A 72,089-nucleotide genomic window follows, 5' to 3' on the forward strand; every position below is an offset into this window, starting at 1 on the left:
AATGCTGCCGATGTCTGCGCTTGCTCTAATTGGACCCATCTTTTTGAATCTACCTGATGCCACCAATCTAATATTCGATTCAAATGAATAGCGTGGTAATATCTGCGGAGGTCAGGCACTGAGGGTTATTGAGAAGTCAAGTACCGATGTTGTCATAGTATGCGGCCATTTTATATATGAATATATGGCGTTTTCTAAGGAATCAAAGATTCTCAGACAAAATGTGACATTAATTGTTAGTCAGTCATGGAATGTACTTGGATATCCAGAGATCAGCCTGAAAGAAACATTTAACTGCAGCATTAAAGGGATGTATGGTCTCTACTACATTCCTGGATTAGACGAATATATGTATAACCTCCATCCATCCAAACACCCAGATGATCCATTACTGGAAGATATTTGGCTTTATAAGTTTAATTGTCTTTCTTCAAATAAAATAAAAAATTATATATATCTAAATAGTGCTGGCCCTAACGTCACCTGCACTGGACCAGAATCATTGGCATATCGCTTTAGCCAGAAGCATGGCGCAAACTTTTATTTCATCTACACTGCGGTATACGTTCTGGCTCACGCTTTGAACAATATGAAATTAAAAAGAAATACATTTGGAAATTATGGAATAAGGAAAAAAGTATGTTCATTTCTTGATGTATCTGTTCACTTATAATATATTGTGGCCATAGGTGTGCAAAGGTTATTGCATTAGGGTGTGCACCTCAAAGCAGTGAATGAATAGGTAGTGCTCTGTGCCGAGTGGCTTTCTGTTCATGCACAAACTAAAGCATAGTAAAACTCTCCATCCTGAAACATCCTCCACAGCAGCTGGGGGAAGAGGAGAGGAGAGTAGGGAAGCCAGCAGCGCTATGGAGTGAGGAGGCAACACAGGTGAAGCCTGGGCAGTAGGAGGAATCTGCCCTGCATGTAGTGATTAGGGTGTGCCCAAGCACACTCGGCATACTCCCTGTGCATAGACACAAAAGGGCAGCGCCAATACATGATAAAACAATAATGAAAGTTCATATAAAAGTCCATATGAAGAGTGTGACCAGGAAGATTCCTCCACACACCAGTGAGTGGCAATGAAAATAATGAAGATGGAGTCCTATCACCAAAGACTACATGGATATGGGTAAACTGCTTACCAGATGTTGTTGACTCTCAAATCATAGAGAAGTCAACACCAGCATGATTAGGATTGATCAGTGTTTGCCCTTCCAGTGCTCCTCACTATCAAGACCAGTTATAGGTGGGGGAGGTGACCACTTTTTGTATTATCGCTTATATTGGTCAGGCAACGTACTGGCACATTTGCTGCCATTGTGCAATGTGCTGGGTGTTCAGTGTGACCCTGCACCTTTAAAGAGGGGTGGGCTCCCTCCAGTCACCTGTCCTCCATCTATCCATTAGAATACATGTGCTCTCGCTGTGGAGACTCTTTAAAGGTAGAGTTAGGGACTGCAGATATCAGGGTGCCTTGCCAGGGCCTGCAGCTTACGCATGTATTCGCAAATGTGTGCAACTAAACCCCTGCTTTTAACGCATACTGTTAGACAGGTCAGTTCGGTTGGTCGCTGGATGGTTGGTAAGTAGTGACTGGAAATCCCCTTGCTTTTTTGATCTGATTATACAGGAATATGAGATGTTCCAGCCATATCCTCAAGACATCTATCCCGATCCATAGGAATGTATAGATTAATGACCGTGTCCCTCTCAAGTCTGCCAACATCCAAAGTACCTCCGAAAGAATGGGCTCTCCACTGATTGCTACTGCACCCTCGTACCTTTTGTACCGCCCTATTTTCTTTTTTCCAAGAGCATATATTTTTACTGGTTTTTTGAATACTCCCCATGCATGCCTATGATTGTGGCTTAAAGAAGACATACAAAGATAAGTGATCTCTGTGCCCAAAAATGGTAATACACACAAATCTCAAATCCCTGTAATTATATATATATATATATATATATATATATATATATATATATATAACATACAGTGGCTGTACATACAGTCTTTCTATAGAAAGAGCATTCAAATAGAAGATCAAACATATTTGTGCAAGCAATTTCATGGAAATAGTCTATAAATCATTTATGTGTGCAATGTGCTTTTGGTAAAAATCTCTACTATCCATTTCTAATGTTAACCACTTAAGGTTTTGCCCCCTTAATGACCAGGCTATTTTTTGCGATTCGGCATGGCGTTACTTTAACCACTTCCCGCCCGCCCTATAGGCAAATGACGGCGGGAAGGTGGTTACATTATCCTGACCGGACCGTAATATGACACGGCGATCGGTGATGCAGCCTGTCACTCTGACACACCACATCTCTGATCTAGGTAAAGAGCCCAGTGACGTAGGCTCTGTCTTTACCATGTGACCAGCTGTGTCCAATCACAGCTGGTCACATAGTAAATAGGAAGTGCCGTTGATCGACTTTCCTCAGTTCGTGCCTGACAGGCACGAGTAGAGGAGAGCCTTATCTGCGGCTCTCTTGACAGGGGAGGGGGGGGTCTGTGCTGGTAATCAGAGCATTGATTATCACTGCAGACCCTTGGGAGGGTTCCATTAGAACCACCAGGGATGCCCACCCATGACCCCGGGGATGCCCACCCATGATCCTAGGGATGCCCACCATGGCCACCAGGGACGGCAATCAGGGCTCAAGGAGCCCACCAGTGCCCTCCCCATCAGTGCTGCCCGCCAGTGCCCTCCCCATGAGTGCTGCTCACCAGTGCCCATTATTGCCATCTATCAGTGCCCATTATTGCCCACCAGTGCCGCCTATCAGTGCCCATCAGTGCTGCCTATTAGTGCCCAGCAGTGCCGCCTATCAGTGCCCACCAATCCTGCAAATCAGTGCTACCTATCAGTGCCACATATCAGTGCCCATCAGTGCTGCATATCAGTGCTGCCTATCAGTGCCACATATCAGAGCCCATCAGTGCTGCATATCAGTGCTGCCTATCAGTTCCGCATATTAGTGCCACCCCATCAGTGCCTCCTCATCAGTGCCTGTCGGTGCGGCTTCATCAGTGCTCACGAGTGCAGGAAAAAACATATCTATTTGCAAAATGTTATAACATAAACAAAAAAACTTTATTTTTCTTTCAAACTTTTCTGTCTTTTTTTATTTGTTTAGCAAAAAAGAAAAAACCTTGTGGTGATCAAATACCACCAAAAGAAAGCCCTATTTGTGGGGAAAAAATGACATAGATTTGGTTTAGGTACAGCGTTGCATGACCGTGCAATTGTCATTTAAAATGCAACAGCGCTAAAAGCTATAAATTGGCCTGGGTGGGTAGGGGGAAAAGTGCCCGGTATTGAAGTGGTTAACTGACAATTGCGCAGTGGTAAATGGAAAATGAGGAGGGGGGAAGAAAATTCAATCTCTCCTACAAATAGTAGGACTTTCTAGGCATACACTGATTAATCTCATAAAAAATGTACAATCTTGAATCATATGTACAGTATATAGACACATTTATTGTTAAAATTTTTTCATAAAAACCATCACACAAATATAGATAGATATTTTATGTACTATTTGTCCTATCTCTATCCAATATTTTTTTATCTCTGGGCAGGTCCAAAATATGTGAAGCAATGTACCTTCTCCTTCTTCACACCTCCAACACCTGTCCGATTCCTGCGTGTACCATTTATGTAACTTGTCTGGTGTATTATACCACCTAGTTAGGATCTTGTAATTTATTTCTTGAATTTTAGTACATTTTGTTGGTCTAAATATTGCCCTAAACATTCTCTGTCTTTGGATCTCTGTAATTTCTATGTTTAGTTCTTGTTTCCACTTTTCTAGCCATCCTAATCTTGGTTGATTTACAGGTGTATTCATCATTTTATATAGGAAGGATAGGGGTCTTTCTATTCCTCCTATTTTCTCACATAGCTTTTCAAAAGATGTTAAAGGCCTCTCAAATTTTTCCAGAGCTGGTAGAGATTCAAAAAAATGTCGGAGTTGAAGAGCTTCCCATAGGCAAAGACCATATGGTCCTTCCTTCTCTATTAACTTAGATATTGGGGGCCACCTCCGCTGATTTATGTATGATTTAACATCATCTTGTCCTGTTTCCCTTATTTTTTTAAAATGTTGAATGTTTAGTCTAGGTACAAACTCTGGATTCCCCAAAATCGGATACAGTGGGGATTCTGCTGTAGTAAGACATTGTCTCAGGGACTGCTGGTAACCTATTTTTAGCGTATTTCCTATTACGGGATGTGTCCTCAGGGTTTTAGGAAGTGTCTTATAACACCAAATCGCTCTTTTTAATGCTGCCGATGTCTGCGCTTGCTCTAATTGGACCCATCTTTTTGAATCTACCTGATGCCACCAATCTAATATTCGATTCAAATGAATAGCGTGGTAATATCTGCGGAGGTCAGGCACTGCTAACCCCCCCATATTTTTTGGTAATGTCAGACTGTTACGGGCTATGCGTGGTTTTTTACCGGCCCCTATATAAATCTTCCAAACAATCCATTTATTATTCTGAAGAAACTATTTGGAATTTTAATTGGAAGAGCCCTCATTATGTATAGGTATTTTGGTAGGATGTTCATTTTTATTAAATTTGCTCTACTGAACCAAGATTGGAGGCCCCCTCTCCATTGCTCCAATGTTTTTTTTGTTTCTTCCATCAGGGGTATTAAATTTAATTCATATAGCTGGGCCAGATCTGCAGTTATATGAGTTCCTAAATATTTTACTGCCTTATCTACCCATGCGAATTTGAAATTGCTCTTTAATCTAGCTTTTTTTACATCTGTTATTCCTAAACCTAGCGCTTCAGACTTCCCATAGTTTATTTTGAAATTTGATAATTCACCATACTGTTTGAATTCTTCCAAAAGTACTGGAGTAGAAATTTCTGGTTCTGTTAATGTGACCAATAAATCATCCGCATATGCTGCAGTCTTGTATTGTTCTTTCCCTACCTTGATGCCTTTTATGTCTGGGTTTAGTCGAATCTTATTCAGAAATGGTTCTAATATTAATGCAAAGAGCAGGGGGGATAGAGGACACCCCTGCCTTGTACCATTTTTAATACTAAAAGGTTCTGATAATGTCCCATTTGCCTTTACCCTTGCTGTTGGATTAGAGTATACTCTAGCTATCCTTTCTCACATCACTTCCCCTACTCCTATGTGTCTGAGCACCGACTGCATAAAAGCCCACTCGACTCTGTCAAAAGCATTTTTCTGCATTGGTGCTCAGTATAACACACGGGGTACCCGATTTGGTAGCTATATGTATCAAGTTTAAAACTCTAGTGGTACTATCTCTGCATTCTCTCGATGCAATGAATCCCACCTGGTCAAGATGTATTATTTTTGCCATTACCTTTGCCAATCTGGTTGCTAGGATTTTTGTATAGATTTTTAAATCCGTATTTAGGAGTGAAATAGGCCTATAGCTGCCGCAGTTCGCTGGGTCTTTTCCCTCTTTTAGTATCAATGTTAAATATGCCGTTAGCGTGTCTCTTGATAGTGCTCCCTCCACCCCTCTCTGGTTGAACAGTCTTTCCATGTATGGTCCCAATATGGGGGCCAATACATGGAAGTACTGTGGCGTCAATCCATCTGGGCCTGGAGCTTTACCCTTTTTCATCTTCTTTATAGTCTGTTCTATTTCCTCCCCTGAGATATACCTCTCTAAATCTTCTCTCTCCTCTTCTGTGAGTTTCGGTAACCCGGATTTAGCTAAGTACTCTTCCCTTTCCTTTTGCGTTTTACCTATTTCTGGTAGATTATAGAGCCTAGCATAAAAGTTCTTAAATTCTTCCGTTATTTGTTCTGGTATTATCTTTTTAATTCCTTCTGGTGACACAATCTGTGGGATATATGATCTTATTTTTTGACTTTGGATAGATCTTGCCAAGGTCTTCCCACACTTGTTCCCTGATTCATAAGCTGTCTTCCTTGATATTTGTGTCGCGGCCTTCGCTCTGTATTGTAATATATCTAATTTTCAATAATTTTTATTGATTTTTAGAAAAAGTACAACAGAGTGTAACGAGCCAAAATGGCCCAACCATAGACATTGAAAACAACATGGAGCACATGGTGCAGAAAGCATTAAATGTGTACAAGTAAATATTGTGGATAGCAGGAGTCGAGAAAAAAAAACAAATAATAATAACAATGGCAGTCAAACCAGTGTGAAGCAGGTACTGATCGCTCTCTTCAGTGCTTAAAGGAGCGGGCCGTCCAGGCCCCCCCCCCCGGGCGCCCCTTACGGGAACACACTGCGCCCCCAGGGGGAAGCGGAACCCGACCCCCACCCGCAGTCTCATGGACCTGACTACAAAATACGACATCCCGCCATCAATACACAACAAAAGAAAAGAGAAAGCAGAGAAAGGGAAAAGGAAAGAAAGGAAGGGAAGACAAGGAGAGCGGCAGCGGCTGGTTAAGAAGGAAAAAAAAAGTCGACATCCAGGTCCAGCACCCTCCCAGGGAACGAGTCCCCAGAGCGTGCGGTCCGGCAATAGTAAAGAGCCGGAAAAAATCCCCCTAAGAGGGGCCTGCCAAATAGCGGATCCACGGTTCCCAGGTCTTGTCAAATATTTTTATCTTATCATTCAATATGGCTACCATCCGTTCATTTATCATAATCCAAGACAGCTTGGCTTTGAGCAGCTCGAGCGGCACTACTGAGGTGCGCCAGGATCGTGCGATTGCAATCTTGGCTGCTATAAACACGAAAGCTATAAGGCGTTTGTTATGCTTAGAAATCCCCGCTATCGGTTTGCCCAGGAGAGCTTGCAGGGGATCCTTGGTCAAGTTGACTTGCGTCAATGAGTAAATGAAATTGTAAACACGAATCCAGAATCGGCGCACCTTAGAACAGGTCCACCAAATATGGAGCACCGTGCCTGCCAGACCACATCCCCGAAAACAGTTGGGAGACGCAGTGTGGACCGCTGCAGCCAGCCTGACCGGGACCATGTACCATCTCAAAAGTACCTTGTAATTAGCTTCAATTAGAGAGGTGTTAAGGATGGATTTAGAACTACATTGAGCTAGAGCATTCCAATCAGCCCGGTCCAGGTCCTCGCCCAGGTCCTCCTCCCAACGCTGCATATAAGACAGTTTAGTGTCATCGCTCTGCAATATATTATAAATCGTGGATATGTAACTCTTTTGTTTATCTAGCGTTCGGCAGAGGTTCTCCATCTGAGTGGAGGTGGTGATATCACTGGTACGTTTAAGGGAGGCAGCGAAATGGGATATCTGGGCATAACGATAGCTCTCACCCTCAGGGAGGGAATGGGTTTCTAGTAATTGGGCCCTGGTGAGGAGGCCCCGATGGTCGCATAGATCCGCCAGCCTGAGGAACCCCTTGTTTGTCCACCATTCAAACGCTGAAGGGGTCAGGCCCGGTGGGAACAAGGGGTTGCCCAGCAGGGGCGCCAATGGGGCATGGGGGGACCGGAAGGCATGCCTGCCCGACAACCTATCCCAAAGACCCAGGGAGAGAGACAGGGCAGGACAAAGTGTGCCCGGTCTGTCTCTGGCCCGCAGCCACATCGCATGATGAATGGGGACCCGCAGATGGGCCGCCTCCATTTGCATCCAGATGGGGAGAGGGTCCCGGGAATGGAAGCGAATCATATGAGCCAATTGGGCTGCGTAATAGTACTTGCCCAAGTCCGGGACCCCCAGACCCCCTCTCAGCTTTGGGGTGAAGAGAGTGCGCCTATTGACTCTGGGCCTCTTGTCCCCCCAAATAAACAGGAGAACTATCCCCTGAAAGTCCCTAAGATCAGGCATATTAAGCATCACAGGTAAGGTACGAAATAAATACAACAGTCGAGGCAGAATATTCATTTTGACCGAATTCAACCTTCCGAACCATGACGGGGGATTGGCTGTTCAAGCAGCCAAGTCCTCCCTCATTTTTTTGTACAATGGCGGATAATTGTGTGTGTAGAGGGTGGCTATAGACGTAGTGAGGTGTATCCCTAAGTAAGGCAACGATCGTTCTTGCCAAGCAAACGCAAAATTGGCTTTAAGAGTAGCTAAAGTGGCCCCATCTAACGTTAGGTTTAGAGCCTCCGACTTGGAGGGGTTAACCTTAAGTCCCGAGATGGACGCAAACTTCTCCAGGTCTCGGAGCAGGTTGGGGATCGAGACAAGGGGGGACGAGATATACAGTAGGATATCGTCTGCAAATAGAGCACACTTATGTTCAATGCCCCCGCATTGTATACCTCGGACATCCGGGTTGAGGCGTAACTTAATGGCCAACGGTTCCAAGGCTAAAATAAATAACAACGGGGATAGGGGACACCCCTGACGGGTACCCCTACGGACGTCCAAAAAGGGGGACCCATAACCCTTGATCGATAGCCTCGCAATGGGGTCGTCGTATAGCGTGCGAATGAGGGTAAGAAAATTACTCCCGAAACCGAAGTGCTCCAATGTCTGCAGAAGGTAGTCCCAGGACAGGGAATCGAACGCCTTATGAAGGTCTAGGGACAGTAGCATGCCCCTCCGGCTACCCAAGCCATCCCAGTTGGATTGAAGGGCCGATATGACATCTATCGCGCGTCTCGTTTGGTCCGGTGCCTGCCTACCGGGTACAAAACCAGCTTGGTCCGGATGTATGTAATCCGCCAAAAAGGTGTTGAGTCTGTTTGCCAACACTTTCGCCATGATTTTAAGATCTACGTTTATAAGCGAGATCGGTCTATAATTAAGGCAGTTCCCATGGTCCTTGCCAGGTTTCGGAAGGACATGGATGAAAGCATTGTTCTCGTATTTCGGGATCGGGGTCCCTGCCCGAACGGAGTTGAAAAAAGAACAGAGATGTGATGCCAATACTTCATGAAATTTCTTATAGTAGTGGCCAGAGAACCCGTCAGGGCCGGGCGCTTTGTTAGGATTAATAGTTTTGATAGCTGCCAGTACCTCAGAGTCCGAGAATTCTCGGTCCATGATAGACGCATGCTGGGAGGAGAGTCGAGGAAGGGGGATATCGCGAAAAAATTCCTCGAAAGAGGCCTGTCTAAGCGGTTGCGGCTGGGAGTAAAGCTGCGAATAAAAGTGGTAGAATTCGTTCACTATCAGCTGCGGGTCCTGGGTCCGGAGGCCAGTCCGGAGCCGCAGCTTCGGAAGGGCCGGAGAATGGAGCCTCGGGGCCAACCTGCGGGCCAGAAGGGTGTGGGGTTTATCACCCAAGGTGTAATATCTATTTCTCGACCAACGGATGGATTTCTCAGCTTTGGTGGTCAGGCTGAAGTTGAGGGCTACACGTGCCGCGTCAATCTTATGCCTGATGTCCACCCCAGGGGCCCTCCTCTGTTCCCGCAAGAGGTCTCTCAGCTCAGCATCCTGTCGCTGTATCTCCCCGTCGCGTTCCCTCTTTTTCCGAGAAGCGATTTGGATTAGCTTACCTCTTATCGTCGCTTTGTGCGCCGCCCATATTATAGCCGGGGAAGTATCAGTTGCTGGGTTATCAAGAAAGTATTGTTTCAAGCTGTCCAACACTTCCTGGAAGATGATCGGGTCATTCAACAAGGAGGCGTTAAGCCTCCAGGAGGAGGGCTTAGGCTTAGTCCATAGGTCCGAGATGGTCATAACCACAGGGGAGTGGTCAGACCATGGGGTAGAAATAATCTGTGCTTTCAGCACAAAGGGGAGGAGGGCCGACAGGGCAAACAGATGATCTATACGAGCGTAGCTCTTGTGGGCGTGGGAATAGTGGGTGAAGTCACGCGTCGTGGGGTGGTCGTTCCTCCACACATCCACCAAGTCGGTGGAGTGCAGAAGACGAGCCAACTTAACCCCCAGTCGCGGGGCGTGCTTCAATGAGGCGTGCAGGGAATCAGATTTGTCCATAACCTGGTCCAAGGGGACATTACTGTCACCCCCAAATATCACATGGCCTGTTGCGCGTGGCATCACCACCTTCAGCATTTCCAGGAAGAAGGGGAGCTGTCCCACATTAGGGGCATAATAGGAAACAAAAGTTACATCATGTTCATTTATTTTGCCTTGGACCATAACATATCTCCCCTCCTTGTCTCGGATTACCTCCCTAGGTGTAAACGGGACCTTCTTGGCTATGCAGATCGCCACCCCTTTTTTCTTGTCTACGCTGTTGGACATGTAACAAGTGGGGAATTTAGCGCTAAGGCGTTTAGGAGCCGAAGTGCGAGAGAAGTGCGTCTCCTGTAGGAGAAGGACGTCAATGCCCTGCTTGTGGTAAAAGTGAAATGCTTTCGCCCTTTTTACAGGGGCATTGAGGCCCTGCACGTTGTGTGTGGGAATTTTAAAATCACAGGTAGTAGGACGTGTCATGTTGGTTCGGAAGGTTGTACTCGCCTGTATGTTGTGGAGGTCGGTAGATGCGAGGGTGATGTAGTCGTCCTCTGTAAGGGTGACGCCGGAGGCTGAGTGGCCGGAGCAGGGCCGCCCCGCGAGGCCGCGCCGCGGGTCGCGGCCATCTTGGGATGCTGTGTAGAGCCTGTGGGGGACTGGCGTGGCTTGTAGGGTGGATGGGCCGCTGTAGCGGATTTTTTCTTGCCTGTGCCCGTTGCCCCCCGGCGCATCCTTGCTCTGCCTGTGTCCTGCGCCTAGTTGGGAGATCGAGTCTCCGGTCTAGCAGCCAATTTTTGCTGTAAAGCCGGCGGGTTGTGCGGAGCGCGGTCAATCCATGTCCTGACCCGGCGCCGCGCGCATGCGCACTATTGTAATATATCTAATATTTGTTTTCTTACTATACTCAGCTCCCCTAATGTTGCGTTTGCCTTTTTTTTTTTTATGTTCTGTTTCTAATACTTTAAGTTTATCCAATAGTATTTGCAGCTGTTTGTTCCTTTCCCTATTTATTCTCGCCCCATGCTTTATTAGTATTCCTCTTATTACTGTCTTGTGTGCTTCCCACAGTAAACCAATGGGGCACCCTGGTTGGTCATTGTTTTTAAAGTAGTCCTTAAGCTCCTTCTGCACTTCCGTTTTTACTTCCTCTATCTGAAGCAGGCTTTCATTAAGTTTCCAGAATCTTTGTTTTCTGGACTCAGCTGAGGCGGCACTATATATCATAGTGATCATTGCGTATAAAATTGAGGAAGATGCGGCTTTTTGTCTATTGCATATATCGGAGTTGTCAGTAGGGAAATATGAAAAAACTGTTTTGCCTCACATGATGAACGCTGCAAGAGCGTGTATACCATTATTTTGGAGAAAAAGACAAGCCCCATCGGTATCTGATTGGGTTAGAAAGCTAGAATATATCAATAAAATGGAAGATTTAGTGCTTTCGGCACAACATAAACAGGATCAATATAAAATGATATGGAGAAAATGGAATCTGTTTATGAGCTTAGAGGAGGGGAGGCAAATGTTAAGGTCTCCACCTCAGAATGAGGAAATTATATGCTAGACTTGGAGGAGAGGGAGTAGAGGGGAAGAGGGGAGTTTCCATCCCTTCCCCCCCCCCCCTTCTATGGGGTATCCCTTTTTTTTTCTTTCCTTTTTTTTCTCTGTTTTTTGTGTTGATGGGGAAAATGATAGTGGAGTATGTTTGAGGAGAAGAATGGGATCGAATTTGGAGTGTTAGGAATGAAATGAGAGGGGTGGGAGGGGGGTGAGGGGAGGGGGAAGGGGATTTAGAGGAAAAGGAGGAAAAGGGAAGATATGGTGAAGAAGATAAGGGGGTTATAGATGAATTGAGGACCTAAGTAGTAATTGAGATAAGAATAGAAAGAAGGAAGGTAAGGATAAAATGAACAGGAGCAAAAAGGAGAATTGCTAACTGGATATTGTCTTGCCTTACGGATAATATTGGTTAAGTGATAGTAAATGTTTAGATTGAAATTTACAGAAGACTAGAATAGTCCTCTGAGAAAAGCTTAAGTATATGATGATTTGTTAGATAACCAACTTTGTTTTATGTAATATAATGTACATGTACCGATCTCCCTTGAAAACAAAATAAAGAGATAAATAAAAAAATAAAAAACAAATATAGATAGATATATATTATATTTGTGTGATGGTTTTTATGAATTTTTTTTAACAATAAATGTGTCTATATACTGTACATATGATTCAAGATTGTACATTTTTTATGAGATTAATCAGTGTATGTCTATAAAGTCCTACTACTTGTAGGGGGGATTGAATTTTCTCCCCCCCCCTCCTCATTTTCCATTTACTTATTTTTTGGGATGTGGCATCACTATATATTCGGGATCATGTCTCAAACCTTTGCAATTGCGCAGTGTCATTTGTAATTGGTGGTATTTGATCACCTGTGCGATTTTTTTTATTTTTTGCGCTATAAACAAAAAAAGAGCGACAATTTTGAAAAAAAAACATTTTTTTTCACTTTCTGCTATATAACATTCCCAAAAAAATTTAAAACATCAAATTGTTTCATCATTTTAGGCCAGTTTATATTCTGCTACATATTTTTAGTAAAAAATAAAAAAATCACAAAAAGCGTATTTTGATTGGTTTGCGCAAAAGGTATCACGTCTACAAACTAGGGGAAAGATTTATGTCATTTTTATCTTATTTATTTATTTTTTTACTAGTAATGGCGGCGATTAGTGATTTTTAGCGAGACTGCGACATAGACACAGACAGATCGGACACCTAACTGACATTTCTGACACTTTTTGGGGACCAGTGACATTAATACAGTGATCAGTGCTAAAAATATGCACTGTTAATGTACTAATGACACTGGCAGGGAAGGGGTTAACCCAGAGGTGATCAAAGGTTTAAGTGTGAGCCTAGGGGAGTTTTTTCTAACTGTATGGGGGAGGGACTTCTGGAATCAACACAGAGACCTGTGATCCTATATAGAAGGATCACAGGCGCTCTGTGATCATTTTAGGGAGAAGAACGGTCGGCTGTGTTTACAATGTTGATGGGGACAAGGGCCTCATCACCACAACCATGGCCAGTGGTTGTTGGAGTCTGTGGGCAGAGGGGTTATCGGAATCCTGGAACCTCTCTTTAACAAGGGGGCCCCCAGATCCTGGCCCCCTCCCTAGGTGCAGGGCCGGTGCAAGGATTTTTGACACCCTAGGTGAAACCTTATTTTGCTGCCCCCCTTGGCTCCGCCCCTGACTCCACCCCCTTCACCTTGCCCATGAATATGATAGAGGTGGTGGGGATGGCGCTTTGGGTAGTGGGGGGGGGGGAGAAGGAGGCAGAGGATGAGGAGGAAGGAGGATGAGGGGGCAAGAGGAGGAGGAGGAGGGGGGGGGCAAGAGGAGGAGGAGGGGAAGAGGAGGAGGAGGGAGGGAAGAGGAGGAGGAGGGGAGAGGATGAGGAGGAGGAGGGGGGGAAGAGGAGGAGGAGGAGGAGGAGGGGGGGCAAGAGGAGGAGGAGGGGAAGAGGAGGAGGAGGGGGGAGGATGAGGAGGAGGAGGGGGGGAAGAGGAGGAGGAGGAGGAGGGGGGGAGGAAGAGGGGAGGGGGAGGGGGGAAGAGGAGGAGGAGGAGGAGGGGGGGGAGGAAGAGGGGAGGGGGAGGGGGGAAGAGGAGGAGGAGGGGAAGAGGAGGAGGAGGAGGAGGGGGGGAAGAGGAGGAGGAGGGGGGAGGATGAGGAGGAGGAGGGGGGAAGAGGAGGAGGAGGAGGAGGGGGGGAGAGGAAGAGGGGAGGAGGAGGGGGGGAGAGGAGGAGGAGGGAGGAGGAGGGGGGGAGATACATCACACATTTGAGAGATCACTCATATAAGTCATATATATATACACACTATAGAGTCAGTTAAAGAATCTCAATGTGTTTTTCATTATTCACTTACCATCAGGGCTCTGCTCTGCTGCCAATGGTTCTCTCTGTCCAGGCACAAGGAAAGTTAGGCAGCCATGCTTCTCCAGCTCTTTCTCACACATTCCTCCAGGTACCGACCCCCCTGAGCTCCACTGATCAGATAGGTGAGTCTGCTCTGCTGCTTGATAAAGGGGAGGGGAGAAGGACAGAGCAGAGCTGGCTGGGTGTAGTAACTGGTCTTCACATGGATCATGGGAGGGACCAGGGATGGACGATCACCGCTTCTAAAGCTCTGGACTGGCACCAGAGAGTATCTGAGAGACGGACCGGTCACAGAGTGTGACCTGTCTGTCACCATGCAGTGGGTGAGCCCCGTAGTCTCTGATATAAGAGGACCTGTAGTGACTTGGTACGGTCCTGTAGATGGGAGGATGCAGATAATAAACACTCACCTCCAGTGGCGGACTGACAACTCATGGGGCCCCCGGGCAATAGGAGATCATGGGGTCCCCTGTGTCCCCTCCCACACTCAAGCCACACTAACACAAAGCCCCACCTACATATTGCACTGCCCACATGCGTTTGTGGCAGCCATCCTCCACATATCAGCTCAGCTGCACAGAAGGGCCCCAATTCTTGACTGCAGCTTAGGCTCACAGAGATTCACATTGGTATTGCTGGAAAGTCACCAAACACCTGACAGGTTCAAAGGTGACAGCCATCCAAGAAAGCTTCCCTACCATGCCTTCGGGAACCTTCGTGAGCCTGATCGTTTGGTTGTTGCAGCTCAGCTGCATAGAGGGGGCATTTTACTTCTTTTTTTTTTTTTTTTTTTAACGATTAACATTTTTTACTTCAATTAATTTTTATTTGATTTTTTCACAAAAGGAAGACAAACATATGAAAAGCATAATAAATTAAAATAATGAAAAAAAGGGATAAATATAAATATATTAGTAGATTACACTACATTATGACATTATATCTAGCAAGAACAGGAAACGTAAAGATTCAGTACTGTATACGTTCAAGACCTAGGAGAATACCTGGTAACTACCTAGGAAGTACCCAGGAAATACCTAGGGAATACCTAGGGGAAATACCATCATGCCTTGAGTCACGCCATAAACTGGCGTTAGTATTCCATTAGACACTATGGAAGTAGGGGCTTTGTTGCCAGAGGAGCCAAGCACTATGAAATTTATTACTACTTTTCCAAGGAGAAGTGTTGGTTAACTAAACTTATTACCTCTATATGGGAAGGGGCTATAGGTTGTTTCCAACATCTAGCGATAACCGTTTTGGCTGCTATCAATATGTGTATAAACACCGTTCTGATATCAAATGGTATATTTTCAATACCCAAAAATAGTAGCGCTATTGTGGGTTTGGGTTTGATCAGTATACCCGAAATTTCAGAAAGTATTTCAAAGATTTTCCTCCAAAAACTAATGAGGCCTTTACAAGACCAGAATATATGAAAAATTGTGCCAGTTTGGTCACACAATGAATCATATTTAGGGTATATTGTGGACAGGCGGTAGGGGGTCAGATACCATCTAGTAATTATTTTCTGAAATTGTTCCCAGTGTGTAACACATTGTGTTGCTTTATAAGACATGCGTATCGCCCATCTCCATTGCTCGTTGGAGAAGGACGAACCGAGGTCTCTTTCCCATTTCATCATGTAAGATGATTTAAAAAAAATAAGTTTCTGCTATAATTGATTATAAAATAGCGATATCCCTTTAAACTTGGAATTTGGATCTGTAAGATATTTCCAAAGTAGTTGAGGGATTTCAAGTTTAGGGAGTGGGTGTTTAGATATGAAGCTCACTATGCTAATGTAAGCAAAGACAGCCTGGTGGGTGAGCGAATATTCTCGTTGAAGGGCTGCAAAAGATTTAATAATGTTATCTTGATACAATTGCGTGACTGTGTCAATACCTGCTGCCACCAATTTATTAATGTGAACACAAGGAAGCAAAATGCTCATTGTTGATAAGGGTATGGGAACTGATATGTTATTTTGCTGTGGTTGTGACTGTAATTGGGCGGTTAGGTAACGCCAGGACTGTAAAGAAGCTCTTATTGTTAGCGGGAGGGTCTGAATTGTTATAGGTTTCCACATGTCTGCCAAAAGTAATGTATATAAATCTTGTGAATTAGATAGTGCGGCTTCTATCGGAGGGGGCATTTTAACAATCTACTGCAGCATAGCCTGTAAGAAAGTCCCGGGATTCTTTCTGTAGAAGCACTTCTATGTTTAAAGATGGCTGCTGTGCGGGAGCCATCTTTATATGCAACCAGCGTGTTTTATGAAAGCAGTTGGCCTATGTGCAAGATCCAAATTTTGGCCCTAATGCCAGAGAAAAATGTTCAGCGCGTACTGCAGCAAGTATGGGGTGTGGTTTTCAGGGGCTAAGTGCCAGGTCACACTTGTGCGATGCGGGAAGGCAGCGAATTTGCAGCCTGTTCCCGCATCGCAAACGCACATCTGGCAGTTCACACTGCCATATGCGATACGCAGGGGGTGTCAATTAAATGTTAATGACACCCCCAGTTTGATCGCATATCGCAGTGCGATCTGACAGTTCGCACTGGATCGGATCGCACAAGTGTGAACCACTGTGCGATCCGATCCTGATGCGGCTGCAAATGTGTCCTGTGCGTCTTTCGTGCGGGTGCAGTGCGAATTTAGCTATACAAATTGTATGGCTGAATTCGCACTGCACATGAGATCGCATGTAATGAAGGAGCAGTGCACTCCGATATTACATGCAATCACCGCACTCGCAGAAGTGTGAACCGGCACTAAAGGAAGCCTGCTGGTTACATGACTGAGGGGTTACTTGCCTTATGCAGCTGTTTGGTTCCTATCAGCACCTTCCTGACAGGGTTGCCACAACTTTTTTTTTTTTTACACTGATAAAACATGAAAAATCTACTGACAGAACATATTTTTTACTGAGAACCTGAAATAATACATTAAGGCTCGGTTCACACTTATGCGATGCGGGAAGGCTGCGAATTCGCAGCCTGTTCCCGCATCGCAAACGCACCCCTGGCAGTTCACACTGCCATATGCGATACGCTGGGGGTGTCAATGTAATCTTAACGACACCCCCAGTTTGATCGCATATCACAGTGCGATCGTGCAGTTCACTGTGCGATCCGATCCTGATGCGGCTGCAAAAAATGGTCCTGTGTGTGTTTGCTGCGGGTGCGGTGCGAATTTAGCCATACAAAGTGTATGGCTAAACTCGCACCGCACAGCCGATTGCATGTAATGAAGGAGGAGTGCGCTCCGATATTACATGCGATCGCCGCAGCCGCATCAGTGTGAACTGGCTCTAACTCCTACAGAAGGGGGAAGAAGGAAAAGCAGGAGGAGAGATAGGAATAGGCGGGAAAGAGAGATGGGGGAGATGGGAAAGTAGGAGAGAGATGAAGGATGGGGGGGGGGAGGTGAGAAAAGGGAAGGGGTGAGAGACAGATAGAGGATATGAGAGCGGGGAATGAGAGAGGGAGCTGAGAGATGGGGATGAGAGAGGGAGGGAGAGAGAGGGGGGTGAGAGGAGATATGAAAGAGAGAGGGCATGAGAAAGAGAGGGAGGGGGTGAGAGAGAGGAGACAGACAGACAGACAGAGGGGGTAAGGGTGAGAGAGGGGGGGGTAAATATGTCTGCTACTCACAATTATGACTGGGGCGGGGCTTGCTATGCACGGCTCCCTATGCTGTCCACTGTCTCTGTCCTCTCCTCAGGGAAAGGAGTCTGTGTGTGTGGGGTGGATGGGGGAACCGATCGCATGTCATTCATCTACCAGGACAGACAGGAAACTGGACTGCTGGAGGGAGTAGCATGTACTGAGACCGGCTGTGCTGTAGATGTCCCAGCTCTCTCTCTCTCTCCACCTTCTGACCTTCTCCTGGATGTGACACCCCCTGCACGAGCGGCCCGCTCCCCGATTCTTTGTATGGCCGGAGAATGCGGACACCTAACCCCCCCCCAACCTTCTCCTTCCATGAGAGCCCAGGACTAGGGAGGACGGATCTGTCCCATCTACAGGGAAACGTACACTGTCAGAGCACCCTCCCCCATCACTTACCTGATCATACAGGCACGGGCAGCCTCTGTTCTTTCACTGTAAGTGCTGTGTCAGGACAGGACTCGCATGTCAGTTTGGTCCTTCAGTGCTGCCGCGGCACCCCTTCACTCAATGATCAGAGCGGCTACACAGCACAGGTGGCGACGGGACTTGGAGAGGGAGCCTGAGACTAAGTAGGCAAACCAGTGGTCAGGCGCCCTAGGCGGCAGTGCGCCCTAGGCGGCTGCCTAACCTGCCTAGTGGTAGCGCCGCCCCTCCCTAGGTGCATGAGTTTTGGGCACATAGTACCCCCTACCTATTCACCAAAAAGTAATAAACACAAGAGACAAGTTTTCGCTAAATACTTACTTAAAAAATAAAAAAATAGTGTCCCTCGATGTAAATCCTTTGTCAATCGCGCCACCAGCCGACCCAAAAATAAAATAAATGAAAAATGCTCCTGCCTCTTGGGATGGCCTCCCACCGAATGCCTGCTCTGCGCTTTGACATTTCTTATATAGGTAAAGGGACGGGGCCACCTGGCCTTATTTAATATGACAGCCATTTGGACCCCATACCCCCATACTAGGAGTGAGGTAGCGGTGATATGCTGGACAGGTGAATGTGAACAGGGCTCAGCATGTCCCTCCTAAATGCCTATTGCAGAGAATTGTCACAGGGACCCGAGAGCTAACTAGAGAATAATTATGCTGTAAGTGTACACGGTGTGGTTTCATCTCTAAGAGTAGAGTCCTGTCTTAAGGTTGAATATTCCCCCCACAGCAGCCTCAGTCTTGTCGCAGGGTATTGCTGAAAATGGCACAGAAGTAAAGGTACCCTATGTGTAGTCAAGTGACCCTGTTAACAGGTGCCTAGCAAAACGCAGAAGAACCTTTCTCAGGGTAGGTCCCTCATGTGACCCTTGCTTGGTGCCCAACCCAGAGGGAAAAATGGAGGACATGACCATGACAACCACCCTGTCACCTTTACCTGCCCCTGCTTACACACTTTTCCCACATATCACTATATTTGCACATTAGAATTGTTCTAATTTGTATCTTATTTGTATGATCTTAATGGTTATGACAAATGTGAGCTGGTGAATTTGGAAGAATTTCACTGTCATTAATATTGTTTTCTCCTAAAAGCTGCACAGATACGTCCGGAGTGTTCATTTCAAGAACCCCGTCAAACAAGACGTCATGTTCAATGAGAGAGGAGAATTAGCCAATTCGTTTTCTCTAGCAAGCATGGTGTTTTTTGATCCTGATACAAACAACTGGAATACCTCATTTTCATTTATTACATCCAGCAATATTTTGACAACTAGCAAAACAGAGGACATTCTAGAAGTAGTCCATTGGAAACAAGGCAAAGTATGATATGTCCATTGTTTGTGTTTGATGTATTTTGGACTCACATCCTTCTTTCGCTTTGTAGTATATTATCAGAGGCTCTGTTGTCTGATTGTAGCTAGTGATGAGCCAAACATATAGGGCAGCAATGGCAAATCTATGGCACGCGTGCCACAGCTGGCACGTAGAGCCCTCTCTGTAGGCACGTGAGCTATACTTGGAAGAGCTTGATAAAGGAGAACACACTGAATGGCCATCGCCAGTGCACATGCTCAGAAGCAATGAGGCTGGTCCAGTGACGTCATTGCACCTGACACTGTGCTTCAAGAGCTTTCCAGACCTCTCTCCTGGATCCTTCTACACACACAGATGGCTTCTGGTTTCCAGCAGTCATAGGCTTTGTCCATCCCTTCGGTTACGCTTGGGCTCTCCAAACACCTTCCAGGAGACCCAGAGTGCTTCTGGCAGGTGCTGGCTTCGTCCATCTCCTAGGTCCCGTTGGAGCACTTCATTCATCCCACAGGAGATCCAGGGTTTTTGAGCCAGCCCATCGCCTGACCTGGTGGTTTTGTGCTTTTCTACATCTATGTGAGTTTCCTTCATGCTCCCATTGTTTATCACATTTCTCTTCCACCTGCCTTTGCACCTGGCTTACCATGCAAACTGTCCTATGCTTGTGGAAAGTTTTTATTAGTAAATGCTTTTTCTTGCAATAGATTTGCCCTGGTCTCTGTCTGGTACAGCGCCCCTTAATTAGTATGTTTTTTGGCTTCCAGACCCAGCAGAGCTGTGTCATCAGTGGCACAGCGCGCCTTGTTGTTCCAAAGGGCGTTGGACTATATATGTCTATATCGGTCTACAAACGTTTTTTTTCGCAAGTTTAAAGCGGAGTTCCAGCCTATTTTGCAACTTTAGTGATTCTTGGAGTGCTCGCTATGCTGATCAACAATTGGGCATTTTCAATTTTTTTCGGGGGTCCCTTACCTTATTTTCAGGGCATTTTTGATTGTACTTCCTCCTTTTCCCCCCTCTGTGGCCACGGCCACCGACATCACTTCCGCCTTTGCATTGCATCCTCGGAGCTGTTTGTCATCACTCCCAGGAGGCTGGAATCAGAAAGAACTCCCAGAACACTCCCTGGAATCAGGAAGAAGGACACAGCAGATTACACTGCGGCTTCAGATGCCCACATCTAAGATGGCCGCGCTCAGACAGCGTTTTTAAAAGTAAGATTTTGACTAAAATCCAATACTGTACACCTTGTAAGTATGAGAATAGCGGTTTTGTAAAGGGCGATGGATTAGTATTATAGGGGTATTTTTAGTTTAAAAAGGTATTTGAGGCGGGAACTCCAGTTTAATTGGCACTATGAAATAAATAAGTTGGTTTTGTGTTGCAGTTTGGGCACTCGGGCTCAAAAAGGTTCGCCATCACTGATATAGGGTTACAGTTTGGTGAATATTCTACAAACGTTATCGAAGTTCAGATCTGGAATCTGAACCTCATTGAAATCAGTAAAAGTCAAACATTTGTTTTCAGTAATGGCTATTTTCTAAGCTAAAGGTTAAGGGGTTGACAAATAAAGGGCATGGGGGGCAGGCCCAGGTCTGGGGGGCATGTACAAAAGGAAAATAAATGTAAAAGTTAGGCCTTGTTCACACTGGACGTTTCTGCAGCTGCTTCTTGTGGCGTCAGGTGTTTTTTTTCCTGCCTCTAAACTCCCCTCCATGTTAGCCTATGTATCCATATATATAGGTTTTTGGCAGCATTAAAGAGGAAGTAAACCCTCCTCAGGAAGTTGTACCTATAGGTAAGCCTATGATAAGGCTTACCTATAGGTACTGTAAATATCTCCTAAACTTGCACCGTTTAGGAGATATTTACCTTTAATGGAGCCAGTGACGCCACTGGCGCATGCGCTCTGAAGGAACGGCTGATCGTGCCGTTCCTTCAGAGCCCCGTGCCGTGACCGTCGGCTCCCGCGCGCGTGCGCGGGAGTGACGTCACCGCGGCTCCGGCCAATCAGATGGCCGGATGCTGCGATCCCGGAAGAAGGGCGACATGTCATGTCGCCCGTCATACAGGTAAGAGAGCGGCACGGCGGGGGCTCGTTCTAAGGTAAGTATTTCATAATGAGCTAGTATGCGATGCATACTAGCTCATTATGTCTTTCTCTTGCAGGGTGTAAAAAAAAAAAAAAAAAAATTTAAAACGAGTTTACAACCTCTTTAAATGGCAGGGGCTTTTAGAGGCAAAAAAACAAAACAAAGAAAAAACCCAAAGCCAATATGTCCAGGAGCAGCAGAGTTTTGGTGGAAAAAAAATGCTTACTGTTGGTGAAATATGTCTAAACGGGCCTAAACGCTAGGCCCATTTAGCACTTGAGCATTCATTCATTTCAATGGCCAGAATAAATTATTATTCTGACCAATGAAATTAATTAACGCCTGTGACGGTGTGTACCGACACTGGAATTTAAGGACAGATGGTTGATGGTTTGGATTGCTTCATATTTGTCAGAAATGTCTCCATGTAGAAATATTGAGATTTGTTCCCATTTGCCATGAGGTCTGTGATTTCTAAGTGCTGTGTGTGTTACATATCTTTTAGTGTCAGAGAGGCTTTCCTTGTGTATTGGGAGGGAATGTGGATTGCCCTGTCTCATGCTGAGTGCTGATGACCTCCCATTGTTCCGTGTCTGGCTATTGTGTACATTGATTGCCCCCTGGGGGCTTCTGTCTCATTACACATAACAGTCCTTCTAACCATGCTATCCGACCAATCCCTGCTGACTCATTTTCAAGTCCTCATTTGCATGGTCCTAAGGAGGACCTGAAGGAGAACAGCATGTACTTTGCAATTGACCAATGGGAAAGCGGTTGTTGGGGGGGGGGGGGCGGGATGTTCCAAATTCTATATAAAGTGTGTTGTGTACTTCCAATAAATGGTCTTCCTGTTTGAACTTACATACAGCCTTGCCTGGTGTTTGTTCTAATGGATTCCGAACGGCACATAGATGTAGTTCGGATCCCGGAGCCTGGGATGACCGAACCATCAGACGCTGCGATCTGCAAGCTGACTGACTAGAAACAGAGGAGTGTCGGGAGAGCCGAAGCGAGCGAGCAAGGGTCTCGTTACCACGCCCAAGCTCTTGGTGCTTTTAAATGCGCCTAAAAACTTCTAAAAGCTTTTGACACATTTACAAGTGTCAGGCTTTTTTTCGGCCAAAATGCTGCTGCCATGAGGAAAGGCTTTTAGGAGAATTTCCAAAACGTGCATGAGGTCTTACCATTCAACGAGGAGAGATGATTTTTGAGAGGCTCAAAGGGCAACATAAAAAATACACAATTCCTTTAAGTACTTCACCCCCGGAAGGTTTTACCTCCTTGACCAGGTCATTGTTTGCAATACGGCACTGCGTTACTTTAGCTGACAATTGCGTCTTCGTGCGACACTGTACCCAAATAAAATGTATGTCCTTTTCTTCTTACAAATAGAGCTTTCTTTTGGTGGTGTTTGATCACCTCTGCGGTTTTTATTTTTTGCATTATAAACAAAAACATAGCGACAATTTTGAAAAAAACAAAAACAAGAAAAAAAACAATATTTTTTACTTTTTGCTATTTAACATTCCCAAAACAATGAAAAAAAAAATGTAATTTCTTCATCATTTTTGGCCAATATGTATTCTGCTACATATTTTTGGTAAAAAAAAAAATCCCAATAAGCGTATATTGATGTAATGTAATTGATGTAATGGCGGCAATCAGCGATTTTTATGGAATTTTTATTTTTTTATTTTTCACTATTAATTGCAGCAATCAGCGACTTATAGTGGTACTGCGACATTGTGATGGACAAATCAGGACACTAACATTTGTTCACAATTAATGCAAACTTCTTGGAGCCTTTTTACTATTCCTGAGGGAGTGACAAGGCAGATTACATGTTAAAAAAAGAACATTCAAAGCCATTTTTAATTATTAAGGCTGAAAAAAATGAAAACGGTTTGAAGGACACCAGTCACCAAAGTGATTGTAAAGTCTCGTTTTTTTTTTCTCTTAAAAAATAACAAACATGTCTAGGGCGTGGCCTGCCGTGGACTAAGATGAAGGCTTGAGTCCATATCTTCACTCAACTGCTTGGATCCCCAGCAACCACAAGCAACAGCCCGACCAGCAATCCAGCCATCCTGAGTGGGTAAGGGCAGAGGATCACCCTGGGCATGTCCAGACGACGGTATAAGCTGCCATTTCCCAATTGCCCCACTGATTATTACGGGCACAGCGGCCATACTTTCAGCCCAAAATGGCACCTGCTCCGGGAATAATCGTGGCACATCCTCCAGCTCCCAGCCTGAGGAGACACAACAAGCAGCTCCCCACCTACGAGATTCCTCTGCCAGGATCACCATGGAGGACAAGGAGACACTACCATCACCAGAGACCCCCTCCTCAACACAATTGGCTGACAGAGGTGAGAGACTGGCATCCTCTCCTGCATTCTCCCCTTGCAAAGGACCCCAACCTACAAATCAATTGTGGGCCAGCTTGTCAGGTGGCCCCACTGAAGAAGAGCAGACTCCAGCCCTTGCAGCAATCCCTGTATCAGACCAGCAATTCATCCATCCTGAGCGGGTAAGGGCAAAGGATCACCCTGGGCATGTCCAGACGACGGTATAAGCTGCCAGTTCCCAATCGCCCCACTGATTATTACGGGCACAGCGGCCATGCACTCAGCCCAAAATGGTGCCGGCTCCGGGAATGATCGTGGCACATCCTCCAGCTCCCAGCCTGAGGAGACACAACAAGCAGCTCCCCACCTAGGAGATTCCTCTGCCAGGATCCCCAAGGAGGACACGGAGACACTACCATCACCAGAGACCCACTCCTCAACACAATTGGCTGACGGAGGTAAGAGACTGGCTTTCTCTCCTGCTGTTTCCCCTTTCAAAGGACCCCAACTTACAAATCAATTGTGGGCCAGGTTGTCAGGTGGTCCCACTGAAGCAGAGCACACTCCAGCCCTTGCAGCCATCCCTGTATCAGGCAATCCAGTTTCTGAAGCCATGCTTAAATCTATGCTCCTCAGCTGATGCACTGGAAGAAAATATGCATGACCATGCCAAAGCAAATAGCGAATTATTAGATGAAAAAATACATTGCAATAAAATGAAATTGGCTGACCTAGAAGATCGCTCTAGGTGAAACAATATTAAAGTCAGGGGCATCCCAGAATCAAAGGTTAATGAACTCACTCCCTATCTGCAGCAACTGTTCTCGCAACTACTTCCTTGCTAAACGCACATGATCTCACTATTGACCAAGCACACAGAATTGCTAAACCTGCTCATCTCCCCGCTGATGTCCCAAGAGATGTTATGGCATGGGTACACTTTTTTCATGTAAAAGAGAAAATTCTCCACACAGCCAAAGCAACCAAACCCCTACCAGCACCCTACGCTAATATCCTACTCTTCAGCAACCTCTCTCCAGCCACAATGGAAATGCATAGAGCCTTCACACCTATCAATTCCATTCTGCAAGAACGAAAAATCACCTATAAGTGGGGTTTCCCTACCAAATTGATGGTCACCTATCAACAGCAATCAATACCCATTCTTGCACCCAAAGATGGATATAAAAAGCTGACCAACTGGGGGTTGCTACCTCTCCCTACCAATGCAGCGAGGCGTGGAAACTCCCAACCAACACCACCGCCCCCCGGAACCCAGCACCCGAAAAAGACAGAGGCTAACAGGTACTATTGCCACTGATCCCATGCATACATTAGATCCAGTTTGAGCAAAGATACATCTATTGAATCCACTCCCTCAGGTTACAGTGTGCCAAGCACACTATATCATTTATTACATATTGTTAATGTTCTATTTCTAGCGTGAATTGTGAAATACTTCTTATTGCATTTTTTTTTCACTTAATTCAACTGTACAGTGACATATTGCACATCTGTACTAACTTTATACTTTGTAAACTGGCTTGATAACCTTAATTTACTTGACAAGTGCATAAAGGTGTGGTCCCGTTCCCCTCGCCCACAACTCCAGGTAACACTCCTCATTGTGGCCCTCACAATCACCTCTTTGAATACCAGTAGTACCGAGTACCTCCAGCTGAGAGGATGTTCGTTTAAAAGTTGCAACTTCTCAAGTTTCAGCGAATGAGTCTCTCTGCATTCTCAGTGTAATAATAAAAGTCTACAGGAAGGACTTGGGTCTGGAGTCAAGGGCCTGGTTTGTAACAAATGTGTTCAAGAAAATGCTTGAACTTTGAGATGTACAGCTGATCTATACTGGTGTCTCTCCTCCACAGTCAGACGGTTTGGTACTGCGGAGTACCACTGGGTGGAGCTCTGAATGGCAGGCTGTACAGAACAAAGATGAACATGATAGAAATGGGTTTATTTCTGAATTTATTACTTTTGTTAAAGCGGAGTTCCGGCCACGAAAATGTATTTTCAAGAAAAATACCCCCGGGACAGTCAGGGCTAGTACATTCCACAATGGATAGCCTCTGATCTGTCCCAGGTCGCACTTACCTTTTAGAAGAAATGTTTACCTTGAAAATTTCTTCTCCAGCGCTGCCATCTTGGATGTGGGCAGCTGAAGCCAGAGCGTCCTCTTCTGCGTCCTCTTCTGTGTCCTCTTCTCCAAGAATGCGCCTGCACCGGGCCCGCTCATCACTTCTGGTGCGGGTGCGTCATACCTCCACAGCTTCTGTTTAGCAGGGAATGAGGCGCCCACACCAGAAGTGACGAGCGGGGTCGGTGCAGACGCATTGATTCCTGGGAGCGATGACGTTCAGCTCCCAGGAATCAATGCAAAGAGGAAGTGACGGCGCGGGCCGCGGCTGCAGAGGGAGGAAGTGGAAGAAAGGTGAGTATATTTTTCTTCAATAACAAGGTAAGTAAACAAAAAAAAAAATCGTAACTATCCATTTGTTTTTCAGGTGACCAAAAGCAAGCGGATGGCCCAAAATCGATTATTTAAAACTCTGCTTTAAATGTTGCCTCTTGGTATGCTGCTGGATTATTTCCTGAAGATATGGTGTATGAGAGAGGCTTTGGAAAAATAAAAAATGAGTCCAAAATGTCTAAGGTTTCACCTCCTAACAGCCAGGTGGAAACCATTTCTTCTGCTGAGGGCCAGAGTGGTGCTGGTCAGTTGGTGGTGACAGTAAAGGGCCAAGTGTGGACCAGAAAACAGCAGAGATCCTGACCAGGGCTCAGAAGGATGTGGTTAAAGATACTGGGGTCACCAGTTTAATTGGTTTATGTGACAAATCTGATGAGGTCCCTGAGACAGAGGAATGGAGGAGGATTACAGTAAAAATCATATATGGATCAGACGAAAGTTTGTCTGTTCAGGTTTTCGATAGATATTCAGATAGTATGGAAAAAGGTCAGGTGGTAGGACAGCTGCCTGCAGAGTGGGTGACATCAGGGTAGGTGGTGTCTTGTGAGGTTCCCATGGGTAATGGCCGCCCTCCGCTGTGTGTGCCCTTTGCATACCCTGTCCTAACAAATGCTGGAAAAATGGGGAGTTTATGACATTTACAACATTGAGAGGTGTAATGTTGGTCTGAATATGTCTGATGTTGGTGAGCCCAGCTATGTATTAATAATACATGAAATGTGGTGTCCAAAGGTACCCAGGAAGGTACAGGTAAACATGTCAACACTTGGGGGCCAGAAACCAGAAAGCAAGCTACTCACTAGGGGGGGGGACCTCTGGGTGAGTCTAGGATGGAAAAAGACTTGGGGGTACTGGTAGACAACAGGCTTGGCAGTGGCATGCAATGCCAAGCCGCCGCAAGCAAAGCCAACAGAATACTGGGATGCATAAAAAAGGGGATTCACTCCAGAAATAAAGAGATTATTCTCCCTCTCTACAAGACTCTGGTCCGGCCACATCTGGAGTATGCTGTCCAGTTCTGGGCACCGGTCCTCAGGAAGGATGTGCTGGAATTGGAGAAAGTCCAGAGAAGGGCAACAAAAATAATTAGGGGAATGGAGGACATCAGCTATGAGGAAAGACTACAAGCACTGAACTTATTCTCTCTAGAGAAGAGACGATTGAGGGGGGATATGATATCAATGTACAAATACTGTACTGGCGACCCTAGCATAAGGAACAAACTATTCAGAGTAAGGGAATACAATAAGACATGAGGCCACTCACTAAAATTAGAGGAAAGGCGGTTTAACCTTAAAATGCGTAAGGGGTTCTTCATTGTAAGACCGGTAAGGATGTGGAATTCTCTTCCACAAGCAGTTGTATCAGCAGGGAGCATTGATAGTTTCAAAAAACTATTAGATGGGCACCTTAGAGACCACAACATACAGGGGTATACAATGTACAACATACAGGGGTATACAATGTACGGTTAACAGCAAACACACACACACATCATATGTTGAACTGGATGGACTGATGTCTTCTTTCAACCTCAGTAACTATGTAACTATGTCAACAAATTTGTGACTGCTGTCTGGTATCAGAAATAAGAGGGTTGGTCCCATTATAAATATCATAAAAATAGGCCCTTTACAACCTCGGAACAGTAATTCTAAGTAGGGAATCAGGAAATCCTGGAACCTGAAGCATGGAGGCAGAAAGATTTACAAGATCTGAAGGTCTCATTAAAGCCTCATTAATGGAAAACCATTCACCGGCACCCCCACCCGCTGATCGACTTCTGCTGTGACAAATTACAGCAGAAGAGGCGTGCCCCCTATCCAAAAGTGCCAGATCATGTACTAAGTATGTTATCCGGTGCAGGAGAGCCGCTTTGCCGCCATACATCTTTTGTGATGTGGTTTGCAAGCAGGTAAAGGTAAATGATTAAGCACACAGTCAGTGTGTGAAACGCGTCTACCTTGTCACGATTGTCATATTTGGATGTCCAGTGAATAAATCTGGATTTTGACTCAACCTGGAGTGCTGCCAATTCCTTTTCCTTTATCAGGTAAAGTCTATCATGAGTCGTTGCAATCTTACATTGGTCCGTTTACTTGGTTGGGTACTGGGCCATCCATAGAAATTGGTGTCAGGAAGCCCAAATAAGCCCCTGAGCCTAACTATGGTAGCTGGGGGCTGAATTGGCTCCTTATAAAAATTCCCTGTGAAGGAGAGTTTGAGATACGCCACACTTAGCTCTTAATCAGAGGTACAAGATACCATGTTGAAGCATGTCACCCTGTAGTCTTGTAGTCATCTTGGCCCCTACTCATACCTGCTCAGTATGAGTGATGTCAGTTCCTAAAAGGAGCCTTGCTGTCAGATTAGAAGCTGTGTCTACTGAATGTAACCATGCCTCCTGCACAAGGAAAGATGGTCAAAAAGAAAACCCATGTGGTCGCATAACGGCCAAATAAAAGTGTCCATTTTGATTAATAGCATCCAATTTCAAAATGATTGCTTACTGCTTTATACAGTACGTTGCAGTATTTATCAATAAATAATGGAGTGCTTTAATAACATGATGTTACATACGTTTAGACACAGCACATCATTTTGCCAACAGATAATGTGGATAGGCTCTTATACAGTATCTTACAAAAGTGAGTACACCCCTCACATTTTCGTAAATATTTTATTATATCTTTTCATGTGACAACACTGAAGAAATGACACTTTGCTACAATGTAAAGTAGTGAGTGTACAGCTTGTATAACAGTGTAAATTTGCTGTCCCTTCAAACTTACTCAACACACAGCCATTAACGTCTAAACCACTGGCAACAAAAGTGAGTACACCCCTAAGTTAAAATTACCAAACTGGGCCGAAAGTGCCAATATTTTGTGTGACCAGCAGCACTGCCTTAATCCTCTTGGGCATGAAGTTCCCCAGAGCTTCACAGGTTGCCACTGGAGTCCTCTTCCACTCCTCCATGACGACATCACAGAGCTGGTGGATGTTTGAGACCTTGCGCTCCTCCACCTTCCGTTTGAGGATGCCCCACAGATGCTCAATAGGGTTTAGGTCTGGAGACATGCTTAGCCAGTCCATCACATTTACTCCCAGCTTCTTTAGAAAGGCAGTGGTCGTCTTGGAGGTGTGTTTGGGGTCGTTATCATGTTGGAATATTGCCCTGTGGCCCAGTCTTCGAAGGGAGGGGATCATGCTCTGCTTCAGTATGCCACAGTACATGTTGGCATTCAATGAACTGTAGCTCCCCAGTGCCGGCAGCACTCATGCAGCCCCAGACCATGACACTCCCACCACCATGCTTGACTGTAGGCAAGACACACTTATCTTTGTACTCCTCACCTGGTTGCCACGACACACGCTTGACACCATCTGAACCAAATAAGTTTATCTGGGTTTCATCAGACCACAGTACATGGTTCCAGTAATCCATGTCCTTAGTCTTCAGCAAACTGTTTGTGGGCTTTTTGTGCATCATCTTTAGGAGAGTCTTCCATCTGGGACGACAGCCACGCAGACCAATTTGATGCAGTGTGCGGTGTATGGTCTGAGCACTGATAGGCTGACCCCCCCACCCCTTCAACCTCTGCAGCAATTCTGGCAGCACTCATTTGTCTATTTCCCAAAGACAACCTTAACATATGACGCTAAGCACATGCACTCAACTCCTTTGGTCAACCATGTTGAGGCCTGTTCTGAGTGGAACCTGGACTGTTAAACTGCTGTATGGTCTTGGCCACCATGCTGCAGCTCTGTTTTAGGGTCTTGGTGATATTCTTATAGCCTAGGCCATCTTTATGTAGAGTAACAATTTTTTTTTCAGATCCTCAGAGAGTTTTTTGCCATGAGGTGCCATGTTGAACTTCCAGTGACAAGTATGAGAGAGTGAGAGCGATAACACAAAATGTAACACACCTGCTCCCCATTCACACCTGAGACCTTGTAACACTAATGCATCACATGACACCATGGATGGAAAATGGCTAATTGGGCTCAATTTGAAAATTTCCACATAGAGGTGTACTCACGTTTGCTTGTTAATGGCTGTGTGTTGAGTAAGTTTGAGGGGACAGCAAATTTACACTGTTATACAAGCTGTACACTCACTACTTTACATTGTGGCAAAGAGTCATTTCTTCAGTGTTGTCACATGAAAAGTTAGAATAAAATATTTACAAAAATGTGAGGGGTGTACTCACTTTTGTTAGATACTATATTTGCCACCAGAACAAGAAGTGAGGGCATAGATCTTACTCATACGTCCCAACTTTTTGAGACAGGAACGAGGGACACCTCTTAGCAAATGTAGGCATAGAAAACATCCCCAGTCCCACCCCCTTAAAGGAGAATTATACAAGAAAAAAAGATTCAACTCACAAGTGCTTTTTTTTACCACTTCTATTCCTTTATGTTGGCTTTTGACAATTTACAAATACAGCCAATTAGAAATTGGATGGAATGTTTAACACTGTGAAACACTTTTTGAAGGATAAATAGTGTGTTTTATATACAACTATACAGATCAGACCAAAATGAGGGACAAATGAGGAGAAAAGAGGGACAGAGGGACTTTGTTCGAAATCAGGGACAGTCCCTCAAAATCAGGGACAATGGGGAACTATGCTTAAATGTCTCTAATTTTGAGGGACAGTCCCTCTTTTGGGACCAGGCGTGGGTAGCTCTTTCTGTGAGGACACCTATTCCAATGAAAACTGGGGGAATTGCCCTCAGTTTAATTTCCTGTTGTGTCCCCGAAACAGAAAGTGAAGAGAAATCCACTCAACTGAAAATAACTAAAAAATAATCTCAGGTTCTAACTATTCCCTACTTTAAACCTTAAAAAAAAAATGCATACTTTAACCTTTTAGACTTTGGGCCTAAAAACTAGGAACACAAAGGTGGACATTCCTAGTTCTCTATTAAAAAAGAATAGCGCGCAAATGCAAAGGAAATTATTACCAAATCTGAAGAGAGTCCATAAATAAAAATGGGGGTTTGGTCCCACCATATGGCCATATCGTGCTCAAGCCCACTACTGCGTCAAAGTACCCCATTATCAGTGGGTCCTACACTATCCATGAAAGAGATGAATCCAGCCTTTTTAACCCTTGGAGATAATACTCCTTGCTGGGAAAAATGTGCAAATGCACTACAGGGGACTCATCCTATATCCACTTGATGGTGGGCACTGATGAGTCCCCTGTAGTGCATTTGCACATTTTTCCCAGCAAGGAGTATTATCTCCAAGGGTTAAAAAGGCTGGATTCATCTCTTTCATGGATAGTGTAGGACCCACTGATAATGGGGTACTTTGACGCAGTAGTGGGCTTGAGCACGATATGGCCATATGGTGGGACCAAACCCCCATTTTTATTTATGGACTCTCTTCAGATTTGGTAATAATTTCCTTTGCATTTGCGCGCTATTCCTAGTTCTCTGCTGCAAGAATAATTACCATTCTTGTAGTCATTAATTGTTGTGATCTATTTTTTTTCCTGTACAGTACATTTTTTTCCTGTATTAATGTCCTCTAGTTATTTTACTAAAACAGAACTACCTTGTAACGGATCAACTGGCACCCCGACTAGGTACCTCAGTTGACGGATGCTCCTAGTGCTTCCCCAGACACCATAACCACCACAGACCTCCATGAACCGCCGCAGCTTTGGACTCGCCGTCTCCTACCCACCCTGGACCTACGACAAGGCTCCAGGTTCCAGTGGGTGAACCTCTCTTTCCCTAGAGAGTGCAGCAGTAACAGGAACAGGAAAAGCTTAGTTATTATTCAAGGGAATATGAAGAGCATAGCAATCACGTGTAGCAGATTCCCCCAAACATGAGTCGAGACTTCATGAAGACTGTTTATTGAACAGTTAACTGAATTTATATACAGCACAGGGACACATCCCCCCCCCCCTCCTGACCAGGTCAGGGCCGCGATTACATTATCATATGCAGATGGAATTGTATACAGAAACAGAATTAACCTGAACTAATTATCTGGCCATCTGGACAGAACAATATGGGGTCATTAACATTTAACAATGGGACAGGGAGACTTTAACACAATACACATTCCATCTCAAAACAGACAATATGACAAGACTGCAATGACAGTCTGTGTGTCTCCTTCATTGAAATACATGGAATACACATCAAGCAATGCTCTGACCATTTAGGAGTATCAGACTCCATGGCAACAAGCTATAGGTCTCACAGTGTAAAGTGGGACCAAATCCTCAAACTTCAGGAGAGATATTGCTGACAAATATTACTGTCCTGCTTGAAGCAATCCAAACCATTAAGTATCTGTCTTTCACTCATAGTGACGGTTTGTACGGTCACATACCTGAAGAGCTAAACTGATCCCACCTAAAATATTTTCCTTTTAGATTCCCAAAGCTCGGTGCAGTAAACCATGTTCTCCAGGATCCAGGAAAGTCCAGGATGAAGGAATCCATGTCTGTTGCTATCACTGTGTGCCGTGTTCCGATGTGGAAATCTCCAATAAAACAGGTAATAATAAACACATTCACATAGTCAATCCTCCTCTATTGATGACCCCCCCCCCCTCCACACTGTAATTGTCCAGTGTCACAAGGGTTAATAGAATGGAGGGAGAAGTAATTTGCACTCATCAAAAGTTCTCAACTATTCCTGCCCTTTCTGCCCAGCTCCTCCACTCCTAGAGGCCAGTACTACAACTTCCATGCATGGAACTTAATCTATGAATGGAGAGGGTGGACCTTTCAATCATTTGCCTATCTTCCATTCAGAGATCATGTTTCATTCATAGAGCCTTTTATCCCTTAACCAGTTCTGGACCGGAAGATTTTGCCCCTTAATGACCAGGCCATTTTTTTGTGATTCGGCACTGCGTTACTTTAACGGAAAATTGCCCAGTCATGTGACGCTGTACCCAAAAAAAATTAAAGTCCTTTTTTTCCCCACAAATAGAGCTTTCTTGGTTTCAATTTTTCTATTAAGTCTTGAGCAGTTACAGAAAAAGCAAAAGTATATTTATGAGATCGGTACATACTGTCCAACCGACAAGGCAAGTTAAAGAACATACATACAAGTATACAGTGTCAACAAAGGATGGTTGCAGACCTGATGGAGTCTGCAAAAGACCTGAGACTGGGACGGAGATTTGTCTTCCAACAAGACAATGATCCAAAACATAAAGCAAAATCTACAATGGAATGGTTCACAAATAAACATATCCAGGTGTTAGAATGGCCAAGTCAAAGTCCAGACCTGAATCCAATCGAGAATCTGTGGAAAGAACTGAAAACTGCTGTTCACAAACGCTCTCCATCCAACCTCACTGAGCTCAAGCTGTTTTGCAAGGAGGAATGGGCAAAAATTTCAGTCTCTCGATGTGCAAAACTGATAGAGACATACCCCAAGCAACTTACAGCTGTAATCGCAGCAAAAGGTGGCGCTACAAAGTATTAACTTAAGGGGGCTGAATAATTTTGCACGCCCAATTTTTCCGTTTTTTATTTGTTAACAAAGTTTGAAATATCCAATAAATTTTGTTCCACTTCATGATTGTGTCCCACTTGTTGTTGATTCTTCACAAAAAATTACAGTTTTATATCTTTATGTTTGAAGCCAGAAATGTCGCAAAAGGTTGCAAAGTTCAAGGGGGCCGAATACTTTCGCAAGGCACTGTAGTACACAAATGCATAGTGTCAACTAAAGTAGGTGCAGAGATCCGATTTGGGAAGAAATGGGAGTGGCTCTGTGTGTTCAATACTATGGTGTATACTTACAATTTTTAGTTCTAAAGTAGGGGGGCGGACATAGGGTAAAAGGGAGGAGTGTTAGGTTGGAGGTTTGATATGGTTATAGTACCAGTGAAACCAATGGTACCATATTTTGTCTGCTTTTAGAAGGTTACCTTCAGTAGAGGCGAACATGCGTTCGTAGCTGATGTGTGTGTGTGTTAATGTGATTACTTTGTTAAGGATGGGAGAGTCAGGGGATTTCCATCTTCTAGTTATAGTTAGTCTAGCCGCAATTAGGTTCTGTGTAATTTTCGAGCATATGTGGTGTGGGTAGTTTTCCATGCCTAGATTTAGGAGGGCTAGTTGGGGGGTTAGAGAGATAGGTATGTGTGAAATCTTGTTGAGCAGTTGAGAGATATCCTGCCAGAAAATAGTTTGTTTGGGGCACCCCCACATGATGTGGAACAGGTTCCCTGTATCCCTGCAGTCTCTCCAGCACGTGGGTAGAGGGGTCCCATGAATGTAGTCTGGCGGGAGTAAGATACCAGCGTAAACTAAATTTGTGGTGCAATTCCCATAGGTTAGTGGAGCGGGTGGCTTTGAAGGTGGCTCCTAGCGCTGCCGACCATTTGGTGTCGCTGAATACTTGGCCTAGATCAATTTCCCATTTGGTTATGGGGGGCAGTTTAGTGAAGGATGCTTTGTCTTGTAATAGGTTGTAAAATAGAGTAATGCCTTTACATTTGATTTTGCTGTTGGTTAGGCACTACCAAGCTGCTCTCGGAAGTGGAACAAGGACATGAGTATTATAAAGCAGGGATTGGGTTATTTGCGAGTATCAAGTATTCCCTCTTGGGTAAGGCGTATTCAGCTTGCAACCTAGGGAAGGGTTTAAGAAGGTTGTGTGTGTATAGGTCAGATAATTGGATGATGCCCTTCTGCAACCATGGACTGAGTGATATGTTTGGGATTAGTTGGTATAACAGAGTTAGTGGGAGAGTTGGTTTGGTGGGTTTGGACCCTAGTGGCGCAGTGTGCCTTAAGTAGTAGTATGCAGTAGCTGAGGCTACAATTGTAGGGGATAGACATGGGCTATATGGTTAGGGAGATGATTGGCTGTGTAGCCTGAGATAAGTTCTCGTTTAGTTACTTGGGATGATTTGATGTCCTTCCAAATGCAGGTTTGGTCCTGTGAGAACCAGGTTCTAATTTGGGCCAGGACAGATGCTAAGTAGTAATCTTTGATGTCCACAAAGCCTGTGCCACCTGCCATTCTGTGTTTTTACTAGATTGCTATGGGTACGCCATGTTTTACCTTGCCAGATATAGTGATTTATAGAAGTTTGGATGGATATAAAGAAAGATGATGGTATAGGAATAGGGAGCGTGCTGAAGAGATAAAGTAGTTGGGGGAGTTTGAGCATTTTAAAGGAAGCTAGTCTTCCTGACCAGGATAGTGTAGTTTTTGCTAAAGAATTTAAGTCTCTGGGAATGGAGTGAAGGAGAGAGCATAATTCACTTGGTATTGAGAGGAGACCTGGTTGGTCAGCTTGATACCTAGATATGGGATAGAATCAGAAGACCAAATATATGGGTATTGTGCTAGGAGGGTAGATTTGAGAGATGAGGAGATCCCTAGGTCTAGTATTAAAGACTTGGAAGCATTAATTTTATAATAGGATATCTTGCTAAATCCAGACAAAACTGTTTGAATTGAGGCCAGTGAAGGAGCCGGGTTTGTGACCATTAAAATAGTATTGTCAGCGAACAAGTTTATTTTGTGTTCCGTGGAATCTATGGTGAGGGCTGATATAATTACTTGTTATGATAGTTTCGGCCAAGGGTTCCAGTAGTATATTGAAGAGGAGGGGGAAAGTGGGCACCCTTGCCTTGTACCATTGAAAATTTTAAAGGGTTTGGAGAGCATCCCTGAGACAAAAACGTGGACAAGAATAGAGGGCCATGATAGCAGAATAGATGTGTCCTTGAAACAGTGGCGGCTGGTCAATAGGGGGCACAGGGGCACCGCCCCCCTCAGTCTAGTCACCATAACATCAGCATTAAAAAAAAAGAAAAAAGTGTACCTTTAATGCAGCGGGGCGCCGGACACATTGCTGCTATGGAGAGGGGTGGAGATTTTCCCATCACGTGACAGTTTTTGGTATGCTGATTGGCGGCTCTTTAGAGTGTCCTCGGGCGCAGAGCGATGCACCCCGAACACTCTCACTCCGATTGCTGTACTGTGATTGGATGCCATCCTGTGAGTGGACGTCATAGGGGGGGTGCTTCGGCGTCACTGTCTACTTCCTGCCTGAGCCCGCCCACACGTTTTTCCATTGTTTCCCTGCTGCTGATACATAGGAGGATGCCGTAGCTGAGTGAGAGAACTTGCTGTCTGGACTGGGACACTGCTGAGCTTACTGGCTGTGAGTATGAGGGGATCTGTGTGCTGTCTGGATTGGGACACTGCTGATGAGATGTGAGTAAGGGTCGTGGGGGGGGGGTCTGGCCATGCCTGCACACAGAGGAGGGGGAGGGAACAGGGATCACACTGAACAGTAATATTCTAGAGGGAGGACATGTTCGCCCAGGTCCTAGAGCTTTGTACACTGATCTGCTACATCTCCCCCTCTACAGAGATGTAAAGGGGGGAGGGGAAGCATCCATCTCCACAGTACCTGCACCATGTCTGCAGTCTCTGGCCATTTACTGATTTACTGTACCATCTCTCCAGTCTCTGACTGTCTCCTGTGCCATCTCTCCAGTCTCTGACTGTCTCCTGTGCCATATTTCCAGTCTCTGACTGTCTCCTGTGCCATCTCTCCAGTCTCTGACTGTCTCCTGTACCATCTCTCCAGTCTTTGACTGTCTCCTGTGCCATCTCTCCAGTCTCTGACTGTCTCCTGTGCCATCTCTCCAGTCTCTGACTGTCTCCTGTGTCATCTCTCCAGTCTCTGACTGTCTCCTGTGCCATCTCTCCAGTCTCTGATTGTCTCCTGTACCATCTCTCCAGTCTTTGACTGTCTGCTGTGCCATCTCTCCAGTCTCTGACTGTCTCCTGTGCCATGTCTGCAGTCTCTGACTGTCTCCTGTGCCATGTCTGCAGTCTCTGACTGTCTCCTGTGCCATGTCTGCAGTCTGACTGTCTCCTGTGCCACCATGTCTGCAGTCTGACTGTCTCCTGTGCCATGTCTGCAGTCTCTGACTGTCTACCTGACACCCTTTCCATCCCAGATTACTTGTTATCTTTTCCAACAGTTCAGCAGCTCAGTTCATCATTATCTGCAGTCATTTAAGGTGGCTGTAGTAGGAATGAAATAGAAGAGAATCATCTATTCCACAGCCACCTTAAGAGCCGGTTCACTCATATGCGATGTCAGACATCACATGTGATTCGGAGCCCAACTTCTCTGCAAATCACATGCGATGTCTGTGCGTTGTGAATTCAGCCATACAGATTGCATGGCTGAATTTTCATCGCATTTGGACCAAAGTTGTCCAGGACCCTTTTTTTTGGTCCTCACCAGAATCGAATCGCATGGGTGTTCACACCTATGCGATCCGATTCATGTCCGAATTGACAGTTCACACTGCGATATGCAAACTAATCTGGCGGTGTCATTAACTTAGTATTGACACCCCCGGTGATTGGCATATGGCAGCGTGAACTGCCTGGGAGTCAAGTGCGATGCAGGAATCTGCAGTTGATTCGCAGGGTTCCCGAATCGCATATGTGTGTGAACCAACACTTAGTGACTGCAGATAATGAACGGAGCTGCTGAACAGTTGGAAGAGATGAATACTTTTTCAAGGTACTTTACCTTGATTACTGAAGGCCCCTTTCACACTTGTGTGACCTCAAAGTCACGAATTTTTTTACCGTGTTTTTTGCCGCGAAGCATTGTCTATTACATTTTTCTGTTTGCGCCCCCCCCCCAAAAAAAAAATAAAAAATTTGAGCACCAGCCACCACTGCCCTGAAAACCAAATTTTTGTAACGTTTTTGTGAGGTATGGCCAGTAAACCCTGTCAAATGCCTTCTCTGCATCTAGGGATAGCAGCAGAGAAAGATTCCGAGCTGCTTGGGCATGATGGATGATGTTAATCATGCGCCTAGTAGCATCAGACGTTTGTCTGCCTTTCGTAAAACCTGATTGATCGTGGTGAATTAAGTTGGGTAAAATGTTGATCAGACGATTTTCTATAACTTTAGCATATAATTTGAGGTCATGATTGAGGAGGGAGATAGGTCTGACATTTTGGGGGGTAATAGGCTCCCTCCCTGGCTTCGGCAGAGCTACAATCAAGGCATTCAGCATCTCTTTCAGAAAGGAGGATGAGATTGCAGCAGCGTGGAGGAAACGGGAAAGAGGGTCCAGTAGAGTGCCCTTAAATTGTTTAAAGTATTCCCCTACAAAGCCATCAGGGCCTGAGGATTTGTTGTTTGGTAGGGCATCTATCGCTTTCTTGATTTCTTTAGAGTTAAAAGGCAGGTTAAGTATTTCCAGTTGTGAAGGGGAGAGGCAAGGCAATTGGATGGAGTCGAGAAAGTTTTGTATGACAGACGATTCGGGCGGTGGAGAGAATTGGTCGCTTTTCAGATTATAAAGAGTGTCGTAGTAGCTGCTAAATGCATCCGCGATTTCTTGAGGGTTGGTTAGGTGTTTGTTGATGATGGGGTGAAAAAGGAAAGGGATATGTGTTTTCTGGTGATGTCCTTTCAATTTCAGGGATAGGAGTTTGCCCGCTTTGTTGCCTGTTGCATAGTGGTGCTTTTTTAGGTGCTTTTGCTGTTTTTCTAATTTTTCAAGAAGGAGAGTTCTGAGTTCTAATCTAAGTAGTTTTCTTGATACGCTGCGACCTCTCCCGCTTCATTTTAGCTTCAAGTTGGATGAAAAGACCTCACATGTATGCCTTGTGTGCAGCCTATAAAGTGACAGCGTCAGTTGCTAGGGTTGAGTTGAGGTCGAAAAATTCTGCGAAGCACTGACAAAGTTCCTCTGAGTATGGGGAGGATTGTAGCAGATGTGTGTTCATCCTCCATACAAATGCAGAGTTGGAGTGTGGGAAGTCTTCAATTGTTATACAAATTGGTGCGTGATCCGACCAAGTTGTGGGAAGAATGCTTGAGGTAGATATTTTTTGCTGAAGCCACTTGTCTGTCAGGAAAAGGTCAATTCGAGAATATAAATTATGGCACATGGATAGGAAGGTGTAATCCCTCTTTGTGGAGTGTTGGCATCCCCAGACATCATATAGTTGAGCTTCTTGGAGAAAGGACTTTAGTGAGGGGTGTCCTCTCTTGGATGGGTTGGAGGAATCTAGTTGAATGCCTGGGGAGGAATATAAAAATGTCTATAAAGATCTATTGGTGCATTGGGTCTTGTGCTCCACATTGAAGTGCGTTTCTTGTGCGCACACTATATCGCATTGGGTTGATAGGGCCAATTTCCAGAGTGAAGCTCTCTTGACTGGATGGTTCAGGCCTTTGGTGTTAATAGATAAAATCTTGATGGTCATGCCGTTATTTCAGGAGGTTGGGTAGTATAGGTCCCTGCTTGTGAGTTTAAGACGAGAGGGTGTATAGATACTGCGACAGAAGTGTAGTATGCTATCTGTAGGTGTAACAGTAAAATGAAAAGGGAGGCAAAGGAGTTGAACACTGTGGAGAACAACTATAATGAAAGCACAAATGTGCTCAGAAAAGGAAAATGGGGTGAAAAGTTCTGTATAAGCCGGAGGCTAGAAAACACCATCATAGGCAGGACGTTCATAGAAAATTCTGTGATGTTGTTTAGCGTGGATTGGCTCTTGAGTGGTTGCACTGGAGCCATGGTTGGGCATGGGGTGGTGCTGCTAGTCTGAGCACGATGCCCCAAGCTTGTAGCTGTTGGATGCCAGAATGAAGAGAGGAGATGAGGTGTTTGGTTCCCTGATGAGTAATTAGGAGTTTGACAGGATTGGCCCATTGATATGGGATCTGGTGGTTGTGCAGAGCTTTAGTGATCGTGTTCAGTTGCCGGCGACGGTGTAAGGTGTGTTGCGATAAATCCGCAAAGAGCTGTAGGTGCGCATAGGGCTCGGGTAAGGTGCCCGCAGTTTTAGCTTTCTCCATAAGCTGCTCTTTTTTGTGGTAAAAGTGGATGCGTAGTATGACGTCCCTGGGTACTGAGTCAGGCAGGTGCTTAGGTTTGGGTAACCTGTGAATGCGGTCTATAATCAGTTCTATGTTTTTGAGGTCTGGTAGGAGAGTTTTGATTAGACCGCAGGCATATGTAACCAAGTCTTGTACTTCTTCTGGGATGCCTGTAATTTTGACATTGTTCTGGCGGGACCGGTCCTTAATGTCCGCGAGTTTATCTTTAATCCAATTATTGTCCACGGCTTGGGAATCTTGAGCATCTATTAAATCGTTTATTGTGCTCGCATAGTCCCCCCTTTTGGCTTCCACAATTTCTACCCTGCTGCTAAGTGTGGTGACATCCTGTTCGAATTGCTGCATTAATTGAAGCATGTCAGATTTGAGAGAGCTGCGGAGTGGCAGGAGCATCTCTTTAAGAGTTGAGTCTAATACAGGCTGGTTTTAGGTAGGGAACAGTGATATGTTGTTTGTATCCCCTATCACACTTAAAAATAGAAGAGCAGTAAAACCTCTACTAAAAACCTTGAAGGAGAAAGGAATTACCTACAGATGGACATTTCCCTTTGCAGTGCAAGCAACACACAATGGAAAACAATACATGCTCCGCCCTCCAGATGACCTTCCCAACTTCTGTGAAAATCTCCTGAGAGACTTAATAGAACTACCAGTCTGGTATTTAAGAATTCGGACTGCCACCAGCAATTTAGGATTCTCCCTCCACTCCTGGGCACTCTCCCCTCAAATCTCCATTCCACAAGGGGAAGCACCGCAAACATTCAAGTTCCAATAACAACAACTCTCCGGCTGCAAAATCACAGAGATTTAAGGAGAACAGTTAGTGTCGGTTCACACTAATACGACTTGTCAGGCGACTTGGTCAGCCTGGCAAGTCGTGCACCTTCGCGGTCATTGAGTAGTACAGGACCGGTTCTAATAGGAGCGACACAAGTCACTCCGACTTAGAAAAAGGGTCCTGTACTACTTCGGGGCGACCTGGAGGCGACTTGCATTGACATTCATTTTAAGAAGTCCGTGCAAGTCGCGCTGAAGTCACACTGCACGCGACTTCACAGGTCGCCCCCAAAGTCGGAGCGACCTAGTGTGAACCGGCACTTAGGAGGGTCCTTACCTGGCACCATCTACACCTGAGGATCTGATGTATCGTCTCTGAAGTGTCTAAAACCTTTATGAGGACATATCCCTTTTGTTACTCACTGAATTCAAGATCTTCACTTTTCTTCCAGTTTAACAAGACTGAAACATACTAAGTTTGTCCACTAGAGAGAACCCTAACCTAACAAATTATTTCTAGCTTCTAGTCAATACTAGGGTTGAGCGAACCCGAACTGTAATGTTCAGGTTGGTACCGGACTTTAGGGTTTGGGGGCGTGGCCCCGGTCATGGTGCTGCTGGTGGAGCTCCTGTTGCAAGAAGAGGACGTGGTCGATCTGTGCCAGCTACACGCACAAGTGAAACACCTTTCTCAGTTGCGAGTAGGCGACAGAACCTGCAGCAGTATTTGGTCGGCCTAATGCAGCTCTACGAATGTTGAAGCCAGAACAAGTACAAGCAATAGTAGATTGGGTTGTTGACAGTGCCTCCAGTGCTGTCACATTGTCTCCCACCCAGTCTACTGCTGAAAGATCAGAGTTGGCACCTGCAGCCGATGTCCATCAGTCTTTCACCTCACCCCCTTGCAAATCAGCCAAGCAGTCTGAGGCCCAAGTCATGCAGCAGTCTCTTCTGCTTTTTGATGACTTTGTTAGCATGATTTCCCAGGGCCATCCACCTAGCCCTGCCCCAGAAGTGGAAGAGATTGAGTGCACTGATGCCCAACCACTTATGTCTCCAGATGAGTACATGGGAGGACCATCGCAGCACGTCTCCGATGATGACAAAACACAGGTGCCAACTGCTGCGGCTTTCAGAATTGTGCAGACCGACAAGGAGGGCAGGGGTAAAAACTGGGTGGAAGATGATGTGGAGGACGATGAGGTCCTCAACCCCACATGGAATCAACGTCATGCAGGTGACCTGTGTAGTTCGGAGGAAGAGGCAGTCGTCGCACAGAGCCACCAGCACAGCAGAAGAGGGAACAGGGTGCAAAAGCAGAGCGGCCGTCCCCTAGACAGTACGCCTGCTACTGCCCAACGCAGCAAGGGACTAAGCACACCAAAGCCAGATCCAAGGAGTTTTCTAGCGTGGCAGTTCTTCAGACAATGTGCTGATGACAGGACACGAGTGGTTTGCACGATGTGCAATCAGAGCCTGAAGCGAGGCATAAACATTCTCAACCTGAGCACAACCTGCATCACCAGGTATCTAAGTGCAAAGCACGAGCTGCAGTGGAGTACACATCTCAAAAACCAAGAAAGGTCTCTGGCTCCCCCTGCTTCCTCTTCTGCTGCAGTCTCGGCCTCTTCATCCACCTCTGTAGTGACAGTGGCACCTGCCACCCCGCAAACAGTGGGTCAGTCAGCAACACCACCACCTGGGTCACAAACCATCTCCACAATGTCCCATGGAAGCGTTCAGCTCTTTATCTCCCAAACACTGGAGCGGAAGAGGAAGTATCCCCCTACCCACCTGCGATCCCTGGCCCTGAATGCCAGCATTTCAAAATTCCTGGCCTTTGAAATGCTGTCATTCCGTCTGGTGGAGACGCAGAGTTTTAAAACCCTTTTAGCGGTGGCTGTCCCACAGTATGTCATGCCCAGCCGCCACTACTTTTCCAGGCGAGCCATCCCTTCCCTGCACAAGCAAGTGGGGGACAAAATCAGGTGTGCACTGCGCAACGCCATCTGTGGCAAGGTCCACCTAACTACGGATACGTGGACCAGTAAGCACAGTCAGGGACGTTATATCTCCCTAACAGCACACTGGGTAAATGCAGTGGCGGCTGGGCCTGAGGCAGATAGCAGTTTGGCGCATGTCCTTCCACCACCGAGGATTGCAGGGCGCTTCAGTTTGCCTCCTGTTGCTAACTCCTCCTACTTTGCTTCCTCATCTTCTACCACCTCCTCATCCGGTCAGCGTAACACCTTCACTACCAACTTCAGAACAGCCAGGGGTAAATGACAGCAGGCAGTTTTTTTTTTTTTTTTAAATAAACTTTATTGAAAAATCTTTTTGCAATTAACAAAGTAGCAGAAAGTTCAGTAAACAAACTCAAATGAGCAAATATATACTGCAGTTAAACCAGATATCCAGAGTACCAGTAAAATCTAGTAAAATCAAATCAGATGGCAAGAGGGACTGGGATAGGATATCATGTGGAGAGGGGGTAGGGGTGAAGGGGGGAGGTGTGGGGCGGAGAGAGAGATTAGGGTAAAGGTAGGCTGGTAAAAAGAGGAAGGGGGAAAGAGAGAGAGAGAGGGAGAGAGAGGGAGGGAAACCTATGAGAAAATATATGGGAGGCACGTTCACGTCTGGAGAAAAAACAATATATAGCATAAACATTATATGTCTTAGTTCACCGTGTATAGATAAAGAGGCATGAACAGCATTCCCAGAGACACTCTGCATCAAAAGGGGAAAGTACCGGTGCACGGAAAGGCGCACCCGCACCATAAGACACGGCAGTGGTGGGGCACTCAATCTAAAGTACCTAGCAGTGAAAGACAATTGTTTGTAAGGTCAACTCAGACTCGAAGAGGGGAAATGTTCAAGGGCTATAGCACATTAACCGAAAGGCATTGCGGAATGGCAAGTGTAGAGAGTCGGGTAGGCGTACAGGAAATGGATGAAAACTTGGGGGAAGATGCGTGAAAAAGAGAGTCAATCCAGGATGAGCAGGAGAACGTTGGGTATGTAATAGAGATATAGGTGTCCCATTTCATGTAGAATTTACGAGTAAGGCCAGTGAAAATCCGAGCATCGATGGAGTCTCTATTGAGAAGCTTCGCAAGTTCTGAAGTAACTTCTTGAAGGGTAGGAGGGCTGTAATTTATCCAGTTACGAAGTATGGCTCTCCTGGCTATCATGTATAGAGTTGCCAGCCATGCTTTATTTGCAGCAAGAATTGCAGATTGGGAATTGTCAAAACCCAGTGATCGTCCATCTAGATAGCCAAATAGTAGTAGAAGTGGGTGTCCAGTTGGAATAAGACCTGTGATCCGTTGGGCAAACAGTTCCACCTCTATCCAGAATTTTGAGGTGACGGGACAGGACCAAAACCTGTGGGATAAAGTTGGTCTGTTCTTCAAGCACCATGCACATTGCTGTGGAGCATTAGCGGTAGGTGAAAAAGTAAAGGGAGCATATGCCCGGTGAACTATTTTCAGTTGCTGTTCCTTCCAGAACTCATTTGCGATGATTGAGCATGTTGACCTGTACCCTGCCAGAATGCAGGATGGAAGGTTTGAAAAGTGGAAGTCTTTTTCCCAGGGTGATGTAAGAGGCATTGCTTTTTGCAGAAGCCGGTGACGTTGGAGTGGCTTGTATATGTTTGAAATGCTCGGCTTGGGAATGCTCACGAGGGTATCCAATAGAGAAGGTTTGAGGCTCTTGGCGATATCTCGGCAGAGATGGGTAGCAAAATCAGTGGCCTGATGAACATGAAGAAAGTCAGCAAGCGGAATGTTGAACTTCGAACAGATCTCCTGTAGCGGGAGAGGGCGGCCCGAGGACGTATCAAACAGTTGGGCAAAGTTCCTGAGGTTGTGTGAAGGCCAGCGCAAGTATGCAGCATATTGGAGAGGTTGATGGAACAGAGGGTGGCCTACTATGGGCAGGTATCTTGTAATTTTGGGAGATAGGGTGAGAAATTTACACGTTTCTCTCCAAGCAATTATAGTGTCTCTGAGGAGCAGATTGTTTTTGAGTGCAGCAGGCAAAGAGGAAAGGGAGCAGTGCAGGAGGGCTCCCAGGGTAAATGGAGCAACCATTTGCTTTTCAATGTCATAATTAGAGAAGTGGGAGTGGCCTGACACCCAATCCAAACCTATTCGGAGAAGACAGGCTATATTATAAAGTCTGATGTCGGGGATGTTCGCCCCACCCTCACCCCTTGGTAAAAACAATTTTTTGAGGGCTATTCGAGGTCGCTTCCCTCTCCAGAGGAACTTTTGGAGTGATTGATATAAGAGTTGTGTATCTTTGTGTTTTAACAATAGTGGGATCGTTTGTAAAGGGTAAAGGAGTTTTGGAAAGCACATCATCTTGAAGAGATGACACCTACCCAGCAAAGACAAAGGCAACCCAGACCACGCTTCCAACTTTTTGGTGATGTCCCTAAGTACCGGCGGAAAGTTCAAAGTATATATAGAAGAGGGGGTTTTACCTATGTTAATTCCAAGGTATTTGATGTGGCTTTTGGCGATCTTAAATACTGACTCTGACTCCCAGGAGGGGGGATCGATCTGTCCAAGAGGTAATATTTCGCTCTTGGAAAAATTAATTTTCAAACCCGCGCAGGAGCGAAAGGTGTTGAAGATGTTGTGGATCAGAGGGATGTCCTTGGCCGGATCCGAGGTAAAGATGAGGATATCATCTGCAAACATGGCCGACCTCACCTCCTGATCTCCCACTCGTACCCCATGGAGACCAGGGTGGGATGTCAATAATCGGGATAACGGCTCAATGGCCAAATTAAACAACAGGGGAGATAGGGGGCATCCCTGACGAGTTCCCTTGAAAAGGGAAAAAGATGGAGATGGGTGGCCATTCGTGATGACCGTGGCAGTAGGGGCAGAATACATGGATTGTATGAGATGCAGAAAAGGCCCTTCGAAGCCCAATCTCTCCAACACTTTAAGGAGCCATGTGAAGTTGACATTGTCGAAGGCCTTCTCTGCATCTAGCGTGATAATGGCCATGTCAAGTAGTGGATTTGTTTTCGCCATTTCCAGTACAGATAAGACTTTCCTGATGTTAGAGGTCGCCGAGCGTCCTTTTGTGAACCCTGCTTGGGCTGGGTGGATAATGCTCGGCATAATTTTCGCCAGTCTGTTAGCAATGATTTTTGAGAGTATTTTGGAATCTAAGTTTAAAAGGGAGATGGGTCGGTAGGAACCCGGTTCCAAGGGATCTTTGCCCGGTTTGGGAATCAGTTTAATATGGGCTTGGAAGCCCGAGGGCAAGTATGGATCACCATCTAAGATCTTTTGATAAACCGAGGTCAAAGTCGGGGAGATTACGTCCGAGGTAAGTTTAAAAAAATCTGAGGTGTACCCGTCCGGGCCAGGTGCTTTGCCAGGGGATAAAGTGTGGATAGTGGCAGAAACTTCTGCAAGTGTGATCGGGGCATTAAGGTCAGATAAGGCTGTAGGGTCTATCCTGGGGAGCGAAACCCCATCCAGGAAAGCATTTGCTTTCTGTAGGTCGATGTGGTCTCGACCATAAAGAGAGGAGTAGAAGTCATGCATCGCTTGGGAGATGTCCTCCCGCGATGTACAGATCTCGCCTCTAGAGTTCTTGATTGAAGCAATGTGCGTTGGGGTGTATTGAGTTTTACAAAGCTGTGCCAGCAATTTCCCCGATTTATTGCCAAATAAATCGGGGAAATAAAAAGGTGGACCCAGTCTATGTGCCCTTTCTACTGTGCATTGCGTTGTAATCCCCAACGCCTGGGGGATGCGGTTAGAGCACATGTCAGGCAGGGCAGCAGCAGTAAAAGACTCTGGGATTCCTATGATTCGCAGATTATTCCTGCGTGAGCGATTCACGAGATCTTCCAGCTTGTCCAATATGTATTGCTGAGTCTGTGCCGTTTTTTGGTCATTGGAGAGATTCGATTGAACCTCATCCTCCACTTCAGAGAGCCTGTGCTCTAAGTCTGTGAGCCTCCGAGCTTGTTCCCCCACCTCCCTGCGTATCTGTGTGATGCCGTCCGTGACAGCTTTGTCCACTGCAGCCGTGATGGTGGGAAGCAGCAGAGCAGCTACTGCCTGGGCTATGCGGGTATACTGATCTTCCGAACAAGGGAGAGCTGCGGCCATCGGTGCCGGGGGGGGCGGGGAACCCGCGAGGTGCTGTGCAGCTGCCGCGGCCATATTGTCTGCTGGTGCGGCGGGAGGATCCGCATCCGAGCGGGTCTCTCCTGGGCTCGGAGCGCCGTGGATGACAAATCGGTCCATACCTGGGATGTCCCCTGAGGATTAGGAGGTGGAAGGGGTGCAAGCCTCTGGTCCCGGGAGCTGGTAAGCCGATGTTTTAAGCAGGTGTGTCCGGAGCCGCCGTTGCAACCGCCTAGCTCATCAGGCGCCGGAACCGGAAGTCCAGGCAGTTTTAAAACTTGCCTGTTTGGGGGAAAAACCCCACACCGCGCAGGAGTTGTGGAGGGGCATTGAACAACAGACCGATGAGTGGTTGGTGCCAGTGAGCCTCAAGCCCGGCCTCGTGGTGTGCGATAATGGGCGAAATCTCGTAGCAGCTCTGGACATAGCCGGTTTGACGCACATCCCTTGCCTGGCGCATTTGCTGAATTTGGTGGTGCAGAGGTTCCTTAAAAATTACCCCGATATGTCAGAGCTACTGCAGAAAGTGTGGGCCATCTGTGCGCACTTTCAGCGTTCTCACCCTACTGCTGCTCGCCTGTCAGCGCTGCATCATAACTTCGGCCTTCCCACTCACCGCCTCATATGTGACGTGCCCACAAGCTGGAACTCCACCTTGCACATGCTGGCCATACTGTGCGAGCAGCAGCAGGCAATAGTGGAGTGTCAGCTGCAGCACGCACACATGAGTCGCTCTACGGAACAGCACCACTTCACCACCAATAACTGGGCCTCCATGCAAGACCTGTGTGCCTTGTTGCGCTGTTTTGAGTACTCCACCAACATGGCCAGTGCCGTTTACGCCGTTCTCAGTATTACTATCCCACTTCTATGACTCCTTGAAAAAACGATTTGGGCAATGATGGAAGAGGATGTGGCACCGGAGGAGGAGGAGGAAGAGGGATCATTTCCAAGGCTTTAAGGGCAGTCATTCACAAGTCGCTCCGAGGGTGGGTTCCTGCACCCCAAAACACCAGGTACAGAATTGTCCAGCAAGGGCACAGTTCTGGAGGATGACAAGGTGGAGGATGAGGAGGAGGAGATGGAGGAGGAGGAACCATTGTTCACAGCAGGGTGGCACCCAGACCAGCTCATGGCCATCACTGGTGCATAGCTGGGGGGATACAGAGGACACAGACGATACACCTCCCACAGAGGACAGCTTTTCGTTGCCTCTGGGCAGCCTGGCACACTTGAGCGATTACATGCTGCAGTGTCTACGCAACGACCGCTTAGTTTCCCACATTATAACTTGTGCTGATTACTGGGTGGCCACGCTACTGGATTCCCATTACAAGGACAACGTACCATCCTTAATTCACTCACTGGAGCGTGATAGTAAGATGCGTTAGTACAAGCGCACGCTGGTAGACGCGCTGCTGGTGGCATTCACACCTGACAGCGGGGGCACAGTGGAAGCACAAGGTAAAGGCAGAGGAGGAGGAAGAGGTAGCCAATGCAGCCGGGGCAATGCCAGCACCTCAGAAGGCAGGGTTAGCATGGCCGAAATGTGGAAAAGCTTTGTCAAAATGCCGCAACAACCAGCACCACCAGCTGATATGGAACGTCTTAGCAGGAGGCAGCATTTCACCAACATGGTGGAGCAGTATGTGTGCACACGCCTAGACGTACTGAATGATGGGTCTGCCCCCTTCAACTTCTGGGTCTCCAAGTTGGGCACATGGCCTGAGCTTGCCCTTTACGCCTTGGAGGTGCTGGCGTGCCCTGCAGCCAGTGTATTATCTGAACGGGTATTTAGCACGGCTGGGGGCGTTATCATAGACAAGCGCAGCCGTCTGTCCAGAGCAAATGTGGACAAGCTTACTTTTATTAAAATAAACCAGGCATGGATCCCACAGGACTTGTCCGTACCTTGTGCAGAATAGACATGTATACCGGCCTTACTCAGCCATTGTTGTATTTTTGATCTTTCTCACTCTTTTGGGGTGTACCCTCATTTAAAAAAAAATAAATTTAAAAACCAAAACCAGTGTTGGCTACCTTGTCCTCCTCCACCGCTGTCGCTTCCACCTACACTTCCACATCCACCGCCACCTCAACCTCCTACTCTATATGGACCTCGTCCTCCTCCACCTGCCGCCTCTTCCACCTACACCGCCACATCCACCGCCACCTCAACCTCCTTCTCCATATGGACCTCGTCCTCCTACATCAAGATTATTATTTTTTATTTTTATGTTTTTTATGTTATTTTAAGTTATTTCCGTATCCACGTTTGTTTGCAGAACTCTTAACAACATTTTGCTGCCATTTGCAGCCCTCTAGCCCTTTCCATGTGTTTTTTAGAGCCATTTTAATGCTCAAAGTTCGGTCCCCATTGACTTCAATGGGGTTCGGGGTCAAGTTCGGCCAAGTTCGGGTCATGAACTCAAACTTTTTTGCGAAGTTCGGCCGAACCCATCGAACCCGAACATCCAGGTGTCAGCTCAACTCTAGTCAATACCATTTTCACAGTTCCTTTACCTCAAGTAGATGTGTGTGTGTGTGTGTGTGTGTGTGTGTATATATATATATATATATATATAGAGAGAGAGAGAGAGAGAAAGAGAGATATAGATATAGATATATCTATATATATATATCTGTATATACTGTATATGTATATATACCACTAAAATGGAACACAACACCAAGATTTTCAAACAGAAACCCCTGGGGTGCATTATGCTTTTCATTACTAATGCTATGTTAAAAGGTTCATAAGACATGTTCTAGCTGTGAATCTATTGCTATGACAAATTTTTGCTTTCTCACAGTAATTCTAGAGTCTCATATTTCACGGGGCCTCAACCACTGGTTATATTTTACCCTGGTTCAAAATGCCTCTTTCTGCACTCCAATAGCCACAATGGGTTACTCCAGATGGTCATCTCCAGCATCAATTACCATCTCCCAATCTTCACATCATACAGGGTAAGCAGACAGTAACAGACACATTCTCAACATAAACTTAACCTTATAAGAGTATGATCCACCACTCAGCCCATAGGGCCTACCACAGACTCCCCACCCTTCTTAACTTGGAGAGAATGGACACTACAAGAAATCGCTGCAACTGTTCCTGACTTTTGTATTACATCACTGTTTGAGATGTGTTACATCACTGAGGACGGGATCAGTAGTTTGATATCAGTTTTTGCAGATGACACAAAATTGGGCAGGGCAATAACTGCACAGCATGAAGCAGATATCCTACAGAATGACCTGGACAAAATAACGGAGTGGGCAATGACATGGCAAATGAGGTTTAACGTGGAGAAGTGTAAGGTTTTGCACTTGGGGACTAAAAACATAAAAGCACAATACACTTTAGGAGGGGAACCCTTGGGGGAATCAAAAATGGAGAAAGATCTGGGAGTCTTGGTTGATGATAGACTAGGCAATAGCATGCAATGTCAAGCGGCAGCTGCCAAAGCCAGCAGAATATTAGCATGCATAAAGAAAGGGATGTATTCCAGAGATAAAACTATAATCCTACCACTTTATAAAACTCTGGTCCGACCGCATCTGGAGTATTCTGTCCAGTTCTGGTCGCCAGTCCTCAGGAGGTATGTGTTGGAGCTGGAGAGAGTCCAGAGAAGGGCAACTAAACTAATTAGGGGATTGGAGGACCTTAATTATGAAGAGCGTCTGCAATCACTTGATTTATTCTCCCTGGAGAAGAGACGCCTGAGGGGGGACATGATAGCAATTTATAAATATCTCAATGGGGATCTCAGCTTAGAAAGAAAGCTGTTTAGTCAAAGGGATTGCACGAGGACTCGAGGGCATACAATGCGATTAGAGGAGAAGCGATTTAACCTCAGGCAACGTGGGGGGGTTCTTTACTGTTAGGGCTACAAGATTGTGGAATTCTCTACCACAAGAGGTGGTTTCTGCGGGAATTATGGTGGCTTTCAAAAGACTCTTAGACTTACATCTCAAGGATCAGAACATTCAGGGGTATGTGAGATGATTACGGCCACACACACCTACACAGGTTGAACTGGATGGACTATTGTCTTTATTCAACCTCACCTACTATGTAACTGTTTGAGATGTGTTACATCACTGTTAGACCACTAACGTTAATCTTTTCTCTCATATTACCCTATATATTTAATGGTTTGGACCTCCAGAGATAATTACTTTAAAACTGTTGTTAAGGTTTATTTGACAATCTATGATTGCCTGACTCCAACAGGGATATTTCTTCCATTGGCGATGTACAATCATAGCTGAAAACATTATATGTGGTGGGGTGAATATGACAGTAATATCACCTCCCAAAGCCTCAGGTGACTTAAATATGTGTTTCAGAATTAAAAACGTATATGGTTATGTAGGTTGTAGTTTGACAAATGTTTTGTTCACCATCAAGAACGTACCGGCTATACTGTGCTCCGCTGATCTCAAAATTTCCAGCTTAAACCACTCAGAGGTCGCAAACTTTTAGCACTTTATTCATTAATAAAACCCTTCTCGGGGACTGTTGACTGCTCAGTTTGTATACATAGCAAACTTTTTTTGCCAATTAAGGCACAGTTTTGAGCTCTTTGCTCTAAATTGCGCCTCCCACTTACCCCCAAAAAATTCACATAAGCTCACGGGTGTAAAATAAAAAATTGAACTAACTTAATAATTAACTGTACTTCTGAACGTTTCAGACTGAAACTAATTGGTTACTCACAGGAGCATATTTCAAAGTCTAAAGTACCCTTCCCTACCCCTATCCCCCCCCCACTTTTTCTTTGTCTCACCAGCCCCCCCCCCCTCTCTACCCTGCCTGCCCCCCCGTTTTTATTTTCTTTTTTTTTCCCCTCCCTCCAAAAATGGCCTACTTAATGCTGGGGAATTCCCCCACTCTCATCTCACACAATGTGAACGGTTTGACTATCCCTGAATAGAGATCCAAACTGCTACAGGAATTGAAAAAAGCTAACCCTCAGATTATTTTCTTACAGGAATCACACTTTAGAGGAAATAGCGTCCCCCGTCTCACTGACAACTTCTTCACTTCCACATTTCATGCCGCGCCCACAAACCCTTTGGTTAAAACAAAAGCTGTCTCCATATTGTTAAGCAAACACTCCACATTCTCCCTAACACTACGACTAGCAGACCCAGAAGGCAGATATCTGTTTTTAAAAGCTACATTAGCTGGCAGACCGGTAACCTTAGCGAATGCGTATTTCCCAAACAAAGCACACATTTCGTTTTGCCAAAAGGTTGTGGACGAATAGAAATGGTTTGCCTCTGTTTCCATAATTTTAGGCGGAACTTTTAATATACCACTGAAGCCTCTTATAAGAAGCAATCTTCCAAAAGCTTAGGCCATCTTTATGTAGAGCAACAATTCTTTTTTTCAGATCCTCAGGGAGTTCTTTGCCATGAGGTGCCATGTTGAACTTCCAGTGACCAGTATGAGAGAGTGAGAATGATAAAACCAAATTTAACACACCTGATCCCCATTCACACCTGAGACCTTGTAACACTAACGAGTCACATGACACCGGGGAGAGAAAATGGATAACTGGGCCCAATTGGGACATTTTCCTTTAGGGGTGTACTCACTTTTATTGCCAGCAGATTAGACATAAACGTCTTAAGTTTATTAAGAAATGTCTGTATGAGGTCCAACTTATGGACACATGGAGGACCCTTCACCCTAAGGACCATGACTATGATTACTATTCCAAGAGCCATATTCCAGAATTGATGCTAATTTTACAACCCACCAACATTTGTTGTTACTCCAGAAAGCCTTTATTGAAGCTATCACTATATCTAACCATGCTCCTGTTATTACACAAATATTTGTTCCTACCCTCCCTCCACATTTCAATATTTGGTAAATGACCCATTATTTTCTTGTTTGCTGAGCTCAAATGGTATTTTGAAGATAATGCAACTCCAAAAACCTTCCCTGATCTCATCTGGAAAGCTCATAAAACCACTATGAGAGGTAAATTAATTGAATTGGGAGCTAGGAAAAGACGAGAATACTATCACCAACTGTCTGCGTAGATAGGGCAGTTCAAGGAACTTAAACAATTTCATAAACGTTTCCTTTAACCACTTAAGCCCCGGAAGATTTTACCCCCTTCCTGACCAGGGCCTATTTTGCGATTCGGCACTGCGTGACTTTAACGGACAATTTGCACGGTCGTGCGACGCTGTACCTAAACAAATTTGACGTCCTTTTTTTCCCACAAACAGAGCTTTATTTTGGTGGTATTTGATCACCTGTGCGATTTTTTGATCATGCGCTATAAACAAAAGAAGAGCGTTAATTTTGCAAAAATAACAATATTTTTCAAATTTTTTATATATGAAATTCCCTCAAAAAAATGTAAAAATCCAAATTTTTTAACATTTTAGGCCAATTTGTTTTCTGCTACATATGTTTGGTAAAAAAAATCGCAAAAAGCATATTTTGATTGGTTTGTGCAAAAGTTATTGCGTTTACTATCTAAGGGAAAGATTTTTGTCATTTTTGTTGTTTTTTTTTTTTAACGCGTAATGGTGGCGATCTGCGATTTTTTTTTTTGTGGGACTGCGACATTGCGGCGGACAGATCGGAAGGGGTTAACTTTATTGGAGAGGGAGGGGTTAAGTGTGTCCCTAGGGGCGTGCTTCTAACTGTGATTGGCTGTGGCTTGAGGTGTAGGAACAGTGATCAATGGTCCTACATAGTAGAACCGTATGATCACTATTCATACACAGGGGAGAATGACAGGCGCCTTGTTTACATTAGCCGCCTGCCTTTCTACCTCTCTAACAGACGATCGCGGGGGGGTCCGTGACCACACGGGAGTGGGAGCGCGCCTCCGGCGGCGCGCGCTCGCTCCCTAGACCCTCACAAGCTAGCGACGTAGCCCTACGTCGCTTTGCCTGTGAGGGGCTGACTGCCGACGTAAATAGTCGTGTGGCGGTCGGCAAGTGGTTAAAATCACTCTTACAACAGTTAACGCTAAAATGGGAGGAATTAAAAAAAAAACCTCCTTGATATTAAGACTGAAAGGGTCTTCCACTCGGTGTCATAAAAAAATAAATATATGAAAAGGGTAACAATCCAAGAAAAATTCTAGCATGGGTCTTGCAGGAAAAGAGGGCTGCCATTTCTATCCCTAGAATTAAATCCTCTTCAGAGGATATGAAGCTTGCAACATCCGATATCACCCGAATCCTTAAAAGCTTTTACTATAAATTATATAATGTGCAAGAATACTCTCATTTGAGTTAATTGAATGAAAATCAAGCATGATTATTTAGCACCAGCTGACCTACCCACACTGTCTTCTAAGGCTAGTAAAGTATCTTAAAGGCAGAGATTACCGAAGAAGTAATTTCTCAGGTATTAACCACTTCCCGTCCACCCGCCGCAGATTTACTGCGGCAGGGTGGCTCTCCTGCACAAACCGATGTAGACCTACGTCGGTCACGCGTGCGAAGCTAGGGGGCGATCGCTCCCCGCTGAGAGAGAAGAACGGTCAGCTGTTGTAAGCACAGCTGACCGTTCTCCTCTCTGAAATGATCACAGAGCTCCTGTGATCCTTCTGCATAGGATCACAGGTCTCTATGGTCATTTCACAAGTCACGCCCCCCCCCCCACAGTTAGAATCACTCCCCTAGGCTCACACTTAACCCATAGGTTGTCCGTTAACATCCATTTTCATCCGCTTCTGTCAATGTCCTTTTTTTTGAACGGATAAATGCCCTATTTTTCATCCGTCAAAAAAACGGATCGGACGAAAAACGGATGACAACGGATGAAAAACGGATGCAAAACGGATGACAACTGATGAAAAACTGATGAAAAATGGATGAAAAACGGATGGAAAGCTGATACATTTTGACGTGAGTGAACTGAAGTACTGAACGGACCGTGTGTGTGAAAGGGGCCTATAACACTATAATTATTAGGCTCCGTTCACATGTCAGCATGCGGAGATTATTGCAAATTGCGGGACGCCTGTGCGTTGCTCGTTGATTTGCAATAGCCCCCCAAACGCTGAGCGATGTTGCCGCGATTTCCGCCTGCTGAATCGCGGTAACATCGCGCAAAAAAAAATTGCGGGACGCATTACGCCCAAAAAAGTACAAGAGCTTCTTTGGAGCATATTGTGTCCCGCTTTTTTTTTGCGCGATGTTACCGCGATTCAGCAGGCGGAAATCGCGGCAACATCGCTCAGCGTTTGGGGGGCTATTGCAAATCAACGGGCAACGCACAGGCGTCCCGCGATTTGCAATAATCTCCGGATCGCGGGCGGAACCGCAGCGGTTCTGCCCGTGATCCATACGCTGACATGTGAACGGAGCCTTAAAGGGGAGAAACCTGATATGTGTTGCCATTGATGCTTTTATTAAGTTTTATTACTAAAAAAGTGAATGTTGTGTTTTTTTTTTTTCCCCACAGACAGTGATTTCTGCATCAAATGTCCTGTTGACAAGTGGCCGGATAAGAGAAAAATGATCTGCATTCCAAAAACATATGACTATCTCTCTTACCAGACCGACATCATGACTTTAGCTTTTTATTTTATTTCTATATTATGCTCTATTGTAACTATTTTTATACTTTTATTGTTTATTTTATTCCGGGACACTCCAATTGTGAAAGCCAATAACCGGACTGTGAGCTTCATCCTCCTGACCTCCATCTTGCTGAGCTTCCTCGGTGTCTTCTTGTTCCCCGGATGTCCTGTGGATATAACCTGCATGCTGAGACAAATATCATTTGGGATCTTCTTCTCCATTGCTGTCTCCTCTATTTTGGCCAAGACTATCACAGTCTGCATTGCCTTCAAAGCCTCCAAACCCAGAAGCTACTGGAAGAAGCTGGTGGGAGAGAAGATTTCCAATTCTGTTGTCATAATCTGCTCCTCTGTCCAAGTTCTGATCTGTGTTATTTGGCTGTCAGTGTCTCCTCCCTACCAAGAGTATGACATGGATTCCTATCCTGGGAAGATCGTCATTCAGTGTAATGAAGGGTCAGTTATTGGGTTCTACTCTATGTTGGGTTATATGGGGTTTCTGGCAGCTGTGAGTTTTGTTCTGGCTTTCATGGTGAGGACATTACCGGACAGTTTTAATGAGGCCAAGTACATTACCTTCAGCATGCTGGTGTTCTGCAGTGTCTGGATTGCCATGATCCCGGCCTATCTGAGCACCAGAGGGAAATACATGGTGGCTGTGGAGATATTCGCCATATTGACCACCAGTGCTGGATTTTTAGGCTGCATATTTTTTCCTAAATGTTATATAATTCTCATTAAACCTGAGAAAAATACAAGAAAAAGCATGTTTGAAAGGGTCAAATCATAATTATACCATATAAAATAAAGCAAAGCTCTGTTAACTGGTAAAAATAATTATGTGTGTGTGCGTGTGTGTAGACCTAGATGGAATTTTAAGTGTATGTGAATTGACCTAAACAGATTCTAAGTTTGCAACAAAGATTAAAAGCACATTTGCAAGTCCAGGAAGCCACCCCTGCTTCCTAATAAGTTGAAAGTATGCCTAACTGTATCTAAACATTAAGTAGTTGATTTACTAAAGGCTCCAAGGCTGTTCACTTTTCAAGGAAAGTTGCACTTTGCAAGGACATTTTTCCTCAAGCTTAGTGCATTTGGTAAAGTTTCATTTTGCAAAGAAAACCCAATCACGTACAAGGAAAATAAAATAACATCATTTTTACTTGAACATGATTGGATGATGAAGCCAGCAGTAGCGAAGAGCTAAATGTACCCGTGATTGGTTGACAAAATGTTCGGCAAAAGTTATCGAAGTTCGGATGCAGAATCCAACTCCTGTTGAAATCAATGGGAGCCGAACGTGGTTGTTTTTATAATGGTGATTTTCTAAGTTAAAAGGTGATTGATCTGGGGATTGACAGAGGTCGTGTATGGGGGGGCCAGACACTGACCTGGGGGACATATGGACACTTACCAAAAAAGTGTGTGTGTGTATATATATATATATATATATATATATATATTGTGACAGGAAGTCAGGTAAATCTGTGGATGTAGTCACAGACAGGAGATACATTTCCACCTGGTTTAGAAAATTCACCAATTACTATAGGGTGTCAGCTGCAGAAGTAGCCAGCAGGAAGTTGAAAAACATTCAGCTATTCAGAATGAGGAAATTAAGGCCTCTATAATTTGTCCAGAGGAAGTCTATGGATTGCTGCCTCCTGACGCTGTGTGAGCTGGGGAGAGGAGGACAGTCAGATGTGTGCCTCCCGACGCTGTGTGAGCTGGGAGAAGGATTGCTGCCTCCTGACGCCGTGTGGGTAGAGGAGGACAGTCAGATGTGTGCCTCCCGACGCTGTGTGAGCATGGGAGAAGACCTCCTGAAGTGATGTGCGCTGAGGAGGGTAAAAAGTGTGAAGACTACTCAAGGTGAGGTCTGGGATTGTTTCTATGTGGAAGAAATAAATGAACTGTTTGCTATGTGAAGAGACCAGCAAAGGAATGGTTGCTATGTGAAGAGACAAACAAAGGAATGTGTTCTATGTGAAGAGAAAAGCAAAGGGACATGTTCAATGTGAAGAGGAAAAGGGACATGTTCAATGGACATTTGTGGTGTGAAGAAAAAACATGGACTATTGAGTGTCCGCTGTAGGATCAGCAAAGTTTGCCCAACAGTAGGTTGGAGACAGACTCCTTAGGTAGGTTCCTGTATGTGAGAAGGTAGCCGCCCACAGTGGCAAGGATTTATTTTGTGTTTTATTTTTATTTTGATGTTTTTGAGGCTTGCGCTTGTGTGAAGAAAATTGCAAGAATAAACCAAACTGTTGTTTGCAACCACTTCTCGGCTATCTCCCTATGTAAACGCACCCCCCCCCAAGGGGTCATCCATACCTGCCACCAAGCTATTTCCCCACAATATATATATGTATACAGAGTGTGACGGTATGCGAGGTGAGGTTGTAGATAATCGCTATATTTCACCTCGCATACGTTCTGTAGTGAGAGACTGAACCGGAATCCGGCCCGGGTTTTTCCAGTCTCTGTGACAGGCTAGGTTCTGGTCCAGAGATTGTGGGTCACCTGAGTCCATGCTCAGGTGGACTTTAAATGAACAGGATGAGAGCACAGAAATGCTCTGGCCTGAGACTCAGAAAGGAATCTGAGAGAGGAGCTCTTTTGGACTTTGAAAGAAAAAGGTTTGCTTTACCATATGTTTTGTGGGTGATGGGGACCAGCCCCACACTATATAATGAGGAAAATTCCTGTATAGTTTACGACAAGGATTTATTTTACTGTTTTGTTATTTTGTTTCATATGTGCAAACCTCTGCTGAATAAAGCTGCCAATCCACCAGACTTTTAAGGAATTACCTGCATGCTGGCCTTATTTTCCTGGAAAAGATGATCCCTGTGAGCTAATCTCCCACACGTGGTGGACTCAGCAGGCATATTATAAAGATGGAGTAAATGTTAAAGGCCCTGCTGCAGGCCAATGCCGCTCAGCGGGAAACCAACCGCCAAATTGCAGAGGCCGCTACAGCACAACAGGAGGCTGCTGCAGCTCAACAGGCGGCCCAGCAGGAGATGAACAGTTTGCAGAGGCTCTGCTGGAGTTGAAAAAGGCATTTGCATCTCCTGTGCCAGCTGAACCAAAACTGGTACGTGCCTCGTACCACCTGCAAAAGATGACACCAGCTGATGATGTTGAAGCATACCTGGCGACTTTTGAGAGCGTCGCTGTCCATGAAGGTTGGCCAAACGAACAGTGGGTGGGTCTGTTGGCCCCGTTTCTGACCGGAGAACCGCTAAAAATGTATTTTGACTTGGACTCGGATAAGGCCCAGGACTATGAGACTCTGAAGATGGAGATACTCATACGCTTGGGTGTCACCATGGCAGTCCGGGCCCAGCGCGTACATCAGTGAACCTACTCCAACAGCAATCCACCCCGTTCTCAAATGTTTGATGAGCCCCCACATCATGGAGCGTGTGGTAAAGGACCAGTACCTGCGTGCGCTCCCTGCTGTTCTGAGGAAGTGAGTCGGACAGGGGGACCCCAAAACTGCAGCCCAATTGGTGGACCTAGTGGAGAGGTACAGTGCTACTGAGGACTTGGTGAACCCGTCTACAACCCACTTCAGTGTGTCTAGGGGTGCAAGATCACCCAACGGTTCTGGTAAGACTGTTCCAGGGTTCAAGTGCATGGGGAAATTAGATAAGACTGTTGTTACAGCTAATGAGACTGTGGGTCCTAGGCCTGGAGACTGGCCAAAGAAGCCAGGAAGGTCTTTGGGACTAGGGGTAGAGCACACACAGTGTTTCCGCTGCCATGCATTTGGGCATATTGCTGCAAACTGTCCTATAAATGATGAACCTAAGCAATACGATTTTGCTTATAGGAAAAGACGCATATCTCTGTTTGCACAGGTCGCATACACTGCATCATGTCAGAGTTGCATTGAAAAACAAATGTGTGTTATTGCAGTGGAATGAAGGCCGCTCACAGCCCTGCTAGAATCTGGAAGTGTGGTGACCCTAGTCAGAAGTGATTGTGTAAATCCCACAAAACTACACCCCAGTACTATCGGGTCATTTGCATCCATGGGGACACTCGGGACTACCAGACAGCAGTGGTTGAGGTTGATACCCCTTGGGGCAGTGTGGCCCATTCAGTGGGGGTGGCGCCTTTGCTACCTTATGAAGCTTTATTGGGGAGGGATTTCCCCTATTTTTGGAGGTTGTGGGAGAGCAAGGGGAGGCTGGTGGATAGATCTCCCCCTGCTCCGGAAGCACAGGAACTCTCACAAGACCCTTTTTGCCAAAGGGAAGGAAACACTGTATGGGGAATCGAGGGAGCTGGAGATCCTCTTCCTTTCCCTGTCATGGCTTGGGAGCCGGAGGACCTGGAAGCTAGCTCCCAGCCAGAGGGTAACAAACAGGACAACATTTCTGGAACTGAAAACGAGAGTAGCCAGAATGTGGTACCCGACTTAGAGGTCAGGAGAGAGGATTTCTGTACAGAGCAACTTTGAGATGTCCCCCTCCTTAGAGCCAGAGAAAACGTTAAGTTGGTGGATGGGTAACCAGTAGATCCTAACTGGGGGGTGTCTTTCCCCTACATGGCCATTAAAAACAATTTATTTTATCAGGTGGTAAAACGTGTAGAGGATGAGGTTGAACAGCTACTGGTCCCCAAACCCTTCTGCAGGGTGGTCCTAGACCTGGCCCATGGTCATGTAATAGGGGGACATCTCGGTATCGAAAAGACCAGGGAGAGAATCACCCAGAGATTTTTCTGGCCGGGTTGCATGCAGATGTCAGGGGGTACTGTGAATCATGCCCTGAGTGCCAAATGTCGGCACCGTCGCCCCATTTTCGCAGTCCCTTGGTCCCTCTACCAATCACGAGGTTCCTTTTGAGAGGATTGGCATGGACCTGGTGGGGCAGGTAGTGAAGTCTGCCCGGGGTCACCAGCATATTCTGGTAATCCTAGACTATGCAACACACTATCCTGAGGCCATACCCTTGCGTAACACTTCCGCTAAGGCTATTGCCGAGGAGTTAGTCCAGGTCTTTAGTCGAGTGGGAATCCCAAAAGAGGTCTTAACAGATCAGGGCACCCCATTTATGTCCAGGGTTACCAAGGAACTTTGTAGATTATATAAAATCTCCCATCTCCGTACCTCTGTCTACCACCCCCAAACAGATGGTTTGGTCAAAAGATGTAATAAAACCTTGAAAAGTATGCTAAAAAAGGTGGTTGACAAAGATGGGAGAATTTGGGATTTTTTGCTCCCATATCTTATGTTTGCCATACGAGAGGTTCCACAAACATCCACAGGCTATTCTCCCTTTGAGCGCTTGTATGGTAGACATCCCAGGGGGCTGCTGGATGTCGCCAAAGAAACATGGGGAGGTGAGGCCACCCCATATAGAAGCGTCATAGAGGATGTCTTCCTGATACAAGATAGAATCGCTGCTGTCCTGCCACTGGTGCGAGAACATATGGAGCGAGCTCAGGAGGCCCAGAGGAGAGTCTATGATTGGGGTGCCAGAGTCCGTACTTTCAGCCCCGGGGACAGAGTGTTGGTACTGGTTCCCACGGTTGAAAGTAAGTTCCTAGCCAAGTGGCAGGGTCCTTTTAAAGTTATCGAAAGGTCAACTATAAAGTATACCAACCAGGGAAAAGGAAACCACAACAAATTTATCATGTGAATCTCTTAAAGCCCTGGAAGGACAGAGAGACTTTATTTAGCATCTCCAGCCCCAGCGAGTGCCTGATGTAAGCTGGAAGCAGGCCGATGTCCACGGACAGAGATAGCCAGGTAGATCCAGTGGATAAGCAGGTGTGCAAGCAACTAGTGCTGGTGGCAGGAGTCAAGATAGCAGGGTAGGCTGGCAGAACCCTCACTGGCCAGATGATCAGATTCGGAGAAGGCAGGAGCATAGTGAGACAAGCCAGGTCAGAAGCCAAACGGTAATGCAGGAGCCAGAAGGAGCAGACTGGAGCAGAGGTCAAGGGACAAGCTGGGGTCGGTGCAGGCAGAGAGCAGAGGATGGTTAGGACAAGCCGGGTCTGGAACTGGTAAACAGGATACAGGTTTGCAGGTACAGGTCAACAAGGCTGAAGACAAAGCAGCACTGGAGCTGAGCAAAGGCTGGGTTTAAATAGCCCATTTGGCGCCAGCATCTGTCACGTTGCGTGCGCGTTCGCGCCATCGCGCATTCGCGCATGCGCATTAGCAAAGACCCTGCAAGATTTAACAGAAACACGTTTTTGAATAGCAAGCCTCTTCTTACAGGGGGTTTGTGAACAGAAATAGAGGCTTTTTCTCCCCCTTACCTGGACTGACCAATGTGGTCCAGCATGATATAGTGACGGAACCAGGGGTTCGCGTAAATTAAAAGCCATATAGAATCCCAGAGGCCAGACGAGAGGCAGTCGCAAAGGAAATCAAAAATATGTTAGAGTTGGACATGATAGAAGAGTCCCACAGTGAGTGGTCAAGCCCCATAGTACTGGTCCCAAAACCTGATGGCACTATCAGGTTTTGTAACGATTTTAGGAAACTCAACAGTGTATCCAAGTTCGATGCATACCCGATGCCGCGGGTCGATTAACTCCTAGACAGGTTAGGACAGGCCCGCTACATAACAACCCTAGATCTAATGAAAGGCTATTGGCAAATACCCATAACTGAATCGGCCAAGGAAAAGACTGCCTTTTCCACACCTGAGGGCTTGTTTCAATACAAGCGGATGCCTTTCGGTCTGTATGGGGCCCCTGTGTCCTTCCAGCGAATGATGGACAAAACTTTGAGACCACATCGCTCATACACAGCAGCTTATTTAGATGATGTGGTCATCCACTGCCCAGAATCGGAGTCACACCTGCCCCGAGTACAAGCAGTGGTAGATTCCCTTAGTGAAGCAGGCCTCACGGCCAACCCCAAAAAGTGTGCCATAGGCCTGGAGGAGGCCAAATACCTTGGTTACGTTATTGGTCGGGAACTGGTCAAGCCTCAGACCAATAAGATTGAGGCAATTCAAAAGTGGCCCCAACCGGTAAACAAGAAACAAGTTTGGGCCTTCCTAGGCATTAAGGGGTATTACTGGCGGTTTATACCTAACTTTGCCACCATTGCCGCCCCTCTGACTGACCTAACGAAGGGTAGAGGGTCGGTCATGGTTAAATGGAATCCTGAAGCAGAGGAGGCGTTTCAGAAGTTAAAGCAGGCCCTTTGTGTACTACCGGTGCTGGTGACCCCGAACTTCACAAAGGAGTTTGTGGTACAGACTGACGCCTCCGAGGTGGGTCTAGGTGCTGTACTATCCCAGAACAGAGGTGGTGAGGAGCACCCGGTTGTATACCGGAGCCGAAAACTGAACAAGCATGAAAAATTATGCTATTGTCGAGAAGGAGTGTCTTGCTATTAAGTGGGCTTTGGACTCCCTGAAGTATTACTTGTTGGGGAGGTCATTTAAGTTGGTCACTGACCATGCTCCCCTAAAGTGGATGTGTGACAACAGGGAGAAAAATGGCCACGTGACAAGATGGTTCTTGGCTCTACAGCCGTTTAAATTTACAGTAGAGCATAGGCCGGGCAAGCTCCAAAACAATGCGGATGCCCTCTCCCGAATGCACTGTATGATTGGGTCAATTGCTCAATTGCTCAATCACAGGTGCTTGAGCAGAGGGGGAGGATATGTGACGGTATGCGAGGTGAGGTAGTAGATAATCGCTATATTTCACCACGCATACGTTCTGTAGTGAGAGACTGAACCGGAATCCGGCCCGGGTTTTTTCAGTCTCTGTGACAGGCTAGGTTCCGGTCCAGAGATTGGGGGTCACCTGAGTCCATGCTCAGGTGGAGTTTAAATGAACAGGATGAGAGCACAGAAATGCTCTGGCCTGAGACTCAGAAGGGAATCTGAGAGAGGAGCTCTTTTGGACTTTGAAAGAAAAAGGTTTGCTTTACCATATGTTTTGTGGGTGACCAGCCCCACACTGTATAGTGAGGAAAATTCCTGTATACTTTAGCGCCGGATGGCAAGGATTTATTTTACTGTTTTGTTATTTTGTTTCATATGTGCAAACCTCTGCTGAATAAAGCTGGCAACCCACCAGACTTTTAAGGAATTACCTGCATGCTGGCCTTATTTTCCTGGAAAAGGTGATCCCTGTGAGCTAATCTCCCACAACAGTAATAGTATAAAAAAGAATAACGCACACGCACACATGCAAAAGAAATGACTATCAAATATGGAAACAATCCATAAATAAAAATGGGGATTTAGTCCCACCATATGGCCATATCGTGCTCAAGCCCACCACTACGTCAAAGTACCCCATTATCAGTGGGTCCTACACTATCCATAAAAAAGGGGTGAATCCAGCCTCTCTAACCCTTGGAGACAACACTCCTTTTTTATGGATAGTGTAGGACCCACTGATAATGGGGTACTTTGACGTAGTGGTGGGCTTGAGCACGATATGGCCATATGGTGGGACTAAATCCCCATTTTTATTTATGGTTTGTCTCCATATTTGATAGTCATTTCTTTTACATGTGTGCGCTATTCTTTTTTAACATACATGTTGCTTGGTCCATAGCTGCACCGGCTTTAGATATACATGTTCAGGGCTTGCTCCCCCAATTTTTTGCTTGTTTATTATGTATTCGGTCTGACCAGACTTCTGAGGTTGAGCACCCCACCCCCCACACACACCTGTACTCTATTAGTGTCCACTATCAAGTAGACAAAGGAGGAGTCTCTTGTAGTGCATTAGCACATCCTTCCCAGCAAGGAGTGTGGTCTCCAAGGGTTAGAGAGGCTGGATTCGCCCCTTTTTTATGGATAGTGTAGGACCCACTGATAATGGGGTACTTTGACGTAGCGGTGGGCTTGAGCACGATATGGCCATATGATGGGACTAAATCCCCATTATTTATGGTTTGTCTCCATATTTGATAGTCATTTCTTTTGCATGTGTGCGCTATTCTTTTTTAATATACATGTTGCTTGGTCCATAGCTGCACCGGCTCTAGATATACATGTTCAGGGCTTGCTCCCTCAATTTTTTGCTTGTTTATTAAGTAATAGTATAAACAAACGACGACAGCCCTAACCTATGCAGTAACTGGCCTTAATAGCAAGGAGCACATGGAAGGTCGACACGTGTCAAACCAAAGCAAACAAAAATGCTCATCTCAACTTAACAGCCAGCCTGCAACAAACCTAATTATCCTGTCTAACAGTTCACATTAAAAACAGGGGTTTTGTTTGCACACATTTGTAAATACATGTGTAAGCTGCAGAGGGCGCAACAAGGCACCCCGGTATTATCTGCAGTCCTAACTCTATAAATTTTGAGAATCTCTGTAGTTGGACCACATATTTAACCAGTATACGACCGCCCGCCGCAGATGTACTGTGGCAGGCAGCCGCTCCCAGGCAAATCGCCGTACATGTAACGCGCTCGCTCTCGGGAGGCTAGGGGGCGAGCGCACGCCGCCAGCAGCGCGCTCCTGCTCCCACTCATCAGTGGGGAAGCCGATGCAGCAGGCAGGTGGCTCTGATTGCCGTCTGACACCCGCGATCATTCCCCGCTGAGAGAGAAGAACTGTCAGCTATTGTAAATAGAGATGGACGAACATCGGATGGGGCGGTTCGCGAACAACAGCCGCAAATTTGCTCGAAAGTCCACGAACTGCAAGTTCGCGGCGGGCCCGATTACTTTAATGGGAGGTGAACTTTAAGAACCTTTAGGTCATATTTGCAGCCAAAAAGGACGTACTAGCTGTGCAGAAATAATCCCAGAACATGGACAATGTCATAACAGAAGTATTGCAATTGGAAAATACATAAATCAGCCAGAACTGACAGCAGCCGGTAAATACATTGTCTAATACATATAGGGTCCATTCACACATCTGTAAAATGGGTCCGCATCCATTCCACAATTTGGCAGAACCTTTACAGACCCATTGATTTTCAATTCCAGTCTGAAAAATTAGGCATTCACAGGATAAAGGAGTAAGTGTCGGTCATCAGGCCCCAAAAATTAGCCCACATGGGTTTACCGGACAGCTAAGAACAGATTATTCTGTGGCTGAAGGTACATTAGGCATTCACAGGATACCGAGGTAAGTTTTGGCCATAAAAGGCCCCAAAAATTAGCCCACATGGGTTTAACAGACAGCAAAGAACGTAGTGTATTTGATGGCTGAAGGTACATTGGGTATTCACAGGATACAGAAGTAAGTGTTGGCCTGTATAGACTCCAAATATTTGCCCACATGGGTTTAACTGACAGCTAAGAACGGAGTATTCTGTGGCTGAAGGTACATTAGGTATTCACAGGATACAGAAGGAAGTGTCTGACAGTATAGTGTATTTGATGGCTAGAGGTACATTAGGCAATCACAGGATACAGAAGTAAGTGTCAGCCTATATAGGCTCCAAAAATTAGCTCACATGGGTTTAACTGACAGCTAAGAACTTAGTGTATTTGATGGCTGGAGGTACATTAGGCATTCACACAGTATACAGAAGTAAGTGTCAGCCAGTGTAGGCCCAAAAAATTAGCCCACATGGGTTTAACTGACAGCAAAGACATAGTGTATTTGATGGCTAGCAGTACATTAGGCATTCACAGTGTACAGAAGTAAGTGTTGGCCTGTATAGGCCCCAAAAATTAGCCCACATGGGTTTAACTGACAGCAAAGAACGAAGTGTATTTGATGGCTAGAGGTATATTAGGCATTCACAGGATACAGAAGTAAGTGTCGGCTTGTATAGGCTCCAAAAATTAGCTCACATGGGTTTAACTGACAGCTAAGAACGTAGTGTATTTGATGGCTAGAGGTACATTAGGCATTCACAGGATACAGAAGTAAGTGTCGGCCTGTATAGGCCCCAAAAAATAGCCCACATGGGTTTAACAGACAGCTAAGAACGTAGTATTCTGTGGCCGAAGGTACATTAAGCATTCACAGGATACAGAAGTAAGTGTCGGCCTGTATAGGCCCCAAAAATTAGCTTACATGGGTTTAAAAGACAGCAAAGAACGTAGTGTATTTGATGGCTGGAGGTACATTGGGCATTCACAGGATACAGAAGTAAGTGTCGGCCTGTATAGGTCCCAAAAATTAGCTCACATTCGTTTAACTGACAGCTAAGAACGTACAGTATTTGATGGCTGGAGGTACATTAGGCATTCACACAGTATACAGAAGTAAGTGTCGGCCTGTGTAGGCCCAAAAAATTAGCCCACATGGGTTTAACTGACAGCAAAAACGTAGTGTATTTGATGGCTAGCAGTACATTAGGCATTCACAGGATACAGAAGTGTCGGCCTGTATAGGCTCCAAAAATTAGCACACATGGGTTTAACTGACAGCTAAGAACGTAGTGTATTTGATGGCTGGAGGTACATTAGGCATTTACACAGTATACAGAAGTAAGTGTCGGCGAGTATAGGCCCCAAAAATTAGGCCACATGGCTTTACCTGACATCTAAGAACGTAGTATTCTGTGGCTGGAGGTACATTAGGCTTTCACACAGTATACAGAAGTAAGTGTCGGCCTATATAGGCTCCAAAAAATGGCTAACATGGGTTTAACTGACAGCTAAGAACGTAGTGTATTTGATGGCTAGAGGTACATTAGGTATTCACAGGATACAGAAGTAAGTGTTGGCCTGTATAGGCCCCAAAAATTAGCCCACATGGGTTTTACAGACAGCAAAGAACGTTGTGTATTTGATGGCTAGAGGTACATTAGACATTCACAGGATACAGAAGTGTCGGCCTGTATAGGCCCCAAAAACTAGCCCACATGGGTTTAACTGACAGCAAAGAACGTAGTGTATTTGATGGCTGATGGTACATTAGGCTTTCACACAGTATACAGAAGTAAGTGTCGGCCTATATTGGCTGTAAAAATTGGCTAACATGGGTTTAACTGACAGCTAAGAACGTAGTGTATTTGATGGCTAGAGGTACATTAGGTATTCACAGGATACAGAAGTAAGTGTTGACCTGTATAGGCTTCAAAAATTAGCTCACATTGGTTTAACTGACAGCTAAAAATGTGGTGTATTTGATGGCTTTAGGTACATTAGGCATTCACAGGATACAGAAGTAAATGCAGGCCTGAATATGCTCCAAAAATTATCTCACATGGGTTTAACTGACAGCTAAGAACGTAGTGTATTTGATGGCTAGATGTACATTAGGCATTCACAGGATACAGAAGTAAGTGTTGGCCTGTATAGACTCCAAATATTTGCCCACATGGGTTTAACTGACAGCTAAGAACGGAGTATTCTGTGGCTGAAGGTACATTAGGTATTCACAGGATACAGAAGTAAGTGTCTGACAGTATAGTGTATTTGATGGCTAGAGGTACATTAGGCAATCACAGGATACAGAAGTAAGTGTCAGCCTATATAGGCTCCAAAAATTAGCTCACATGGGTTTAACTGACAGCTAAGAACTTAGTATTCTGTGGCTGAAGGTACATTAGGCATTCACAGGATACAGAAGTAAGTGTCGGCCTGTATAGGCCCCAAAAATTAGCCTGAATGGGTTTAACTGACAGCAAAGAACGTAGTGTATTTGATGGCTAGAGGTAAATTAGGCATTCACAGTGTACAGATGTAAGTGTCGGCCTGTATAGGCCCCAAAAATTAGCCCACATGGGTTTAACTGACAGCAAAGAACGAAGTGTATTTGATGGCTAGAGGTATATTAGGCATTCACAGGATACAGAAGTAAGTGTCGGCCTGTATAGGCTCCAAAAATTAGCTCACATGGGTTTAACTGACAGCTAAGAACGTAGTGTATTTGATGGCTAGAGGTACATTAGGCATTCACAGGATACAGAAGTAAGTGTCGGCCTGTATAGGCCCCAAAAAATAGCCCACATGGGTTTAACAGACAGCTAAGAACGTAGTATTCTGTGGCCGAAGGTACATTAAGCATTCACAGGATACAGAAGTAAGTGTCGGCCTGTATAGGCCCCAAAAATTAGCTTACATGGGTTTAAAAGACAGCAAAGAACGTAGTGTATTTGATGGCTGGAGGTACATTGGGCATTCACAGGATACAGAAGTAAGTGTCGGCCTGTATAGGTCCCAAAAATTAGCTCACATTCGTTTAACTGACAGCTAAGAACGTACAGTATTTGATGGCTGGAGGTACATTAGGCATTCACACAGTATACAGAAGTAAGTGTCGGCCTGTGTAGGCCCAAAAAATTAGCCCACATGGGATTAACTGACAGCAAAAACGTAGTGTATTTGATGGCTAGCAGTACATTAGGCATTCACAGGATACAGAAGTGTCGGCCTGTATAGGCTCCAAAAATTAGCACACATGGGTTTAACTGACAGCTAAGAACGTAGTGTATTTGATGGCTGGAGGTACATTAGGCATTTACACAGTATACAGAAGTAAGTGTCGGCGAGTATAGGCCCCAAAAATTAGGCCACATGGCTTTACCTGACATCTAAGAACGTAGTATTCTGTGGCTGGAGGTACATTAGGCTTTCACACAGTATACAGAAGTAAGTGTCGGCCTATATAGGCTCCAAAAAATGGCTAACATGGGTTTAACTGACAGCTAAGAACGTAGTGTATTTGATGGCTAGAGGTACATTAGGTATTCACAGGATACAGAAGTAAGTGTTGGCCTGTATAGGCCCCAAAAATTAGCCCACATGGGTTTTACAGACAGCAAAGAACGTTGTGTATTTGATGGCTAGAGGTACATTAGACATTCACAGGATACAGAAGTGTCGGCCTGTATAGGCCCCAAAAACTAGCCCACATGGGTTTAACTGACAGCAAAGAACGTAGTGTATTTGATGGCTGATGGTACATTAGGCTTTCACACAGTATACAGAAGTAAGTGTCGGCCTATATTGGCTGTAAAAATTGGCTAACATGGGTTTAACTGACAGCTAAGAACGTAGTGTATTTGATGGCTAGAGGTACATTAGGTATTCACAGGATACAGAAGTAAGTGTTGACTTGTATAGGCTTCAAAAATTAGCTCACATTGGTTTAACTGACAGCTAAAAATGTGGTGTATTTGATGGCTTTAGGTACATTAGGCATTCACAGGATACAGAAGTAAATGCAGGCCTGAATATGCTCCAAAAATTATCTCACATTGGTTTAACTGACAGCTAAGAACGTAGTGTATTTGATGGCTAGATGTACATTAGGCATTCACAGGATACAGAAGTAAGTGTTGGCCTGTATAGACTCCAAATATTTGCCCACATGGGTTTAACTGACAGCTAAGAACGGAGTATTCTGTGGCTGAAGGTACATTAGGTATTCACAGGATACAGAAGTAAGTGTCTGACAGTATAGTGTATTTGATGGCTAGAGGTACATTAGGCAATCACAGGATACAGAAGTAAGTGTCAGCCTATATAGGCTCCAAAAATTAGCTCACATGGGTTTAACTGACAGCTAAGAACTTAGTATTCTGTGGCTGAAGGTACATTAGGCATTCACAGGATACAGAAGTAAGTGTCGGCCTGTATAGGCCCCAAAAATTAGCCTGAATGGGTTTAACTGACAGCAAAGAACGTAGTGTATTTGATGGCTAGAGGTAAATTAGGCATTCACAGTGTACAGATGTAAGTGTCGGCCTGTATAGCCCCCAAACATTAGCCCACATGGGTTTAACTGACAGCAAAGAACGTAGTGTATTTGATGGCTAGAGGTACATTAGGCATTCACAGGATACAGAAGTGTCGGCCTGTATAGGCTCCAAAAATTAGCTCACATGGGTTTAACTGACAGCTAAGAACGTAGTGTATTTGATGGCTGGAGGTACATGAGGCATTCACACAGTATACAGAAGTAAGTGTCGGCCAGTATAGGCCCCAAAAATTAGCCCACATGGGTTTACCTGACATCTAAGAACGTAGTATTCTGTGGCTGAAGGTAGATTAGGCATTCACAGGATACAGAAGTAAGTGTCAGCCTGTATAGGCTCCAAATATTAGCTCACATGGGTTTAACTGACAGCTAAGAACGTAGTGTATCTAATGGCTAGAGGTACATTAGGCATTCACAGGATACAGAAGTAAGTGTCGGCCAGTATAAGCTCAAAAATTAGCCCACATGGGTTTAACTGACAGCAAAGAACGTAGTGTATTTGATGGCTAGAGGTACATTAGGCATTCACAGAATACAGAAGTGTCGGCCTGTATAGACTCCAAAAATTAGCTCACATGGGTTTAAGTGACAGCTAAGAACGTAGTGTATTTGATGGCTGGAGGTACATTATGCATTCACACAGTATACAGAAGTAAGTGTCGGCCTGTCTAGGCCCCAAAAATTAGCCCACATGGGTTTTACAGACAGCAAAGAATGTAGTGTATTTGATGGCTAGAGGTACATTAGACATTCACAGGATACAGAAGTGTCGGCCTGTATAGGCCCCAAAAATTAGCCCACATGGGTTTAACTGACAGCAAAGAACATAGTGTATTTGATGGCTAGAGGTACATTACACATTCACACAGTATAAAGAAGTAAATGTCGGTCTTTATAGGCTCCAAAAATTAGCCCACATTGGTTTAACTGACAGCTGAGAACGTAGTGTATTTGATGGCTAGAGGTACATTAGTCATTCACAGTATACAGAAGTAAGTGTCGGCCAATATAGGCTTGAAAAATTAGCTCACATTGGTTTAACTGACAGCTAAAAATGTGGTGTATTTGATGGCTTTAGATACATTAGGCATTCACAGGATACAGAAGTAAATGCAGGCCTGTATAGGCTCCACAAATTAACTCACATGAGTTTAACTGACAGCTAAGAACGTACTATATTTGATGGCAAGAGGTACAGAAGTAAGTGTTGGCCTGTATAGGCCCCTAAAATTAGCCCACATGGGTTTAACAGACAGCAAAGAACGTAGTGTATTTGATGGCTGGAGGTACATTCAGCATTCACAGTATACAGAAGTGTCGGCCTGTTTAGGCTCCAAACATTACCTCACATGTTTGAACTGACAGCAAAGAACTTCGTTTTTGAAGGCTAGAGGTACAATAGGTGTTCACAGTATACAGAAGTAAATGTCGGCCTGTATAGGCTCCAAAAATTAGCTCACATGGGTTTAACTGACAGCAAAGAACGTAATATATGATGACTAGAGTTAAATTAGGCATTCACACAGTATACAGAAGTAAGTGTCGGCCTGTATAGGTCCCAAAAATTAGCCCACATGGGTTTATCTGACAGCTAAGAACATAGTATTCTGTGGCTGAAGGTACATTAGGCATTCACAGGATACAGACGTAAGTGTAGGCCTTTATAGGCCCCTAAAATTAGCCCACATGGGTTTAACCGACAGCAAAGAACGTAGTGTATTTGATGGCTGGAGGTACATTCGGCATTCCCAGTATACAGAAGTTAGAGACCGCCTGTATAGGCTGCAAAAATTAGCTCACATGGGTTGAACTGACAGCAAAGAACGTAGTATATGATGGCTAGAGGTACATTAGGCATTCACACAGTATACAGAAGTAAGTGTCGGCCTGTATAGGCTCCA

The 72,089-nt window shown here is 45.4% G+C and overlaps 1 protein-coding gene across 1 annotated transcript; it reads left to right on the forward strand.

The window, feature by feature from the left end:
* Positions 1 to 32,597: 32,597 nt before the first annotated feature.
* Positions 32,598 to 56,352, forward strand: LOC309561495 (vomeronasal type-2 receptor 26-like; the record flags this gene model as incomplete). Its single annotated transcript, XM_082265440.1, has 2 exons — positions 32,598 to 32,671; positions 55,445 to 56,352. The coding sequence occupies exon 2, from the start codon at positions 55,498 to 55,500 to the stop codon at positions 56,350 to 56,352; it is 855 nt and encodes a 284-aa protein (XP_082121566.1). The 5' UTR covers positions 32,598 to 32,671; positions 55,445 to 55,497.
* Positions 56,353 to 72,089: the final 15,737 nt, after the last annotated feature.

The sequence above is a fragment of the Pelophylax lessonae genome, assembly GCF_965119305.1.
Source record: "Pelophylax lessonae genome assembly, chromosome: 1".
Lineage (NCBI taxonomy): Eukaryota > Metazoa > Chordata > Amphibia > Anura > Ranidae > Pelophylax > Pelophylax lessonae.